Below are 72,089 nucleotides of genomic sequence, written 5' to 3' on the forward strand. Positions count from 1 at the left end.
TCTTTACATGTGCAAACCAGTCACCTGACTCCATCACTCAGCAAGCGCTCCAGAAAATTACATTTTGTTAAACTTTGCAAAAGGACTAAATCAAAAGTAACAAATAATGCAGAAGTTCAAGTATTAAAATGAAAGGAACACCTACAAAATCCCATCAATAAGCATAAATGACACCAATATGCCTTCGGAAATAAATGACACCAATATAAGTTCGGAAACTAATGTCATGTCACTTGATATCTATATGTCCAAGAATAACTTAAATTTATAGAGGAATAAATAAATTCTATAAAAAGGGAACTTACCCTAGTTTTACAAAAACCAGTCATACGCAAGAAGCCCTTATAGTTGTTAATTGGCATTATACCAGGAACTATGGGACAAGTTATCCCAATTTGACGGCAATCATTCACAAACTTCAGAAATATGTCAGTGTCATAAAACAACTGGGTGATAATAAAATCTGCACCAGCATCCACCTGTCAAAAAGAACAAGGGAGTTGGGAGAGAGCAACAAATCAATGCAATGAAAGAACAAAAATGAAGCAAATAGAAATAAATTAACAGCTCAAAACTTGAAACATGATCAATAAGTATCTTGAAGCATTTAGACACTGAATATATATTATATGAGCATGTTAAAATTTCTTGGTGCGCCACGATATAAAAGGGTTGTGATTCCACAAGGATTATTTAGGCTCTTACCTCCTTACAAGATTTAATGATCTAATACATTTATACAAATTTAGACAAATTTAAAACTCTTTTACAGTAAGGATGTTCATAAAATGACAAGAAAAACATAGACATGGTTATGCTGGAGGCATCCTGGAACTAGGATCAACATGATCTTTTATGCAATGACGGGCAAAAGAAACGATTGCAATCAAGGACTTGCATGAATATACTACGTAACAACCCAAGACCTCACCCAAAAAGGCTAGTCGAAACGTGTAATTTGGGTTCCTTGGCCTATATAAGCACTCAAGACCTTCCCAATGCATAATCGATATGAGACTAAACACACAACTGCATGAGTTCTCACATACTCCTCTAGTTTAAGCTTCGGCATTTTGGTTAGGTTAAGAGTCTAAATCTAGTCAAATCCAATCACAAATACCATGAGCAGACCATGATCCACACTAAACAGGCCCGTATTATGGTTTCTCCTTGTCTACACAGGTCATGGACCAGGTCTAATATCATTTGTAATAAACCAAGACTTTTCTCACCCAAAAAAGTTGGTTGATATGGGACTAAACACACCCAACATAGGTCCTCACATACCAGCCATTGCATCACCAACCAAACCCAACCAACACCATAATGGCATTGCGGTTAACAATATGTCATTTTCTTTTCCTACCAAACCACAGGATAGTTACAAGCACAGAGACGACCATAGGCCTTAAACACTAGCCCATTGCTATTATCACAAAAAATACACGGCTAGTCACCTTTGGCACACATAAATGGCAGCACTATTGATATTTCAACAAATCACTTGTTATTATTTTCGCCCCACTCGCACCAGTTAGCACATTCACTAGAATTGACTTGCCTTGAAACCTACTAATCTCCTTGACAAAGCTACATTACTACCACCACTAATGATGGAAGCCAGCAGGTGCCACCACCATAAAAATAAAGCCTTTCACTCAGGAATAAGCCAAGTTACCCACAAACTGCCTAGGCACCATGGAGTGTCCCAGTTGCCTGCATACCATGGCTGCTTTCTATAACCTTGTTCATGAAAAAAAGAGTAATGATTTCCAAGTATGAATGCGATGGCCAAACATAAGCAGGACACGAAGAATATTTTTTTAGCATGTAAAACCATAGCTGATCTGTTTTCATATCCATTACAACTCTCCCATTGTGTTACATCATAACTAAGTTTCTTGATACTATCTTGCTATCATGCCAGAATTGTCAAAACTCAAATGGATATACTTTTGCAGCTTAAAATAGCAAAAGCATTTAACAGTCAGTTGAATAGAAGATAGAATATGAACCAAACGAGGAAACTGAAAATGAGGTAGCACACCTTTCTCTTCAAATAAGCAAGATCGTTGCTGTAGGCTTCTAATGTAGCACCTCCTTCACCTTGTATCATGTCGGGGTGTGCCTCTGAGATGCAAGATTTGTTTTTCAGAACAGCTCATAAATAGCAATGCAACAGCATGTACTGATTGTACTGGTTGAATCTTTAAACACTCACCTGGATAGCCAGCAACAGTTATGCCAAAGTAGTCACCATACTTGGATCGAATGTGCTGCACCTGTAAGTTAATTGAAGTTACCATGCTTTAGCACAAGATTTTTCTTTCTGAAGAGCAGCTCGAAGAACTAAGGCAGCTAGGGCAAGTTCTAGAGGGAAAAATATCATAATATGTCAAAGGTCAGCCTTATAGAAGGTGAAGTAAATATTTCAGAAGTCCACAAAGTGCAGGTAACAAATAGAATAATTTATAAGTCTGATGGGATAGGGAAGAAGCTATAGGCAGTTTGGCACCAACGGTGAACATGGAAATTTTTTATCTCTACTAAGGTAATGTCTCCAGCAACCAAATATAACTCCATATATAAGACAAATTTCAAAATTGAACTGTCACTCCAACAAGTTGGAATAGCTTTTATAAACAGAGACTGAAGAGTATAAAGAAGCATTACCAGATCAAGGGCACAGGCAAATCCACCAGCAACCTGAACAAACTTATCCTGACCATGAGGAGGATCCCCTCTTAGAGCCAAAACATTCTGAATCCCATTCGTCTTGATGGTGTCTAGGGCATGGTCAATCTTCTCCACCGGCATGTTGGTGCAAGTCAAATGCATCATTGTTTCCACGCAGATCTGGAAAAAGGAATCAGCAAACTCATAAATGATACAATATTGATCATCAGCTGTAAAAGTTAGGTTCAGTATACATTGGATTTCCTCTATCCTTTTAACAGGTAGTCAAAAATTCTCTGAATATTTTAACTGGATATATAGATTTTTATTCATCTTATTTTGGAAAGTATTCTACATAAATATCTTAGCAAAGTACTGATATCAGTAGCATCCTTAGTAGTTACTTAGCGGTGCCAATCCGCAGCAAGTAATAAAACCCCACTTGTCATATTAAGTTCTACTTTTGATATTCTTGAATGACAACCATACATATGCTAAGTAGTCCAAAGACAACTAGTCACTTTAATTCAATGCAGCTAATACAAGCAAGCCATGCCAAGCGCCAAAAACAGTTTAACAGAACAAGGGAAGCAGCAAGATGTCTCCAATTCAGAGTCCTTATACTCAGATCTGCAAGTCAAACAATAAAATGGAGCCAAAAACACAGCTTCCAAGAGAAGGTGGCAGCGAAAGTTCGGAAACTTGTAAGACCGCAAAATCTGAACAACTTAAGATTCAGATCGAAGAATGCCAAGAAACAAGGAGTCCAGATCTGAATCTTATCCACCGTATCTTGAAGCAAAACACCGTTAACTACAAAAGGAAGCAACTTAAGCTACAAAACCTTCGGAGAGATCCGAACAGAATCTAGCATCGGATCACCTTCAACTAGCCGATCAAGAATGTATCAAAAAAAAAAAAAAACTAGACGATCAAGAACAATAACAGATCCCAGGACACAGAATCCTCACTAGTAATAGAAGAGCAGCAAGAGCTATAGAGAGACAGGAAAATGACAGGGATGGATCTGATACCATGTTCTGCATGCGGTTGGCGATTTCGAGGGTAAGATCGGCGGTGGAGCCGCCGGCGCCCCACGTAATGTCGCAGAAGGCGGGGTTGTGGGCGACCATGCGGTCCATGCGCTCGAAGAGGTTCTCCACCCCTTCCTCCGTCTTCGGGGGGAAATACTCGAAGGAGAACACCGTCCGGCCATCCCCCTCCACCGCCGCCCGGATCTTCTCTATCACCTTCATCTCTTCTTCTCTTCGGAGCTCTCTCTGCTGCCGTTAATAGCGTCTGTAGCGTCGTCCGAGAAGCGAGGGGGCGCAAGCAAACACCTCGGGATGATGGGTTTATAAAGTCGAAAACTTAGAAGGCCAAAAACAGAGAGAGAGAGAGAGAGAGGCTTGGGTTTGGATCTGCCTGCTCCCCAACTACTGCGGTGGATGGACAATCTCTCTCCTTCGGGGGCGTCGCAATCGCACACCAACCCACTCCACTTTCTCTTCCATCTACCGGGAAAAATATGAAATGGGGTAGGTCCAGTCCAGGTCCAGGCTGAGAACCCAGTGCATCAGTCCTGGTCTTGGCTTGGTTGGGGAGCCCATGATCACTGAACTGTTGTTACTGGTGGGTCAAGTGCTGTTGTCTTGCATTTGAATGGCTCAATCTGCATCATGTTGGGTGCAATTTAGCTTCTACACAACTATGATCATCCAATCTTTTCTCAACTATTTATAGTTTAGTTTCGAGCTTTATAAAAAGTGCTAAAGATTTCTCATCTTTTCTTATGTGACGGTCAATGACCGACCTAATATATTCTCCAAGTATTACTTATCAATGATTGTCGCATAGAATCAATGAAATAAGCCGCGACCAGACAAATGAACTGTGACGATATGATGGTGTTCATGAACTCAAGCTTCGAAAATATTGGTCAGACCCCTCTTCTTGGCAGCTAGAGATTGTAGATTTGAGTCTTTAATATTAATTGCATCCCGAGTATTTAGATCTAGGTAATTATTGAACTATGACGATATGACGTGGTTCATGAACTCAAGCCTTGGATTAATGGTCAGACGCCTTTTCTTGGCAACTAGAGAGTGTAGATTCGTGTCTTTAATATTGCGTCCCAAGTATTTAAATCTAGGTAATCAAAGTGCAAGCAGGTCTCCCTTGCTTTGTTATAAAAGAATTTGTGATGGTACTCTAGCTAGCTTTACATCAATCATCTGGGGAAGCAAATATCAAAATTTATGGAAATTTTTTGTTCACCTACCGAGGTTGACTCGATTTTTCCAAGGCAAAATTTGAATTGAGAATCGATTTAGTGGTTTGCACACAATTTTTCTGAAGCAAGACTTAACACAGACAGGTGAAAGGTCTAAGTTTTTGAGGCAGGCTGTGAGTATATTTGATTGGTTTCTGATTAATAGCAATCATTTTCATGTCACTATAGGTAGTAGTTTGCAGTAAAATGATTCCTAGTAGAACTCTTGACTCTGACACATAATAGTGGTTTTTTTAAGGATCAGACTTGATAGATGTGCTTGCTCTTCTGATAAGTGTTTTCCTTTGGATAATTTTTTCTTGCATCACCAAAGTAATTCTGGTGGAATATTGAATTGAAATCAATGATGTATAAAGTATGCCTCATATTTTCATCAAAAATCAAAAAAAAAAGTATGACTGGTATAACCCAATACTTTTTTTTTTTTTTTGGGCAGACGTTGGACAATCCACGAATAGTAACAAAAATTCAAATAAATAAAGGCAAGAGAAGTAAAATAATGACTATATGAACTGCACACGCTTGACATGTGCTGTATCCCAATATAAAGCTGAATGCATAGAATCTGCTTTTGGTATTGTACGTACATCTCCGTTGCATCATGTCCAATTATATCATTGCAGTATGTAAACCTTTGATCACAAATTAATTGTTCTCACTTTACATTGTTTCTTCTTCTTCTCGGTAATATTTGTGTCATGGTTCCAAATGTAATATTCTCTTAACTAATATTATAAGCTGCCCTTCATCGGTGCGATCCATGGCGCAGATGATCAAATATGACGTTGAAGGTCACGTTAGTGAAATAGTTGGTGCACATAATTGGTTATGCATGCACGCCATCTTTATATTACTTTATGTTATACCCCAAAAAGATTTGAGTCGTCTTTGCATGTTTTTTGAAAATGCTCATAGAATCTTTTTTACTACTAAATGATAGTCTCGATCCACTCTGAACGAGTGCAGTATCAAAGTAACACAACTTGGAAGACCTTCACCACCAATCTCCCTTGCTGCGACCTGCTTTTGTGGAGGTTGCCACCTAGGAACGCGACACTTCCATCCAAACATGAATCACTTAAGGTGCCTATAAATTTGTCTGGTTATGCTTGTTATCTTATTATCATCCTTAATAGCAGATGGCTTTGTCGGTGGCCAGCAGACACTAGAGACAGGCATTGTCATTGGACACAGATTTTTTTGGAAGAGTAAGATTAACCTATTATATGCACATGAATAATTCCACGAAGAGGTTGGTGCAACTCGAGCTGATAGAATTTGTTACAGCAAATTCTCTCATCGTCGTCTGATCGTCGGAGACGTGCATCTGTAAGAAAAATCCTCACTGATCGGAGATATCTCTGATGGAGACCTTTCGATGCTTAAGTCAAAGAGGAGACTAGACAATAGTAGAAAAAATTAGGGGCTCAGCGAGAGAGAGCGAGCTTACCAAAACTGTTGCTTTACCCCGTTTTATAGTAGAATGCGGTATGGTCCCGTCATTAATGGTGTGACAACTGGAAAGTTATCAAATCGTCGGGGATTATCAAATCATCGTGAGTTGTCAAGTCATTGGAATTAATCCATATCCTTGGCAGGACAATGTCCCAGGGCGGTCGTACAGCATGTCCTTGACAGGACAACAGCCCATAGCGATTGTACGGCGTTTGGACGGACTGACCGACTATATGTCGGTATTTGGTTGCCGGAACGTCGGGTGATGATTCGAAAATACTATCGGCTGATCTGGTATCTTGTGGAAGTCGGATGTAGGCTGTCATCCCCGATAGTGAGTCGGTGATATGAATTCGACCGTTCGATCGGTTGGAAACAGTATTGATTTGTTTGGCAGGCATATTTTTGATCGGATATTGCCGGCAGTCATTGTCGGAATCGTCTGTCCGTCTGATGGATAGAGTCAGATATCGGTCGAATTATTTCGAAAATAAATTGACATATACAGATCAACCGGTATATCCCAACAGAATTTATTATCATGTTCTACGGTTGGTTAATCACGAAGTTGTCGAACCGGCATTTACATATCCTGTAAACCTTTTGCAAGCACCTAAAAGGTACCCAAAGATTCCTTTTGTTTTTTTTTTTTTGTTTTGTTTTTTTTTCTGAAATTGTACGCTAATGCATGGTGGCCAGAAAAAAATTAATGGTACATTGCAAGCAGAAAAAATGACACCGACTCAGTATCCTTTTTTGATGAACAAAACATTGCCTCAATATCTTTTATACGAAAATTCTTGGGCTACCAAACCTCTAGTCTGCTCTTCTCGCTCACCAACCGCAGAAAAGTTGTCGTCATTTAAACGTCATTTTTTTCACTGGTAAGTGATGCGAACGTTATTATTATTATTATTATTTTGGTGATACAGTGATGTGAACGTTATTGAAGACTAAACTTATATTTGTAAAGTAGTTCAGCTAGCTATTAATTCTCGGAAAGAGACCCATGCTGGAATTTTTTTCCGGCCACCAACTTGCTTGACCGAAAGATCTGCAGGTGTGTCCTCCAGCATGGAACTGTTGCATGTGGCCTTTTTTTTTTTATCGAAAAAATTAAATTTAATTAAAAAATTATCTAATTAAAAATTTAGAAATTTATTCCTTAGCATATTCTTGATTATTCTCTGACATATTTTTATTATTTTTTATTTATTTTTAGATCTACATATTTGTATTTATAGATCCTTGTACGCACTCTTGATTGTAAGAAGAAAAAATAAAAATAAATATCTCTTTCTCTTTTTCATCATGGTATCAGAGCACTCAGGTTCTGATCCATTTTTTTCTTCTCTTTCTTAAAACCCTTCTCTTCCATTTTTTTTCTTCCCCTTCTTAAAACCCTTCTCTTCCCTCCACTGCTGATACCGCCTCTACCGTCACCACCGCTCCTTCCTCCTGATTCACAGCAAATCGCTGCCGCCGCAGCCACTGCAGCCATCGCAGCTCCCTCCCCGACCGCCTCCGCCGAGCCCATCATCCCCACCATCGACCCGTCGATCTCATCCGCACCGCCTCCCACGACTGGGGTTTCTTCCAGATCACCAACTACGGCATCCCGCTCCCGGTGCTCTACCGGACCATCGCCGCCGTCTGATCCTTCCACGAGTTGCCCTCCGCCGAGTCCATCCGCAACCCCCTTCTTCCCAGTCATCGCAGCCCCCTTTCTTCCCGGCCGAAATCCCTCCGAAGCCTCCACTTCCACCGAGTCCATCCGCAGCTCGCCACCGCAGCCCCGAAATCCCTCCAACGCCTCCACCAAAACCTCTTCACGACCGAATCCCCGACACCAGCCATCGTCTTCCTTGCCGACGGCGTCACCGACGACGGCATCACCCTCGACAATCCCGTGCTTCACGGGATACATAATCGGTAACAAATAAAATCACGGTTCCTTCTTTTAACCTTTTATTTATTTTATTTCAAAAAAAAACAAAACAAAAAAATAAAAAAAAATAAAAAAATAAAAAAATAAAAAATAAAAAAAAAATTTAAAAAAAAAAGAGAAACTTTTATGGCTAGATACTTAAGAAGCCTGCAGTTACAGTGTGTCCGGTGATTCGTGTGTTTGGTGATTCATTGATAGTGTCTCTGGTGATTTGTGTGTGTTGTGATTCATTGATAGTGTGCCAGTGAGATTATCGGTCGTATTTTGTTTGTATGGCCAATCCAATTACTATGCAAGATCTTGAAGGTCTACTGGATCGGCTTATTACAGTTGCCACTCGATCAGGGGGTTCGTCAAGAGATAGTGGATTGATGAATGCTCTTCAAGTGGCTGTAAAACTTGATGGCCCAGCAACATATTTACAATAAGAGAGGAGCACTCATCTACTTGTACAAGGACGAGGTTTGGAGGGATATCTCACCGGCACAAAGAGGAAACCTGCTAATAATGAGCAGGATATGGCTCAATGGAGAATGGAGAACTCTGCTGTTCTGGCGTTTCTTCTAAATACCATGACACCGAATGTGGTCAGAAGTGTGCAACTACTGGAGACTGCACAGGAAGTCTGGGAGACGGTGGCCCAAATGTTCTCACAAAAGCAGAATTCTGCTCAAGCATTTGAGATCCGTTCTCAATTACGTCAGCTTCGTCAGGGAGATTTATCTATCACTGAATATGCCACCGAGTTGAAACGTCTCTGATCTGAAGCTGATCATTATAAAACTTTTGTTCCACAATGCTCCATCAATGTTGATGGATTTCAGAAATATTTAGAAGAAGAACGGGTTTAGGACTTTCTATATGGTCTGAATCCGAAATATGAATCTGTCAGAGTTCAGCTTCTCGTCAGAGATATTTTACCTAGTTTAGGTCAAGTCTTCTTTGCTGTTTTAAGCGAGGAGACATGGTGACGAGTGACTTCTGACTCCAATAGTTCTGTAAGATCAGCTCTTATTGTACAGCCACAGCAGGTAGGTGAGAAGGTATGTTTTCATTGTAAAAAGCCTGGGCACACTAAGGTATTTTGCTGGGATCTCCATGGCCGCCCAAATCAGTCTGGGCATAGTAGTCGGGGCCGTGGTGGTCGTCGTAGTGGTGGAAGAACTGGAGGACAGAATCATGTTCGTGGACCTGCCCAAGCCAATCTCTCTGAAGAGACCGAGAGTGCTGTACACAGCTTATCTACAGAGGAGTATCAGACCTTCCGACAAATGATGGAAAAGTATGAATCATCTTCTAACACCACACCTACTTTGGAACAGTCTAGCCACCAGGATGGATATCTTGACTCTTCTCTTTTTGCACACTCAGGTACTCCATATAAATTATCACATGCATTTACTTGCGGAATATCCAACTCCTGGGTAATAGACTCAGGAGCATCCAGTCACATGACAGGGGCATCTAATAGTTTTATTTCCTATTCACCATGTTCAGGACATGACAAAGTCCGAATAGCTGATGGATCCTTTACCCCTGTCTCAGGAAAAGGATCCATTGACTGTACTCTTAGTTTAAGATTATCATCAGTATTGCATGTTCCATCTTTTCCTACAAATTTACTCTCTATCAGCTCTGTTACTAGAGATTTGAATTGCTCGGTCACTTTTTGGCCTTCTCATTGTCTATTTCAGGAGCTGAAAACGGGGAAGATACTTGGGGGTGGTAGACTGCACAATGGACTCTATTATCTATCAACTGATGAGAAAAATATGAACTCTTCTTTGACGGGGTATGCATTGTCTGTTGAAGGTGCCACTTCAGAACTTATGTTGCATCATCGTAGGCTGGGTCACATTCCTTTTTCTATTCTTAGTCGCTTATTTCCGTCTTTATCAACTAAATGCAATAAAAATTTGTTAGTTTGTGATCATTGTGAGTTGGCTAAACACACCAGAGCAGTATTTCCTATATCTGAAATTAGAAGTTCTAAACCTTTTGTTTTAATTCACTCTGATATATGGGGACCATATAGTACTAATACTCTCATGGGCCATAGGTGGTTTGTTACCTTCATTGATTATTTTAGTCGAGTGACTTGGGTCTATTTATTGAAGGAAAAGATGGGAGTTTTAAACTGCTTTAAAGAGTTGCATAAACTTGTAGGTACTCAGTTTGGTGTCAAAATTAAAATTCTACGTTCTGACAATGGCACGGAATATATTAATCAGAAGTTCCGTGCGTATCTTCACACTCACGAAATTATTCATCAAACTACTTGTGTTGATACTCCTACTCAAAATGGAATTGCCGAAAGAAAAAATCGGCACTTATTGGAAGTAGCCCGATTATTACTTTTTACTATGCAAGTTCCTAAATTTTTGTGGGGTGAGGCTGTCTTAACCGCAGCTTACTTGATCAATCGTATGCCTCTAAGAACACTCGGGTTTAAGTCCCCCATACAATGTTTGAAAGGGTCTACTGATTATGTAGTCACTCCTAGGGTCTTTGGATGTGTTTGTTTTGCTCGCGATCATAGACCTTCAGTAGGAAAACTAGATCCACGAGCATTAAAATGTGTCTTTATCGGTTACCCTGCTACTCAAAAGGGATACAAGTGCTATTATTTTCTTGAGCGGTGAATGTTTGTTACTATGGATGTTACTTTTCGAGAAACTGAAGCATATTATGAAAGTCGTCTATCTGATAATAAGACACCAGAATTATTTTTTTCGGATGACTTTCTATACACACCAAAAAATTCTGATGCCCAGGAGGAGTATCATAATAATGATGTTCAGAGGGAGCCTAGTATTGAGAAAGAAGAAGAGTCCAGTGAAGAAGAGTCCAGTGTGCATTCACCACCAACTGCCCAGGTGTCTCCACCGCTTGAAGCTTCTTCTCCAGAGTCTCCTAATGGTAACAATATCTCTACTACTCCTTCCATTTCTAATCTTAATATTCCTATTGCAAAACGGAAGGGTACTCGCTCAATTGTTCCTCCTGCTCGTTACCGTTATGATATCGCTAATTATTTTTCATATAAGAATGTGTCTCCATTTTATCAAAGCTTTGTAGCTGCATTAGACTCTGTCTGTATTCCTAGTACTTGGCAAAAGGCTATGGCAGAACCTAAGTGGAAGGAAGCAATGTTAGAAGAGATGATTGCTTTATCCAAAAATCAGACGTGGGATCTGGTCACTCTACCAGCTGGTAAACATCCTGTAGGGTGTAAGTGGGTGTACACTATAAAGCAGACTCCAGAAGGCAAGGTGGAAAGATACAAAGCTCGGCTAGTAGCAAAGGGCTACACTCAAATATATGGAGTAGACTATGATGAAACCTTTGCTCCAGTAGTCAAGATGAACTCTGTTCGAACACTGATATCATGTGCTGCTAATTTTGGTTGGGAATTACATCAGTTAGATGTGAAGAATGCATTTCTTCATGGAGATCTTCAGGAGGAAGTATACATGCCAATACCACCAGGATTTGAGATCAGAGCAACTATTGAAAAAGTCTGCAAACTAAAGCGCTCACTTTATGGCCTTAAACAGTCTCCTCGAACATGGTTTGATCAATTCAGTCGGACTGTAAAAGGAATGGGATATAAACAGAGTAATGCAGATGATACTCTATTCTATAGGCATCTCAAGAGAAAGAAAACTATACTCTTGGTTTATGTTGATGATATTGTAATAACAGGAGATGACCATCATGAGATTAAACAACTCAAAGGAAAACTAAAGCAAGCATTTGAGGTAAAAGATCTGGGTCCACTAAGATATTTTTTGGGCATAGAAGTTGGACGATCATCCAAAGGTATTTTTCTGTCACAATGAAAGTATGTACTAGATTTGCTTTCTGAGACTGAGATGTTGGGGTGTAAGCCTGTTACTACTCCAATAAATCAGAATCATCGAACAGTGACAGATGGTGGAGCTCCTGTTGATCGAGAAAGGTACTAGCGGTTGGTTGGAAGGTTGATATATCTTTCACATACAAGACCAGATATAGCCTATGCTGTCAGTGTCATCAGTCAATACATGCATGATCCACGAGAATCACACATGGAGAGAGCTTTCAGAGTATTACGCTATCTGAAAGGATATCCTGGTCGTGGTTTGTTGTTCTCACAACACAACACCTTCCAGGTAGAGGGATTCACTGATGCAGATTGGGCTGGATCATTGGATGATAGGCGATCTACTTCTGGGTATTGTACATATGTAGGGGGTAATTTAGTTACCTGAAGAAGTAAGAAACAGTCAGTGGTGGCTAGATCATCAGCAGAAGCTGAATATAGAGCAATGGCTCTAAGCATATGTGAACTTCTTTGGCTTCAGAAGTTGCTTCAGGAATTACAACTTCTAAACAAATTTCCTCTTCGGTTGTATTGTGACAACAAAGCAGCAATTGAGATTGTAAGCAATCCAATACAGCATGATCGTACTAAACACATCGAGATTGACCGTCATTTTATCAAGGAAAAGATTAATCAGGGCTAAATCTGCATTACCTATATTCGGTTTTCTGATCAGGTGGCAGACATTTTAACCAAAGGGCTTAGCTCAGTGTCTTTTTCTGGATTGATTGACAAGATGGGGCTTCGAGATATCTTCGCCTCATCTTGAGGGAGAGTATTGGAAGGATTGAACTTAATTGAAAAACTATCCAATTAAAGATCCAAGAATTTATTCCTTAGCATATTCTTGATTATTCTCTGGCATATTCTTGTTATTCTCTATCTATATTTGGGTCTGCATATTTGTATTTATAGGTCCTTGTACGCACTCTTGATTGTAAGAAGAAAAAATAAAAATAAATATCTCCTTCTCTTTTTCATCGCTTCACAGAAAAAGGAGCCCCACATGAGGTGTGTCAACGTAGAATTCCTCAAATTTTGCCTCTCAAAGGTGCATGTGGTGTACTGGAACAGCGACGTCGTAGTAAATTTCACTTTGAAGTCGCATTTTGTAGTCTAAAATTAGTTAACTCTTGTCGGCCCAAGTGTTCGATAGAAAAAACTGCGTGTTGATTGGTTTATGGATGTAGAAATAAAAAGATGTAACAACTTATAAGCTGCAAAAAAATTGGGACTTCACTATGTTAATGGTCAGATATATACAAGCAAGCATGCAACTGCTAGAATACTGAAGTAGTATATATGCAACTGGGGATGCAGTTGGGCCAAAGAAGATTCAAAAAAGTAAGTATGGCCAGATGCAAGTATAATTTTCTATTATTGATCACTATTATCTGTTACATTGACAAACAAATGCTGTTGTAGCTGTCATTCTTAAATATCAAATAATTTCAGTCTTTGCACTTTCGGACAAATAATATATATATAGCTCTTATGGCACGCGACAATAGTTTCAGTGCGACTGTTACGGGCATGAACTGTTCTTCTGGAAAATTCTACGAAACCAATCCACCCATCTTCTCCCTGTCCATATAACATTGGTATTCCATCGCACTATCTTTTGTGTCTTCAATTGCTATAGAATAACTTTCCTGTTGGGAATTTTCCAGCAGTTCAAGTTCCCCCGGCAGTCTAAATTTGACAAAAATTTGTGCAATTTAGTTGCATCAAATGTTTTCAGAGAAACCTATAACACCCGATCCTTTGGGTCCTTGGTCGACATTTATGAATTTGATCCCAGCATCAAAATTATATTTCTAGTCCTTTGCACACAGCATTTAAGTATGGTCACAACGCGGGCATATAGAACTCCCAACCATAATGGAGGTGAACATTTTGGGAAGTAAAAAGGGAGATGTAGAACATCCAGCTATCCCCGTTCATCATGCCTTCACCAACATGCAGAAGGCTGATTAAATCTTCGTCCCTACCATGCTGGGCATGTACATAATAATGCAAATTAAATCAAAAAAATTTTCGTTGCAACGGTGATATCACGTCAAATTAATCACAACCCAATAAAAACACTTTGAATTTTATCGATTGCCATATATTTCATTGATTTCGTTGATGGTACCTCATACTGTTCCATTGATTTTTGGTTTTTGATTAGCTTGTTACAAGTTTGACGTGATATCATGCGCTGTTGCAACGAATATTTACTCAATTAAAACTCTAACGCATGCCCACATGTACATACATACATACATACATCAATATTTCAGAGCAAAACTATCTATCTAAATCTTCAAGGAAACACGGATTGTAGTCACAAGTATATATTATTTTTATTTTGAGAAATTGCATGTTATTCATATATATGAACCGTTTATTGATAGAGAGCGTTGCTTATATGGTACACGACCGGCAAGCCCAGAGAACAAAGAACCCCAATAGGAAGAGAACCACCACCTCAATCGAACGCCCCATATATAACATTTAATCTCACCCCTTTCATCACCACCCCTTCCTCCATCCTCTCCAGGCAGCAAGGTTTCACCGGATGTTTTAGATGTAGGATGGCGGGAGGGGAAGCCCAATCACCTGCCCGCAGCGGAGTGCATTAAGAGGCATGTTGTACTCGTCCCTCAAGGATCGTGCCGGCGAGGTCACACTGACGTACAGCTGCTGACCCAAGTATTTGTTCTCCCAGTTCATAGATCTCAAATTCCACATCCCAGCATTGTCGAAGGTCAGCAGGATCGCCGTCCATGACCTCGGGAATACTTCGATACTGTGCCGGCTCACCGTGTCTAAAAGATTGTACCGTTTTCGGCTCTCCGGCGACCACTTCCCCGGCCCCATCCTGACATCATCAATATAATATTGGTATACATAAATATGAATTTGGAAGTCGAGATAACATCGATCAGAGATGGTGAGATTCATTCTGGATGCTTGATTACGTACCCTACGGGGAAGAAGGCGTAGCCATCCAAGTGGTAGGACTGGATGCTCCTCTCCGTGTTCTCGAAGATGATCTCAATGAAAGTTCTGAACTCGGCGGTGATGACGTTGGGTACGAGTGTCAGAGGGGCATCAGGGGCAGGTGGCACGTCGCCCATGAGGTTGTACTTGAACACCGGACTGCTGGCGTTGAAGTACTCCGCGAGCTTGAGCGGCGTATCGGATTCGACGTGGGAGATGCCGTTGATGAAGTAGCGGAGCTTGCCGTCGACGACATTGTGGCCATTGACGAGCCTGATGGTGCGGGTGATGTTGATCTGGCCGTAGTGGTAGGAGCCCTGGGGGTTGGGACGGGCGGCGCTGGCGGTGAGGTTCCAACGGAAAGTCCGCCACTGGTTGAAGGACCACGCCCAGCCGGAGGGTCCCCTGGGGATCACCCGCGACGGAGGAGAGTTGGAGCCGGCGTAGCGGAGGACGGCGGTAGCGGTGTGGACCTTCTTGGTGAAGCGGGTGGAGGCGACGAGGTAGTAGTCGCCGGGGGCCTGGTCGGCGGTGACGAGAACCGACATGCACTGGCCAACGTGGACGTCGAGAGAGTCGTAGAGATTCTGGACGGTGTGGGAGCCCTCCATCTCGACGAGCTTCAGCGAATGCTTCTGGATGCGGAAGTTGAGGGAGGCTTTGAGGCCGACGTTGCAGAAGCGGAAGCGGTAGACGTTGCCGGCCTGCATGGTGAACATGGGGAGGTCATCGTGGCCGGCGGCGTTCCTGCCGGAGCGACCGTTGATGAGGACGCCAGCGGGGAGTCCGAGGCGGCGGCCGGCGTCGAGCTTGCGGGCGAGGACCTTGTGGCCCCTGGTGAACCAGTCGCCGGCGAGGACGTTGAATTCTTCGGCCGGAGGAGCGAAGGGGACGGGGATGAGGAGGCGGCTGTGGACGCGGAGCATGCCGAAGCCGCCGGCCGCCTTCTGCATGCCGATGGAGGGGAAGTAGAAGAAGCTGCCGATCTGATCCTTGGGCTGGAAGTGGTAGGTGAAGTTCTGGCCCGGCAGGATGGGGCAGTTGGTCCCCGGAGTCCCGTCCATCCATGAGTTCTTCCTGTGCTGAATGCCGTTCCTGCCCCCATATGGTTTGGTTTGCAAACAACAAAATTATGATTAGTAATATTATCTTTAGTGTTCCATGGGTGCTAGCTGCTTATGAAAGGAGGTATTGATGGGTAGTGGATCCTCTAAAAACTTTAGTTGTTGGGGATTCCAATAGATCAAAACAGAGTACTGGAAGCTCATAGAGCTTTGATTGCCTAAACACTAAAGGAAAGAAAAAGTGTTTAAACTATGCATTAACGTGTTCGAGGGACGAACCATGTGAGGAGGAAGGGTTCATCAAGGTAGTTGAAGACGTTGATGACGATGTTGTTGTTGGAAGTGCAGTTGATTTCGGGGCCCGGGAATTGGTTGTTGATGAGGATGACTTGCTGTGGAGTGCCAAGCGGGGCGATGGTTCCGTATGTAATGTTCCATGTGAAGAAGAGGTATGGGTCCTCTGCTCGGACGGTTGACAGGCCCAAGAACGAGAGGAGGAGGAGGACGGCGGCGACACGCGACATTTCTCTATCTACTCTTGCTTGGCTTTTGTTTCTCTGGTAAACGCTCTCTATCTATATTCTAACTACAAAAAAGAAAGAAACAGTACCTGTTCGATATAATGGAATCAGCATAATATAATACCTGAATTCTTGGGAGCAATAGGGAAGGATTGATAGGATGCGGAGCTTACGGTGATGAAATTTAACGGGCGGCCATGGGAAGATCCCGGCTGAAGTTTATTTTGGGGTTTTTTTTTTTGGGTTTAGCCGGGGGGGCTTCAATCTGGGCAGGGAGGGGCAAGCCCCATTTTATAGTAGGACTTCCTGCGAGGATGGACGGAATTGGATGTCAATGGCCGTTCAAAGCCCCTCTCTCCTTCACTCGTTCTCCATGCATTGCGGTTTTTCCCTTGTGGGTACGGATGAGTAAGAGAGAGGAGAATAACTACAATGCCGGAGCGAGGAGCAGTTTGGATCTCCGTTTTGTGTGCGTGAATTTGTGAGGCTTAAATTTTGACCGATTCTTCACCGGCTTTTAGGCACAAACGATCCAAAAGTCCGTTCAAAATTTACTAATCCTAGTTCTTCTACGTTTCCCCAGGAGCCTCCCGGACCTGGAATTTGGTGCACCACTGGGTTTCTATAACAAAATTGGTGCTAAAATGCTGGCCTCATTTTTTGTGGCTCCGAAAAAAGTATTTGATACAGCGTGATCTATCTCAAATCAAAAATAATATTGATGGAAATGATGAGATCACCATATTTGATTACATCATAATAATTTTACGTGACAGTGATCTCAAATAACTCCACACAATAATGAGATACCTGCTCTTAAGGTGAGGAATCCAAAATAGGGTGATCTTGACTTAAAATATAAGTATAAAAAAATATCTCTTAATTAAAAAAAAAAATTATTACATCAATATAGAGTTAATATATTATATCAATATTATATATCTGATATTATATTATATTTGATATTATATATTATATCTATGATATATATAACATTATAATATATTATTAATCATATTATTGTCATATTATGATTCAATAATAATTTTAAATTAAAATAAAAATATCATATAGTACTTTATAATTATATAATAAAAATATTTAATATATTACTTCTATTTATCTTATTTTTAATCAAAATAAATATTTATGTTAATAAATAATATACTATAAGTGTAAATAAAAATATTGATTCTATAATAACAAATAATATATTTTTATAGGATTAATAAATTATAGGACTAATAAATATATTTTTGTAGAATCTATTAATTATTAATATATTAAAAATATATTAATATTTTATTTATAATATATTATATATGATTAATATATATTTTTATGAAATATATTATGGATAGTTTTGATATCATATAATTAATGACCTTGGATTCTATGGAATATCAAATAGATTATTCATAGATAATCAAAGATCTTTGATCATTGAATTATGACCTACCAAACGCACCACTGATAAGAACATCAAAGAATTAAGATCACGGATAATCTTAGATCACCATGATGATCCTATTTGGATTACCAAATGCTACCTGAATAACATGGTTTATGGTCATTTCAAGGAGTGTTCTATCTTTCATATACAAATAAGGAGTCAAAACCCAGAGTCTTGATGATACTCTTTCCATGCAGAAGTTATCAATCTTTCCAGCAAATTTGATGTGTGCCAAAGTTGCATAAGAATTTATAACGCATCATCTGATTGTAAGACTTTCCTGTAACTATTCTTGATGTCATCCTCCTTTTACTGAAAAATGTGAGTTGCATGATAATTGTCCCACACCATCTGATTGCAAGTCTTTCATGTAAATACAACTGCAAAGGATTACACCACAGAATATCCATACTACCCAAATGAAAAGAAAAGTTTTCACATCTCTGCACGCAGATGATCACTGAATGTAATAGGCCAACTTCAACATGGCTAATGATAGCATTAGGACTGGAAGATGGTTCTGACAGCAACCCTATGACTAGAATGATAGATGCCCTCATCCATTTGGTTAAAAATTCTTAAGATGAAAGGAGTTACTTATCTACCTTAACCTACCGATTTACATCCTCCTTCAAATGGATGACATTTGAAAGATATATGAATGGAACATGTAAAGAATGAATTTTTATATTAATAAATTACTCCTTATTAACTTTTTAACTAATATTTATTTATTTTTTCATTCATTTTATTTATACATATTTTTTATTATATCTATATTATTTATCTTATATTATTAAATTTTATTAATAATTATCTTAATTTTAATACATAATTTCATAATTATAAGTAAATAATTAAAATTATCTTCTATTTTTCATTTACATTCACTATTTTCAATTAACTATTTGTATAAAATTACTTAACTATTTAAATTAAATTAAAAATTAATTAATTATTCATATAATTAGATATAAATAAATTTATACATATATAATTAATTTATAATATTATTTATTCAACTAAATTATATTACAATTAAATATTTATATAATTTTTTATATAATTATAAATTATAAAGATTATAAATTTTTATATTATTTTATTTTTTAATATAAATAAATATTATAAATTAATAATAATAGTATTATTTTTTTCATCAAAGGATATAAATATTATTGATTTTCTCTTACACTCCACTGTACCAAACAAAAGAGGAAACCATCCTATCTATCGTTCCATTTTTTCACCAAGATAGAGGAAGATGAATGAAAGAACCATCCATATTATCTCTCATCCATTTTCCCTCCAATCCATCATTCATACAAAATAGAGGGCAGACATGTTTTGTAAACAAGATAAATATTATTCGACATACGCTTAAGTCCCTAGCAACAGTGCAGCTATAACGTGTTTGAAAGCTCTCACGTACTGCTTCCTACAGCCAGCGAAAGCACAGCAGGTCTTTTCACGATTACCATCCTAAAAATCGATAAGAATGCTCCATTACACTATCTACAATTCAATCAAAATATAATCCAAGATACAAATTCCAACGGGAAACCACCACTACCGATCTTGGTTACACTGTAACCAACCATCTAAACATTTCTCCACATATTACAATCTTACAAGCAAATCAATGATTCATTTGATTCAAAACTAATAAAAACTTGAACAGAATATAGTCTATGTACAATTCTAATGTTGGAATCATCATGTAAAGCAACACGTACCATCACTTCGCTAGCAGAACATCATGTGAAAAAAACATATTCCATTACATATGCAGTACTTGACAATAAAGAATCACCAATAGAGAGATCCCAGCTATACCCTTATTGTGACAGAAAACTGATCAACAAGGGACAAAAAATAGAGGAAAAAATCAATCTACATTCAAGGTAATGATGACAGCAATCCAATTTGATGTGCCATCTCAATAATTGTCCAACTATATCACAAATGAATGATGTAATCAACTAATACCTGGACTTACTTTCATCAAAAAAACTAATGCCTGGACTTACCTGCAATACTGTTTTGCATACTCAACTCTCCTAACCCGTCTGCTGTACGCCTCTCCCGCTGCCATTAGGAAGCACAAAATTAACATCCAAAATCTTTCCGCTGAAGGGCCTCTGGTTCTATCAGACATGATCAACTCATAATGCTGCTTCACTCATTTATTGCCTTGACATCTCAACCATCTCAGTACCCAACAAGCTGCTCTTCTTGTAGAGGAAACTGCTTCCAACCTAATAATAGGGAAATTCATCAACTCTGAAGCAAATAAGTTTCTATTCATCCCCTTGTCTTGAATTTGTATATTCCGAAGTCCTACACCTCATACAAGTGCCGCTATGGATTTACATTGCACTCGTCCATAAACCGCTCTTCTTTAGTGAGAAATTTCTTCCAGTAGCTCTTGTATTTTGGTATACCTAGTTCTAGCCATGGTTTCATGTTGCCATTGTAATGCAGTGCTGCAGCATTCTTAATGGCATCTGCACTAACTCCATAATCATGCCCCAGTCTTGACTGAACCCAGGCATCATCTAGAGCATAGATCAGATCTTGAAATGCAAGTAAGCTTATGGGCAGTGCTGAAGCTCTCCATGATGCTTCACTCCCGTTTTGAAACTGTCATTGGCAAAGCATGACAAAATGCTCAGAAAGTCTTAAAATTAATATGGCAATTCATCGTTGCTTATCTGCTAAACTAGAATAGCACAGAATTTTTCTTTTCTTTTCATTTAAAAAAAAAAAAGTGACTCGAGCCTCAAAAATCTCATATACACTTCTAAAAATTCAAAACTGCATAGCAATGATAGAAAAGTAATACATTCCAATATGGGACAGAAGCCAGTAACCAAATCTTATATCCAAACAAGCTGATAGTTCAAGAACAGAAATTATATTTGACAAGGTACCAAACAGCCAACACAGGTCAAAGAAAGTCCACAACTACTCAATTCTGATAACCAATCAAATTACAGCTGAATTATAATTATCAAGTTCACAATAGTTTTGTTAATGACTAAATTGGTAGTGGAACCCCCACGAGCTTTGTAAAATATAATTTCCACTCAAGGACTATTTTCTGAAAACAAAACCCAACTATAAGTAAAAATATTTATTTTTCCATACATACCATACATACATATATGTATATATATCTATATATGTCTATATGTATATATGTCTATATGTATATGTGTATGTATATATGTCTATATGTCTATATGTCTATATGTACACACGCACGCACGCACGCATATATATATAATCCAATCCCTGCATACTGCAAGATGACAATACAAGACTAGAGATTAATGCCACTTACCTTTTGGAGGAGGCCTAGGTAATTTCCAGTAATGTTGCGCTCTCTCCACCTTTCCAAATCTATAATGTTCAGTCCAGACATCCAGGCACAAGAATCACCGTTATAGCTATGTCCTCTCATATACATTTTCAACTGACCCAACCTAATTCCACAGAACTGAACAGCACCATTCACCTTCCCTTCCAAGTCAAGGTTCCATAAGGATGACAAGTCCCGTTGAACCACAACATCATCATCCAAAACAATCACCTTTTTCAGGTTTTTGAATAGTTCCGGTAGAATAAAGTGTGAGTGACCAAAAACAGATATATACTCAGTTCTCAGCTGCATAGGAGATGACCGAGCAATGTCATGGATGGAAACACGGAATTCCTCAGAAGGTGATAGCTGTCGTCGGCCCAAATTGTAGAAGTTGATCAGCTTAACATTTTCAAAATTCAAGACACGAACAGTTGCCTCCTTGTAAGAGTTTCTGGCAAACCAGTGTTTCATGGCATAAAAATTTTGCCCATCAGTGACCAAATGGAAAATCATATGTCCGCTTTTCTGTAAAATTACAAGACAAAAGTCAGTGACACCACAGTCAAACATGAAATTATTTTGGTGTCCAATCATTACAACAAACAGTTTACCTCAGCATTCATCACAGCCGAATTGATGGTAGCAGATGCTGCAAGTATGTTTCTTGAGAAGAGCACATAGTGCTGAAAGCTTGGGTTGTTGAGCTTCTGAGCATGTAATCGCTCTATATCCTGCAATGATGTTTTGAAATATTCGACTGTCAATCTCATTGACAAGCAATGGAGACTTCTGGGCATGGTCTGAACACCAAGATGGTACAGGAAAGCACTCTGTTTCATATGGAAATGAGCTTCATCCTCGGTCAGATCAAGTATCTGTCTAAGTTTCTTGTCAACATTATTGCAGTCTACAGTACATGATTTGGCTTTTGCAATTGTGTGATCCATTTTCTGTATCTTCTTTCCAACACTGAAAGGTAAAAGTGAAGTTGATCTTCAGAACCAATTCATCATGATCCGAAAAAAAGCAAAGAGAGCCTTCAAATGATTTTAATAGAATTCTGAAGTGAAATCCAATGAAACAAAAATGCATGCTGACCTCTGCAAACCCATACGAAGGCTAGGAAGAAAAATTCATAATCTTCATTATAAGTCAATAGTAAGCATAATCAGAAGTCCTCAATCAAGGGCCTTCCTTGATCACAAACTCTTATGGTAAGTATGGTTCAAATTTTGGTTTAGCTAGATATACACTAAAAGGAATTTGATCATAATCAACATATTCCAGGCAGTTAAGGTCACAGATAAAAACAGACCACAACCAATCGAAGCCATAGTGATTATTTTAAGTCATTCACATGGAAAAGCAGTCTTGGGCAAAGAAGCACATTTAGGTGTTTCATAACAAGCTTCACTAGAAATGCCTAAAAACAACCTCAAATCACCCAATGTTCAGGGTCGGTTTTCCTTTGACTTCTCAGAAATCTTGATTACTTTCATTCCAAAGGAAATGTTCCGACCACAACTTTAACCAATTTGTAATACGAAACTGTTACAGATCGTTCTTGTAACATTCTTTGAGAAATGGCCCAATCAAAATAAGCCACAATAAAGAGAAAGGTTCAAACTCTACTAGTTAAACAAATATGAAGATGACAGTGGCAAAAAAAAGCTTCTAGAAGTTCTTCAAAACAATGAGAGCAAGAGAAAGAGAGAGCTAAATTGTAAAAAGGCTACAAAAAAAATGTAAAAATCATTCTAAGATCACACTTTAGGCACAGTCTTACTTCCTCTCCCCAAAGTAGCAAATCAAACCCGTATTGCACCACCCTGCATCAAACAGTTGGCCAGGCTCTTGGAAGATCCTTATGCTCGTTTCTTTCGGCACCTCGACGGTGCTCACTTCACATTATGCTCCATCCTATTCAATCATTAAGGTGGCTTGGATGTTTTTACCAACAAGTGCCTAGACCCCACATCATCTGTATCGGATTCTCCTGGGGCACATCCGTTTGAACCAAAAAGACAAAATGACACCATATATGGCGAGGAAAATATTCCATATTTCATTGAGAGAAAAATAGCAGAAAAGTGCTTTTTCTAAGTGTTCAGTTCCGTAAGGATCCTCCACAAGATAATAGTTAAAACTTCAAATAATTTTTCTTTTCATATAAGGGGCACAAGCTCGGATCATAAGTTTTTTTTTTTCTAACAAAAAAAAATTTCCCAAGAAAATAAGTAAACAGAATTGATAATACAAACTCCAATGCAGTTCACATCCCCAAAATCTAGATTCTTTATAATAATTTAGAACAAATGCATTGGATATATGCCGTCAAATTACTAGCTTTTATAGTTTTCTTTTTGAGGAAAAGCTTTTAGGGACCGTTTGGTTGGGGGTAATCTGGCATGGAAAAATGATTCCCATGTTTGGTATGAAAAAGGGAAGAAAGAGATGGTAAAAATATTAGTAGGCCCCATGCTTATTTTTCGGAGAGAGAAGGTAAAACAAATACCGTAGGAGGATTGGTATTTGATAAATTCCCAAATGGTGGTAATCCATACTTGATAAAAATACCCTAAATAAAGTTGCATATGTAATTATTGAATTTATTTTGATGTCTTTCCAAATTCATTTAATAAAGAGCTTTTGTAAAAAAAAAAAAAATGATGGAGATGGTATTATGTAAAGGGCTATGTGATTATAGTCATTACATAAAAATTAATTGAAAATGACAATGCTATCTTAGTATTAAAAAATTATTTTATGTTGAAAGATATATTTATAAATTTAGCCATATTCCTATACAGATTTACCTCCAATTAAACGTAGTAATCTTTTTTAAGTGTCATTTTTCGAAGTAATTTTTCCACCAATCAAACATAGTAAAAATTAATTTTCTCTGCAATCATTTTCTCAAATAAATAATTCTCAAGAATTGTCAGATTCCTTGTAATCTGACGTACCCCAACCAAACGGACCCTTATAGTTTTCTAAATGACCATGGACCTCCAAGGGCTTAAATCCCCCATCCTGTTTTGGTTCCTAAACAAACAACAGGATCATTTGAAATTCCAAGCCTCTAAGAGAAGATGAAAACCAACACTCTCCCAACACTGAAGGATGTTATCCACAACTAAACTACCTAAATGAATCCAATCTTAGGTCAACAATATAAGTAACAACTCCTCTATTGCCTTGCCATCCTATTTATTTGGGATACAAGGGAAGTAGGATGTAACAAGCTCTGAAGCTAATAATTTACATGGATGGGATTTTAAACTAAATAGGTTGTATATGTAACTCCCAAAGAACTTGGGAAACAAAAATTTGAAGGATATGAAGAATAAATATAGCAATATTAGATAACATAAAAGAAACCTATCTGGCACAACAAAATGCCAGCACATCAGTTCTTTGCTCAGTTACATGATGTAGGAAACTATAGAAATTATTATACATATAACAAGTCATAATTCCTGAACTGTTACAAAAAGAAAAATTGCAAATCCACAAAGACACCTTGTCCACTAGATAATTTGATGGTCATCTATTACGATCAAATGATCCATGCTGGTGAGTTCATATTTAGATTTTGGGAGTGGTCCACTGAGCACAGAAGCTTCTTTTCCAGGTGGAGACATCATGAGGGTGATGGCAAGAAGGATTCCAATGAATCATAATTCTATATGTTTTATATCTAAACTAATTGCATGATAATTTCCAAAAAGGTCACAAGTTGGTTAACTAAACACCCAGACAATGATATCCAGACTGATTCGGACCTTGTCTCTGATCAGAGTTCAAACCTATAGGTTACATTAAATTCAGGGCAGAGCCAACCTCCCACATCAAGTTTAGGGTTTGTTTGGTAGACTTATCTTCCAACCAACCTAAACATAGACTGAATGTCTAAAATACAGAACTATAGGTAAGAAAACTTGAATTAGTTATTCAACCACTCCATACAATACCATTTAAATAGGATCTACACATGAAATTAACCATCCGAAGATAGACATATTGAAAATTTCCAATCCACTCCTAGCTATAGTAAAAGTGTACTTGACTGTTACTCAACTGAACCCAATTACATAATATTAGGCTCAGACCCAGATCTTTCCTAAATCCATAGACTACCCAGTACATAATGCATACTTTTGCTCTCATACTCTCACTATTCTTATAGAATTAATTGATTATACTTTGAAGCTATGTCATTAGTGTATTGTGTTAAGGGCACAAAAGGAACTGAGCTTACTTAGGGGTGGCAAAAATTGACCTAACCTGCAAATTTCCAACCCAGCCAGACCCTATGTGCCTCGGGTAAGGGCCAGGCTTTTTAAGATTAACTCAGGTAGGGGTTGAATCTTTTGACCTACATTTTAAGCAGGCCGAGTATTGGCAAAGATTTGACCTGACTCAGGTCTTGAAAATATAGTTGGTTTGGGAGAGTCTAGGTCGGTAGAATCATGACCTTACAAATTTTATAAATGGTTCGTCTTTTTGTGATGCTACTTGTTTGGTTCATTTTAGAAATAAGTCACCAAGAATTGTGAAGGTTGGATTAGATAGGTTAGGCAGGATCTGTTAGGAATTGAGCCTTGCAATTTATATTAGGCAATCGGTTAAACAGGTAAAATCGATTAATAAGCTCCAACCAATGGGTGGGTATGCATTGAAAGTTCTCTACCTGATGTCCAGTTGGGTCCGGTACAAGTCAAGGTTTCGTATGTTCTTACCCACACTTTACCTGATCCATCCCACTGCCACCCCTAAGCTTACTCAATGATGCTACTTGCTCGACCCAAATCAGAAACCGATCCATATTAGATCAAAAACCACCAAGTGTTGGCTTGGTTAAAGACCCAAACATATCTAGACCGAACCTATAAACCTGATGGGCCTTGTGAAATCTCTACCATTCAGACCTAGATCAGACCTGATTCTTAAGCAGTTAGTCTGATTCAAAATTTAGATCTGGACCATGGGTGCAGGTCCAGGTTGGCAATAACTGGACCCTAACTGACCCAATAGCACCCCTAATTGGAGCTAATAAAACCTTTACTCATCAATTTGGTGAGGCATTAGTTCAAATCATATATTCGAAATTAATTTGGATCATGCAGAGGACATACTGGATATAGACCTGGACAAAGTTCAACCCAATCAATAGATGCCAAGAAGTATGAGTTTACCTAAGTTGTCCATGATATCCTGCTACCCACCTTGGAGCCTCTACCTTGTTGACACTAATCATCTAACTCAGCACACATGGCCTAACCGGTAATAACACCTAGCTATCCTTGCCTCATTTGAACCCTGCATAGTAGGCAACCCCAATGGACCTTAACATGAACTCATCTCCATAATGCAACAAATATATGACCTAAGTACCTCAAATCTCTTTTGACATCAGAGGCCCTGAATTAATAACAAGATTGCATAAACATAATGAATATTTAAATTTAAATATCATAATGCATTAGCATTCATTATATCCAGCACCAAACAAATTTTTGATAATGCAAGTTTGGTGGTCCATGATGATTTTTCTCCTTAATGTCACTTGCATCATGTAGAGCCCCTTTTGCTAGCAATATGTAATGCTTTAAATTAATTGATGCATGAAGAAAAAGGAAGGTCAGATATATCTAGAAGACATTACTTACAATGATGGAAGGTCAGCATCTGAAATGGCTTCACTAAGCATGCGTTCATGTTCTTGAATATTCTGCTTCAATTCACGTGACAAATTGTCCTGTCCCTGAAGCTTAGCGACGCTTGGGTAATAAGCTCTAGCCACAAACAACTGATCTTTGAGTCTTTTCACTATAGAATCTTTCATCACTTCTTTGTGTTCCATGGACCAAATGCAGTAGCTTCCAAATTCAAGCTGACATGGTTTCTCTATCTCATCACCAGCTGCACCTTTGGGATGGTTTTCCTTTCGATTTCCCCTATCATTCTAAGATAATTAACACAATAAGTTATTTTGGAAAACCTACAAGTTAACCCAAGGGGATCAAGCAACCAAAATCACTATGATATCGTACACCACAAGATCTAAAACAAAATCAAACATGAAATTTAACGCATATATAAAATCTTCCTATTTCAAGACAAAAGCGGAGAAATGATTTTTTTTTTTTAAGTTATTAATCAAAGAATTCAGCAAGAACCGCCACCAGGTCAAAGAAGGCAGGTTGGCTAAATCAATTTCACAATTTTTATGTACTTAATATAATCCCAGTAGAGCATTTGCTAAAACATGAGAATAAGTCTTACTCTTGCATTCAGAGATGAAGATACTTTTGGTGCGACTACTTGTTCTGTTGTTGGACCTGCTTATATTGATCAAGAGTGGGGTATTGGTTTTAACTTTTCTAGATGCAAAAGAAGGGGAAAAATGAAGACAATAAACATAGATGGACTTGCATTACTTACCTCTAGAGGTAATATGCTTTGGTTTAGAGTAGGACATAGCATCCTTTGGCTGTGAAGTGAATGGCATGCCACCATTACTGAATTCAGTCAGAGGTTTCTTTGTGAAGTTTTCAGGAACATCCTAACACATAAACAATTGCAAATGTTCTCATATTGTAATTTGCCAATTTGACGTAGCTAACAAAATAACTAGCTACACTTCCAAAAACAATATAATATTGAAGATGCTTCAGGCTATAGGTTATGTTGATTTGATCCGATAAAATTAATATACGTGCTCATTATGGCCTAAAGATTGTGTAGAATACATAATAGAAGAACAGAAGAACCAATAAAGCTAGATATTAGATTTAAATTGCCCAAAGAAAACAGGAAGAAAAGTTGATTCAGTCGAGGAATGACCAATAATTGAGGGATGGCAGCAAATTTTCAGAAAGAATATTATTTCAAACCAAAAGAATATATAAAAATGAAAGAAAATTTCAGAGAAAATCATGCATGTAAAATGAGATGACAATACCATCACTTAAAGCAACTTTCAGTATATGGTAATAGTCGAAAAGGTTGTGCTAGCTACCAACAGCTCAGAACATCATGCTATAATGCATGAACCTATGAGATATAATAGGCAGATAAGGAAGCACCTTCGCACATCCATGATATATAAAAACTGGATCTTATAACTTAATTGAGTACCAAGTGAAGACTGTAACATGTTGGGACCCTTTGAACTTCATAGGGTGCAATAGTGCATACACATTTGAAAAATATTACCAACTTGAAATCAGGCTTCCTCTTTTTTTTCCTTTTTCAAAAATGAAAGAAAAGAAGACCTTTGAATTTGCTCACGGGCCTCGACATGACATGTTTTCCAGGAGTCTCAATATATGACAATTTTCTCTTGAAAGGAGATATCCAGAGAATTTGGAGCTCCTATCTTCTGCCCCACAATGACAAATCATGTAAGTTTGTTAGGTGCTCGTGAGGCCATCATACAAATTCGGGACACAACTATTTATCCAAGATTTTCTTGGGTAAACAAATAATAGTATGGCAAAGTTGTGGCAGTGCTAAGTGTTTGTTTGTAGGAATTGTTCTCTCAAGATCTTCAACTGTTTTCTTTCTGTGACAATTAATGACAAGATTAGGTTTTGATTAATGAAGAATTAACTTATAAATGATTTTAACTGATAAAAGTACTATTATTATAAGTTTGATGACAATCTAATTTTTATGTGAAACTATGAGCATATAATAATTTTTAATCTTTTTTTAAAGAAAATCAAGGAATCGAAGAAATTTACCTAAAACTCAAAAAAAAAAAAAAATGATAGATTTTCAAGATTTACAAAAATTGTAAACAAAGATGATTTATCTACAATATCCACAAAAGAATGTTAATTAACATAAACTTAAGTCTTGGAACCCAACAGCCTATAGAGGAGATCTGAGCTCATATCTTGCAATCCAAGCTAAATTTTTCAAATCCACTCTCCCTGTGATATGACCCATTCGATAAACTCTTATCTTCTTTCTCCTTAAAAATCTATTAAGCAGCCCCAAAAGACCTTAAAATTTTCTATGGAACCAGGAAACCACATGCTTCCAATATTCTTAGAACGTTGCAATTCCATCTCAATCTTGAAAAAATGCTTCTTGAAGACTTGTTTTATCACGAAGGAGTTAGATGTCCCTATCTGGATTTGAAGGGGAAAAAATGGCCCAAAGGGACACCATTTACCTCAATATGATGCTAAAAAAATATGGTCATAATCCAAAATGACACATTAAAATACATGGATACAAATTAAAATACATACAATATGTTGATATATACATACACATATATACAAATCTACATTGCATACAAATATATGTGTGTATGTGTTACTTAATCCCCTCAACAAAGTCAGATGTAATGAATCTCAGCCAGAACCAGCCAAAATTGGACCATCAATTTCAGTTGAAATGGACTGTAACTATGGCAGCTTAACCAGTTTTAAATATGTGCCATATCTTAAAGTTTGAGCTACATATAAAATTGCTATTATGTAACTGGCAATGGTTTGCAACTAAGGAAGATCCCACTCAAGTCTAACAAGCCTATACATATGCACATACAAATCTACATTGGATGCGCATACACATATAAGCACACATGTATCTGTGTTACTTAATCCCCTAAGCCAAACCAGCCCAGATTGGATCATCAATTCTGGTTCAAATAGACCACAACTTTTGCAAGTCATGCATTAGGAGTTTGAGCCCCTGGTACAATTGCTATTATTTAACTGGCAACAGTCTGCAACAAAGGCAGATTGTGCTGAAGTCTAGCAAGCCTTTTGTTAAGCAAGAAAAATCATACAATCTTCCTTGCTGGAAATCCATGGATGTTTTGAGATAGAAGAAAAGAACTGTCAATGTCACTTAGGCAAGTTTTCTCTAAGACAGAAGATGAGACTTTGTAAAGCCCCAGTAATCTCAAGTCATCCAATACCCTCAGAGATTTTTTTCCTCATAAAATCTGAATGTAGTTCAAATTTCTACTTACATATTATGCAAGTAACTAAACTTCATACCCTATCAGCTGTCATTTTGACAATTCACAACAAAACCAGATCACTTTAAAAATATTATCGTGAAAATTTAGTAAGGGAGCTTTGAGATGGCAACAACTGATGATAAAAACAGATGACAAGGTTGCTACCAAAAAAAGAAAAAAAAAAAAAGGTGACAAGGCACGTTCTTCTCCAACAGCACATGCTTGTGGAGCCATATCTAACAAAAGTTATGGCTCGACATGTTGTAGGAGTAGGGACAATTCTTCATTGTTGAACAGACCATTAGAAAGCTCAAAATTTGAGATGCATGTATCAATCAATGTTTCAAGCAAACAGATTCATTTCTTCAAGTCAAAGATTCAGGTCGAGGTTTACTTGTTTTCTTTGTTTTTCCCTTTTGAGCTACTGGGTGCGGGTTAACATTTGCTAGTCATGGACTTATAGCTACCATAATGTAAATGTTCAAAAAGTATATAAATACGATAAAGTAAATAAAGAATTAAACTTTTGAAGTACATAGATCCTGGTGTTCCTCAGTATTATGCTATAGTCGAGAGGCATTTTAATGGATTGATCCCGACTCCAGTCCAATCTGAAAGCATTACAATTTTCTGTATCTAATCCAATTATCAAGATCTAGAAGTAGAAATTTTGATCTGGTGACAAGGAAAAAAAAAGAAAAGAAAAGAAAATCCGGATCCAATTAATTCGCTAATTATGGAACCAGATTTGAATGAGAGTAAGCCAATTAGATGATGGCACAAACCTAACATTATATAATATAATTATAAAGTCTGACAAATATCTGTTAATAGCTTACAACCTAACAGCAGATGATATCTTAGGAATATTAAAGAAAAAATAAGAGGTAAGGAATTCTCTCAATGGTAACTCACCCCGGCGCCCCCTCCCCCCTCGGAACAAAGAAAAAAGGGGCCTTCACCTCAATCAAACAGTGGCATTTATTGGCTGCGAAGCACAACCAACCAATGACTATGCATGTCTCTCTAATACACCAGTCTCCCATGGTCTACTATCATCATCTTCCCCTGCGCACACGATCCCAAACTCTAACCCCCCAAACATCCTCCTCCTTCCCTCCCTAATCCCTCTCTTCCCTCTTCCCTCTTCCATCTCCTTGCCTCCTTTCTTCCCTATTCCTATTTCTCTTTATTGCTACTCTTCTTTCTAGCACAATTGCTGCCCAACTAACAATCTTGGCATGCCTCCCAACTCAACTGCCTTTTCAACCTCTTCATGCTTATCTGATTGAATGGGTTGAATCAGACATCAGATCAGATATCAGATATTTAACAAGTTCACAGTTGAAAAACCTCGTTGTCAATCATTGAGTTATCAGATTAAAATGAGCTAGGGTGTTTGGTTGATCGAACATATTTTAAACACCCATGATCCAGTACTAATTCATTCATTTACAGGCCTAATCCTTTTGAAATGCAATTGTAAGCACATGCCCTAATCAACCCTGGTAGGATTCGAAAATGTCCAATGGGATTTGGGGAGGAAGAACTTGCCTATAGAAAGGGGGGAAAAAAGCAGGCAGTAATACATAATGAGCTAGCACTTATTTCATGATGATCACAAGGAATAGAAATATACAATGCGGAGAAATCTCTCAAAGGTGCAAGTATGGGAACAAGCATTTAGAGAATATGATTAGTTTTAGAAGCAATTCTTATGTTAAAAGGACTGCCCTGGGAGTGCATGAATCACATATAATTTTTGTGGAATTGAAAGAATGAAAAAAGCTAAAATCTATCTTCATATATTCATTGTTAAACAATCTTTGCCATCTTTTTCAACAAGCACTGAAAATAAAAGGTTATATCCCCCAATTTTCAGACATCATGGGAAACGCTCTCAGTTTAACTCTTTGACCCTTACATTAGGACTTAGATTCAACAAGATGTAAATAATTGATGCTATAGATCCAGGAATGTGTAAAATCCATTATCAGGTAAAATCCTTAAGCACACAACCCCATTAGCAAGTACTTGTTCAAACAATCCTTCACATGCCACCAGAAGATTAATATGTATTAAACAAACAAACACAAGTGCCTTTCATAAACTCTTTCCACACCTGCCATCAAGTTTCTGGTGTACGGACATATCCAGGGTTCAGGAAGAAGACCATTCTCATAATGCATCAAACGTGTCGAGTGAAAACACATCAATGAAAAGCTAATGACTTAAGAAGAAAAAGAGTAATACGGTAGAAATCCATTCAAGCAAAAAAGTTGACGATGAAGTGTTGGAGAACTATGTCGAACAGTTAACCTGTAACCTACAGTAAGAAGGCCCTTAAAGAGGATTGCTCTCATAAATTAGCAATTCAAATATGTACTCCCAACTATAACTATTTTGACTTGTTTAGGTGCAAGTAGAAAGGAAAAACAATACGGTAAGACCCATGTTGTAGATAATCCAAAAAATACAAATATACAGTTAGCATAGAGCAAACCTTTGGAATTGGTGGTTTAAATCTATCAATAAGACCATGAACCCTCGACTGACCCCCCTGCCAAACACCAAAGCACAAAACAGCATAAGTTATTAAAGACATACGGACAAACTCAAACATAAGTTCAACAACCAATCTAACAAAACAAGAGACTTGAGCAAATCCAGTAATCCACGATAACAAACTCCAAAATTAATAAAGGGGGAAGAAAAAAAGAAAAGAAAAGAAACCTCCGAGTGATTCTGCTCCGGACCAGCATCCACATGGGCGTAATTCTCAAAGACAGATTCCTACGCAACGATCAGAACCAACGCGAGAATAAGAAACAACCAACAAACCAAAAAAAAAAAAAAAAAAATCACTCCATCAACAACATAATAGTAACTTCTCTCACCGAAGACGAGCGCTCATCACTCAAGTATCCTGCACGAAAGACCAGAAACAGCATCAGAGATCGGCAGAGCAGTAAAGAACAACCAAATGCACCTAGAACCCTCCATTCCCCCTAATTCTCAAAACAAAACAAAATTAACCCCACAGATCTCTCCATCTCGAGGCCACGAAGAGCATCTGAGCCAGATCCGGAGCAGGGCGTTGGAATCCGAGTTCCAGACCACAATGCGGCCGGAAGCTCGGATCTCGCTTGCCAGACCGCATCAAGAACGAAGGCAATGCCGAGTCCAAGGCGAGATCTGAGAAGATCTTAGGGCTTAGAGATACAGAAAGAAGGGGGGGAGGGATGAGGGGACAAACCGGAGGGGAAGCGGTTGTGGAGGCCGAGGAGGAAGGCGAGGGGGACAAGGAGAGAGAAGAAGACGAGTGCGAGGACGGCCACGGCGTGTCCCTTCCATCGCCGCTTCGCCGGCAACGAACTCGCGGCGATGTAACCCTTCATCTCGTGCCCTCTCGCACGAGGCCGCGCAACCCTCTCTTTCTTCCCTTCTCTACTCCGCCCGTCCTCTATTTATCTGTCGACGCCTCTGGAGATCGCCGCCGCCTCTCGCCTCCCCATCGTCTCTCCACTCCACACCATAACTGAAACGTGGAAGCTCTCCTCTCTCTCTCTTTCTCTCTCTGATTGATACGTAGAACGGAATTATAGATAAAGATTCTTTGGATTTGTTGCTTTTTTTTTCTTTTTTCTTGGTGTCACTGAGAAGAGTATGGAAAATAGAGCGGTGAGAAAAAGATTGAGATAGAGAGAGAAAGAGGAGTTCAGAGAGTATATTGGTGCAAAGGAGAAAGTGACGGCCAGGAGGGCAGCAGCGTGATTTGCTGGATTGGATGTGAATGGGGAAGTTTTGGGATCCAGATCGTAGGGGCGGGGTGGTTTGCCCTCCGGGGATGCAAGCCTAGGCTGCGTAGCGGCGAGGGCCAAGTTGGGCCCGCGGCGAGGGATGTGCTGTACTTCTCGGATCCCACGCGGTTTTCTTAGTGGGGCGAAGCGACCGCTTTCTTTTTAAGGGGACAGGGTCGTATCTTTTGCGCGAAAGAAGGATCACCCTCCTTCGCGTGAATCAACCGTTGGATCGCGTGATTGTTCTTCTAGATCTGCGCGGACGGATGAATGGGAGTTTCGGCGTGCTTTGAGATCTATGCGGAGCAATCCGACGGGCGATGTCACGAAAGAAGATCGATCATTCTATCGTCCGAAAGATACGACCTGAACCCATATTTAACCCACCCATGTTTCTGCTCGTGCTATGCACGTGAGGGGGGAGAGTGACGGGGTGGGGGGAAGCTTGGATGTCCTAGCCTACGTTCATTAAAAGTAGGGGAAATATTAAATAAGGCGCTTGTGAGTTAAAAACTATTACTAAATATATGTCGTGCAGTACACGTGAGTGAAAATATAAATAACTATATTTAAGAAATGCATGCATATGATTATTCTACATATTTATTTTGTTTTTCTCCCTTAAGTAGAGCTGATCTAATTAGATGAATGTTTATTAAAGATAGAGGATATGTGAAGGGCATATTATGAACACAAAAAAACAGTAGCATTTGATTACATCTAATGTTTGATGCCACGAACCAGGCCTTAAAAGCATTGTAATAGAAAAATTATTTGTATTCTATATAATTTCTTTTCATGATTTCATTTCATAAAATAAGAATGAAATTAAAATGCGGGGCGTATTTGATAAAGATGGGGCTAGGTTTGGAGGAAAGGAGCATTATGAGGGTATATTAGGGTGCCACGAAATCGAACTTCAAGGTCATGATTCCCCAATAAAGGGGTTCAAGTGCTTCAATAACTGAAAAAGGAAATATCATATTTTAGGATCTTTAAGATTATTGAGCCAAATATCAAACCCTCTTCTATTTGCATAGAACAAGAGTATTTTAGTACGTGTTAGTTGAGATTTGAAATACTACAAAACAGGAGCATATCAATCACATAAAGCATAATACATGTAATCATCATTGCTTCAATAAGTTTTATCATGGCATACATATGTCGCAATATGGTCGGCTTTTCAAACCTAGATAACAATAGTAAAGATAGCAGGCTTTTAAAATTTCAAAAAGCAGTTACCGATTAATTATCAAGAAATATCTCAAACTCGAAAGTATTGCTACACCAAATGTTTGTTGGTAACAGTAATTGGCCAAACAAGATATTGTTCGGTTCTTTCATAGATTGGAATTTTCATTTACGAGCACTGCAACTTCTAAACAATTATATCACCCACAACAAGAACTTGAATGGGCCATTGCTAGCTATAGCCACCCCATCTAGGCTAAGCTCCCAGCAAACCGTTCCCATGCTTGTGAAACAAGAACTTTTCTAACCAAGGGTCAAAGTGAGGCCAGCATTGCTTGGAATTGAACCCCAATCTCTTGAGCAAGAGATAACACCTATACGAGTGCTTGGTGGTTGTTTTCAAGTGGGTAGAAGCGCAATATATCAAAAAAGTAGATAGAGGTGCATTTTAAGTTAAAAATTTTCATTACCAGTTATAATATGTTTTGAGATTCACAATTCAAGATATCTCCAGACCTCAATCGTTAGTTGAGCATTCTGGTATTTATAAATCATGTTGGGGTGCATTTGGTTTGCAGCCAAAGTTGAAATTGGAATCAAAATCAGAATGACTGTATCTCTCGATGCATTTAGTTCATGTCTGGAATTAGAATTAGAATAAGATTTAAATACTAGGAGAAAATAAGAGATTAGGACATTCTCATTTTCTCTTAAAATCAAAATGAAAATGAGACTCCCTCCAATCAAATGACTGGAATGGATAATTCATTCCTATTTCTATTCCAGGATCCAACTTTTTCCAACCAAATATTTTTTTAGTCTATTCAAAATGGTATTTTTTTTGTTGAAGATTGATATAATTCTGAATGTGGGGAGGTGGTTCTGCAGTATTTGTATCGGGTTTTCTTTTCTCTAATAATACTTTGAATATAAATTAAAAAACTATGATGTAACGGGGCTCATATATTGTATGGACTGCAGTCTCCGTATAGCATGGGCCTTGTTGCTTCGTGCTTGTTGCATAAAACATGAATAGTCTTGATTGCCCGACTCGGCTCTTAAATTCAATCGATTAATTTGAGAGGATTCAGGCTCATTTTTACTTCTCTTGACACTATCTTCAGTGATAGAGACGCATGATTAGCACCTACAAAATCGCTTTTTGAATCCCTCATTAACAAAAAAAATCCTCCACATTTCTTTTCAGTAAAAATACATCATGAAATAAAAACAATATTTCCATGCATGCTCATCTCAAATTCATGTAGAAAAATTTTTACTACTTTCAAAACATTTTTTTTTTGATCATTGAATGTACGTATCATCATTCCTTTCTATATATAATTGTTGCCACTAAAATCTAAGGTTTGATTGAGATAAATACAACTAAGGTGACAATGAAGTTAGTCTCCTCTTATAGTACTATATGGATTCAAGAATGTGGTTGTTGAAGCAACTTAATTGATAGATGGATTCAAAAAAAAAATTTTCTTGTCGAAATATTTTTTGACGAGGGATCCTCCGATACTCAAGTCAATCAAAATTCAAAAAATGATGGAAGAAAAGAGAGAGTGTGTGTGTGAGATTTGTGAGAGTTGGAGCAGTCCAATGTCCTTGAGGATCTCGTGTTATTTCTATTCATAAAGAGAGTTTAGTAGCTGTTATCAAGATGGATAGGATGTACATTGACTTTATGATAATGATTTTTATCGTGCTTAACTGTATAATAATAGTGTCCTATATTATCTTGCAGTTATAGCCACCTTATATGTGTGATTATAGCCAAAAGGACATAATTGTTGCCAATATTCTCGAGTTGATATGATTATCTTTCAATTCGTATATACATGAGGAGTCCAAACATTGTCAAGGTGTTTCCACTTCGGTTATTATCAAGATCAGACAAATAAATATCCATCATATTAATAACTAAACTTCTTGTTTGGTATAAACTATTCTCCATATTCTTTTTTTTAAGTAATATTTTCCATGTTCTTCTTTAATAGGCACATGTAATTTAAACCAAGTCCAAACAAAATTATAAATAAATCATTTACATAGAATTTTATTTGAAGGGCGGCGATGGGCGTTGCTTTTAAAGCATTTAGCAAAAAAGAGAGGTTTGCATAGAATTTCTTATTTCTAAATCACGCTCGTTGACATAATTTATACGTTACGCAATTTTGATAAACAAATTAGTTATTTTTCAATATATACACATTCAATAGATCTAAAACCTCAACTCATGCTTCTTAATATATCATAGATAATTAAGCAAGAGGGAGAAAAGAAGTCCACGAACTAAGATGGAAAATATATTTATCTGATCTATATTAGATAGATGAGATTTATGAGATCACATCTACCCATGAAATGTTCTTTTCCTCAGATACTGCATGCACTACGTTCTTCTCATACCTATTGGTTTCACTAATGTCGGATCATCACATGGCGCTACAGAGAAACATACATAGGAGTTCTTTTAATAACCCAAACTAGAACACCGAATCGCAGCAACTTCCAATGCACCCCACGCAATCTCCTATCCTTATTTTTTTTCGCCTGGATCTCCCTGTGACAAATTTCCTTGTTAGCATATTAAACATCTTTTTTATTATATTAAACAAGATCTGATGCATGCCTCCATCAACCATTTAATACTACAAACCTTTCAACACTAGGCATTCGGACCTTTCATTGGTGGAAACAATCCTTAGCGTAAAACATACTGCAAAATATATCATTAAACAAGAACAATACCATACTTTGTGTTGTAAACTCAAGGCAATGCTTTAAAAAAACGGCTGCAAAGTACCACCCAAATCAAATTATTCGCAAACATGTGGGACCGGTCCCTTTGTCCCAACTGGGGATGGCCATGGTGCATTGTTGATTGTGAACGATAGGAATTTTTTGATGTGGATGTTGAATTATTGATAATGAATATCTTCGTAATTAATTGCTTCCATGACCATAGTGGCAGGGACGCATGACATGTCTGTCTTAGCGCTGCATGGAGGAAGTTTGCCGACGCTGGTCCCCCCATCCCAGGCACAATCATAGGCCAAAGGAATAGCAAGCATAAATATAAATATATATAGATAGAATTTTTTTTTTGATACATACAGATAGCCACCTTACTCTGATATGAGAATAATCTAAAAAATTAGAATATAAAAGATTTCACAAGATCGACGAGATGCTCTCATCCTATCATCAAGTCCAGTCTCCTGAATGTTCCGCACAAATAATACGATCCAATTTGCTATACTGTTCGTCTTCTGATAGACATGCTGCATCATCACTGCAGCTGAGAGGCGAAGAGTATTTTAGATGTCAAAAAAATAGATGGATTTCTAACTGTCAAGCTCCTGCTATCATAGATCCATCTAATGACGGTGGTAGAATCATCTTCAATGAAAATCTTCTCCTTCTGCAGCTCCTACCTGTAGATAAAGATAATATTCACCTACGCAGTATGAAGTTCAATTTTTGAAACTGAAAGTTCGATGAGATGGGAGTCTTCAGTCACCAGCAGTTTGGTATTTGGACCCCGGATGATAAATCTATATCGGTAGATTGGATACTGCATTAGAAGTCATACTTTCCACTTCTTGTACGATATACACTTGATGGCGCTGGTAAGTTGTAACATCCTTAAATACTGTGCCTGAGGGGGGATACCTGCGTCTGTCCTTGCCGATCCCACTAACATGATGATACTTCTTCTAAGCGATCAGGGTGGCAGCTCCAACCTCAACAAATACAAATTTTTTTTTCTTGGGTAGAACTACTTGATAGATTTTTCAGTAGCTACTCACTTATGATGTATAGTTTTGGTTTTCATCTAAAACTTGGGATATTCTGATAAATAAAATTTAAAGCTTTTCTAAAGTCTGGAGCTAAATAATTCGGCCCCCCTTGCCCACTCTCCAGTCTTTACAAGCGTGGGAGCTTCGTAAGGACGACGGAACATTATAATTTATGCGCTTGCGTTTACTCTACGCTGGGCATGACCCGTTGACGGCTACACTTTATGTAGCAATTACGAGCCAATGCTAAAGAGCAGCAGCAATAGCCGAGCACTTCGATTACTTTTTGGGTGATCTAAAGTTGGCTGATCTAAAGGACTTGTGATGAAGGAGAGAGTTCACTGAGGAGCTGCAACATGTCCAACACCACCGGCAGATCAATTATGATCTACTGCCATGGCAAGTCCTCTTGGTTTGGCTGCTAGAATTGCCTTGGAAGTGCTTACTTTAGCTTCTTGTAGCCCACAATTTACACCAAAAAAGAGACCCTCACAAACATCATTGGCATTTAGCATCATGAGCATCTTGGAATTTCAGTCTTTGCACTAAACGTTGGTGGTATTTATTTTAAGGCTGCCAAAAGTTTGGCTCTTTGGAAGCATTCCTTTCTAAGAGGTTAGCCTCACATCCCTTATCACGTGCCGCAGACGTGCCATCCTTGTCTGTGAAGGCAAAATAGGTCGCTTTCAAATGTTGGATTCTACTATGATCTTTCTAATTCCACGACCGTGACGAGCCGACACCCACCAACGGCCGAATCGGCCTGACAAATTGGTAAATGTTTTCAAACCCTTTGTCTAAATGCTTTCTTTAAGAAAGAAAGTGCAAGGAGACATGATAAGTTTCTAAAAGTTTGGAATTTGTCATATGCCACAGGTCAAAATCAGCAACGAAGTGCTGCTTTTGTTTTGCTTCGAGGCTAAGCTGCTCAACCTTTATACACAAAAGCACCAGTCCAAAGGCACGAATCTTAAATTTTTTTCCTCTTTAAATTGTGATGACATGACAGCGTAAAAGTTAGGACAGCCGCATTAGGCCGCAAGCTTTTGACATTTGGATTGTACGTGGTCCAAAGTGGACCTCAGATAATTTGGTAATTAGGATGAGAGAAACGGGATTACATACAGGGTAACACGTGTTGTTAAGGAAGGAAAAGTATTTAAATGCGTGATAAGATGTATATTAAGGAGAGAAAATGGAGAAAAATAGTATGTATGATTTACTGTGGATCAGATCCAATAAATAATTGATCCTTGGATAGTGTTGGAGATATTTTGATACTAAGTCGAAGATGTAGATGGAAGACTTTTAAACCATGTCCACTTGGGTCACTTGGATTTGGCAAGAGGCATTAATTATCTCTTTCTCTCTTGTCCCATCATGAGTAAAGATAGAAAGGAAAAGGAAGATAAGGCTAGAAAAAGAAAAGATGATGGAGAGGAAGAAAAGAAGAAGATGCGTCCGCCTGTGGACGCCCGCGCTCTTTGCGCGCATCCGATTTCGCCACAGCCTCCGACCCTGATGTCGGCTTCTACTCCCAGCTTTGGCCATTAGCCTCTAAGAGGCTTCATTATGGCACCATCATATCATCCCATTAAAAAATGAGAGTAATAATGAGTAAGGCAAGCCTCGCATACTCTCAACTTCTAATTGTCACAATCTTGATGATAGAAATATGGCCGAGGCTGAAGTCGGGAGCGAGGCTGAGGTTGAAGTCAAATAGAGGTCCGAACCGAAATCCGGAACAAGGCCGAAGTTAGACTGCCGAACCTCAGATGCCGATTCTAACATCGGCCATCAATTTCCATCTCGATCGTCGGCCGAAATTCGAATAGCTGATCTCTGCCTTAGCCAAGTCAACTTTCGGCCCGAAGATGGCTCTTGGACTTCGGATATCGATTCAAGAAATACCGCGACTCAAGCTTCTTCTTCAAGGATCTTTGATAAATCTTTACTCCTAATTATATGTCACGTCAGTGACTATATCAAAATATTTTGGAGAAAGTTAACCCCTTCATAGTCCCCCTGGAATCAAGACACTCTCTAGTGATGAGCTATATCTCTGTAAATAGTTGCCTACATGCGATTGATTAGGCTTCCATCGGATCATGCCATCCAATGGGACAGGATCGGCCCCTGAGGCCTACCCTCTTCGATTTTTGGTTTGGCCAAAGTACTCAATGAGCTCAATCTAAAGTTTCTAAATGGCTGTCATGTCGGGCCAATAAAGACGGTAGCCTATCATAATGACTGTAGGAGGTCTCTTTATAGCCCCATCATATTATCTCATTAAAATATGAGGATAATCAGAGGCCGAAACTACATCATTCTCAGACCTTTGATTGTCAATCCATACTATTAATGAGCGTGGCCCTCCTGAGCTATGAGGTGACATCACTCACTAATTAAGATGAATTAAAAAGATCAGGTGTGGTGCTCAAGAATATAATGAGAGGTGAAAAGGTCCTTTACGATCCCCCCGCTCTCTAAGGCTCCCATTCCATCTATAAAAAGATAATCCAGGGATCTCCAAAAGGTATGCCTTCTATCTCCCTCATAAGCGTTCGTTTTTTTTTTATCTGTTGCAGAAAATCTAATTTGAGCATCAAAAGATCCTCACGAGAGCCATCTTTGGTGGAGACTTTTCTTGCAGATCTAATCATCCTCGACTCACCGAATGTCATCCAGTTGTAGCACTTTCGGTCCGAGATAGATTTCATCCCCAGTAGATTGGCGCTATAGAAAGGACCTCGTCTATTTTTGAAAAAAAGCAAGCAACCCATCGACATGCTACAGTGAAGAGCATCTTTGAGGCATTCTAGCTCAAAGCACACTCGACGGCAGGAGCTCTGGTCAGTTAGCCATAGGAGGTGGCCCTACAATTATCAAGTTTTGCCTCTTTAAATGAGAGGTGCCCCCCTTCAAACTCTCTTGATTAGGCTTAAGAATGAGGGGCAAATAATTCAAGTCGGGAGGACACAAGCTTATTCATGGGAAGGAGTGACTGTTTTATCAAAAGAGCTCTATTACGCCACCTCAACGGTATTCTCTCCAAAGATAAATTTGGCCGGACATGCAGTCTTCGGAAGAAGCCTCTTCCCAAAGTACTTTACTTAATTAATTTAAAAAAAAATTATTTACAAAAATAATATAACTTTTAACTTATTTACCAAAATGATGCGAACAGGATAAAACATCATTCAAAATGATATTTTTTGATTGCCACCTCACCACCCCATTCCACCCAAATTTTCATGTAGATGAAAAAAAAATAAAATAAAATCACCATTTGAAATGGCATTTTTGAAAACGCCATTTTAAATGGCGTTTTCAAAAATACTATTTTTTTATTTTCTTCATTTTATTCCAAAAATATCATTTTATCCCAAAAATATCATTTTATCCCAAAAACACCATTTTATCTTTTTTTTTTCATGTTATCCCAAAAATGCCATTTTTTTCTTTTTTACGGTATTTTTTATTTTTCTAATTTTTTAAGATATATTTTTTTGGGATATTTTTTTAAAAAAATTAATTTTAAAAGAAGATTGTAATTTGAAATGATGATTTTTATTTGAATTAAAATTATTTTTTTTAAATTTAAAATTTTTATTTTTATTTTTTTCTCATTTTTTTTAATTTTATTTTTAATTTTTCTAATTTATTTTTTAGGGATATTTTTTAACAAAATTAATTTTAAAAGGGGATTGTAATTTGAAAAGATGATTTTTATTTGAATTAAAATTAAAATTTTAAAATTTTTTTTCTTTTTTTCATATATATTTTTTTAAAAATAATTTAAAATAGGGATAGTAATTTGAAATGACATTTTCTATTTGAATTAAAGTTAAAATTTTAATTTTATTAAAATTTTTAATTTTTAATTTTTATTTTTTACCCATTTTTTCCCTTTTTTTACTTTTTTATGGCATTTTTTTTTATTTTTTTTATTTTTTTTGAATTCAAATTAAAATTTTAATTTTTTTTATAATTTCAAATTATATATTTAATTTTTTTCTATTTTTATCGTATTTTTTAGTTATTTTTACCTTTGTTTGAAATATTTTTTAAAAAAATTAATTTGAAATGGGGAAAGTAATTTGAAATGATATTTTTTATTTGAATTAAAATTAAAATTTTTATTTTCTTAATTTCAAAATTATAATTTTTATTTTCTTCCCTTTTTTTCATTTTTCTTATGGTATTTTTTATTTTTTTAATTTTTAAAGATTTTTTTGAGATATTTTTTAAAAAAATTAATTTGAAATAAGAAAAGTAATTTGAAATGATGTTTTTTATTTTAATTAAAAATTTTTATTTTTTTTCTCATTTTTTTCTATTTTTTTATGATATTTTTTATTTTTTTAATATTTTTTTGAAATATCGAAAACATTATTGTTTTCTTTTTTTATTTTATCCCAAAAACTTCATTTTATCCCAAAAACACCATTTTATCATTTTTTTTATTTTATCCTAAAAATATCATTTTATCCCAAAAACACCATTTTATCCCAAAAACGTCATTTTTTTTCTTTTTTACAGTATTTTTTATTTTTTTAATTTTTTAAGATATATTTTTTTATTATATTTTTTTAAAAAAATTAATTTTAAAATGGGATTGTAATTTGAAATGATGATTTTTATTTGAATTAATTTTTTTTAAATTTAAAATTATAATTTTTATTTTTTTATTTTATTTTTTATTTTGGGATAAAAAATGAAAAAAATTATAATTTTAAATGGCATTTTTGGGATAAAAAAATGAAATAAAATGAAATAAAAATAAAAATTATAATTTTAAATTAAAAAAATTAATTTTAATTCAAATAAAAATCATCATTTCAAATTATAATCTTTTTTTAAAATTAATTTTTAAAAAAAAATATCACAAGAAAATATATCTTAAAAAATTAAAAAAATACTATAAAAAAATAGCATTTTTGGGATAAAATGATGTTTTTGGGATAAAATGATATTTTTGGGATAAAATAAAAAAAGGATAAAATGGTGTTTTTGGGATAAAATGAAAAAAAAAGGAAACAATAGCATTTTTGATATCCCAAAAAAATCTTAAAAAATTAAAAAAATAAAAAATATTATACAAAAAGAAAAAATAAAAAAATAAGAAAAAAATAAAAATTATAATTTTAAATTTTAAAAAATAAAAATTCTAATTTTAGTTCAAATAAAAAACATCATTTCAAATTACTTTCCCCATTTCAAATTAATTTTTTTAAAAAAATATCTCAAAAAAATCTTTAAAAATTAAAAATATAAAAATTTCATAAAAAAGAAAAAAATAAAAAAAATGGGAAGAAAATAAAAATTATAATTTTAAAATTAAAAAAATAAAATTTTTAATTTTAATTCAAATAAAAAACATCATTTCAAATTACTTTCTCTGTTTCAAATTAATTTTTTTAAAAAATATTCCAAACAAAGAAAAAAATACCTAAAAAAATACCATAAAAATAAAAAATAGTAAAAATAAAAAAAATTTAAATTTATAATTTAAAATTATAAAAAAATTAAAATTTTAAGTTGAATTAAAAAAATAAAAAAATAAAAAATACCATAAAAAAGTGAAAAAATGAGAAAAAAATAAAAAAAAATAAAAATTATAAATTAGAAATTTAAATAAAATTAAAATTTTAACTTTAATTCAAATAGAAAATATCATTTCTAATTATTATCCCCATTTCAAATTATTTTTAAAAAAATATATATGAAAAAAAGAAAAAAAAATTTAAAATTTTAATTTTAATTCAAATAAAAATCATCATTTCAAATTACAATCCCTTTTTAAAATTAATTTTGTTAAAAAAATATCCCTAAAAAATAAATTTAAAAAATTAAAAATAAAATAAAAAAACTAAAAAATGAGAAAAAAATAAAAATAAAAAATTTAAATTAAAAAAAATAATTTTAGTTCAAATAAAAATCATCATTTCAAATTATAATCTTCTTTTAAAATTAATTTTTTTAAAAAAAATATCCCAAAAAAATATATCTTAAAAAATTAAAAAAATAAAAAATATCGTAAAAAAGAAAAAAAATGGTATTTTTGGGATAAAATGATGTTTTTGGGGTAACATGAAAAAAAAGTATAAAATAATGTTTTTGGGATAAAATAATATTTTTGAAATAAAATGAAGAAAAGAAAAAGAGTAGTATTTTTGAAAATGTCATTTGAAATGGCGTTTTCAAAAATATTATTTAAAATGACGTTTTCAAAAATATCATTTCAAATGATGATTTTATTTTATTTTTTTTCGTCTATGTGGAAATTTGGGTGGAATGGGGTGGTGAGGTGGCAATCAAAAAATATTATTTTGAATGGCGTTTTATCCTGTTTGCATCATTTTGGTAAATAAATTAAAAGTTAGATTATTTTTGTAAATAATTTTTTTTTAAAAATTAATTAGGTAAAGTACTTCCTCTTTCCACTCTAAGGATCTTGTTTCTCTCCCTATAGCTTCTCCTCTTTTTAAGTTTGCATTAAAAGAAGAGATAGAAAGAGATAAGTAGAAAAGGTCTGTTAGAGACCAATAGGAAAGGATAAAGTAGAAATATGCAGAAGGTTTCAAACTAATCCCGATGCTATCACTTTTGTCCTCACCTTTTCACGATAGGACCTGCATATATTTTGTTATTTGTTTGACATAAATGCTCTTCCCTCTTTCTTATTAGGATAGAAAAGGCTTTCCAAAGGACGTCACATAGATGATCTATGAATCTATGACCAATGTCGAACTCAACTTTGGCTATAGATCAAATGAATCGGTTGTGGCCATAGATCAAATGAATCAGTTGCAGCCACAAATCAAATGGATCGGTCGATATCTCTCTGAACACTCTCGATTGAGTCCAATAAATAGGGGCATGCAATTCGGATCGAAAAAAGAAGCAAGCTTCAAAAGACTTATATAAAATTTTCTGATAAGAGATTCTTGAGCCCTCATTTCTTTATTTTCTTTTCTTCTGAAAATGACTGTAGGCCTGTGAGCATCCAAATCAAGACAGAGATCGAAGTTAGAATCAAGGCCAAAGCTAAAGTCAAGATCAAGACCGAAGCTGAAGTTAAAATTAAGGCTGATTCGAAGTCCAAAATCAGGTCGATCCGAAGTTAAAATGAGGCCAATCCATCGGGACGATTCGATGCCCCAACCTATTCGATGAGAGTGTAGATGAAGCCTCCATAACGGTGGAAGAGCATCTGAAGCCCCCACCTATTTGGTGGGAGTACAGATGAAGCCCTCATAATGGTGAAAGAGCATCCAAAGCCTCTACCTATTTGATGAGAGTGCAGATGAAGCCCTCACCTCCAAATGGGGGGATCAAAAGATCCTTAGTTTATGTGCAGGTATCATGTTTCAAGCATCTCCAAGGGATCTCAGTTTCGACATGAGACCAAAGCACCATCTGCTGCTCTCATATCACTGGCTAAAATGAGTGGTCTCAGTCGAAAGATCTTCCCACGTACCTCCTATGCACCCAGCAACTCTGATTATTTCACGCGGTGCCGATCCAGATCTCACGGCATTAGACTACTCCCCGCACTATTAAAGATCTCAGTCTGAATGCTCATGTGTTTATTGGGTTGTGATTGTATCACAAACCCCCTGTGCACGTTCCCACATCTATCCGAAAGCAAGACGGAAGGTACCCACTAAGGGGTCGGATCTTAAACAGCGTCGGGATTGGTAGCTACTCCGATCCCAAGCGGCATCAACAATCTGGTTTCAAAGCCATCGGTCATGAATATGAGCTCTGCGGAAGTCTTCGAACCTCTAGCCCAGTTGCTCCAGTTGCCCCCCAAGCCTTGCTAGCGCCAATGATCACTGGATCCATAGACCAGAAGTTTCCTCGAGTGCATCTAGCATCCACCAGCATTGATCCTCATTGGATCCGTAGATCCGAAGTTTCCTTATGCGCACGTGCATTATTGATATCGAGACCAGGATCAACAGGTCTGAAGCCTCCCTGAGCCTCCACGCGCACCTCCCACATGGCCAAAGCCACCTATGATGCCATCGAAGCTCCCTGGGCCTCCCTGCGTGCTTCCAGTATAGTCGAAATTGCCTGTAGTTGCTTTAAAGCCATCCATTAGTAGTTCCAAGCTTCCTCTTGCACACCCAGCCTCTGCCAGCATCAAAATAATCTAATCGAAGTAGATCCGACCAGAGTAGGACCCCAAAGCAAGCCCGGCCAAAGCTAGTCCTCCTAGCGCCACTACAACAGAAAAGGATATTTGTGATGCAAACAAAGCATTGCAAATAATAAATTTCTATCACAAATAATTATTTGCGACAGAGCTTCCATCGCTAATAATTCATTGCTAAAAATGAAGTTGTAGATAATATTTTACGATATAAAAATAATTTTATCACTAATAATTACTTTTTACAATGAAATTTTTTCATCATAATTTTTTTTATTTTTTAAGAAATAATTACATCGCAAATAGATAAATTTACGATGAAAATATTTCATCACAAATAATTTTAAAAAAAAATTAAATTTTTAAAAAATGCTATTGCTGGATCTCTGAAGATGTCGAGCCTTGCTGGATCCATTACTGAAGCCCCCTTGCGTGCACCTTGGACAACCCCGAGGTCGCTCATGGTTGCTCTCGATGTCTCCTCATGTGCATTGAGACCGGCATCTATGGTCTGAGACCCCCGTATGAGCTTCGAGCCATAGTATTCCACATTAAGAAGGGCTGGATCAATTTTTTGTCTTGGCATGGCCCTCCAAATCTCTCTGGCGACGACTGTGCCGCCACTTGCAATTAAAAGTTATAATATTTGATGGGCTGGTGGTTTGTGGGTGTTGGGATATACCGACTGACCCCTGTACGCCGACTTACCCTCGGACCGGTCCGACCAACGTCCGACTTTATCCACCGCACCGATGGACGACTCCGACAATAACTGCCGACAATGGCTGCCGACAATATCCGATCGAAGATATGCCGGCCGAACAGACCCATACTGTTTTCAATTGGCTGAGCGGCTGAACCCATATCACCGACTCACTATAGGGGGTGCCGGCCGACATCCGACTTTCACGAGGTACCAGATCAGCCGACGGTGTTCTTGAGTCATCACCCAACGTCCCGACAGCTGATTACCGACATATAGTCGACCAGCCCGTCCAAACGTCGTACAACCGCTATGGGCTGTTGTCCTACCAAGAACATGCAGTATGGCCGCCCTGGGGCATTGTCCTGCCAAGGACATGGATTACCTCCAGTGACTTGACAACCTCCGACGATTTGACAGCCTCCGGCAATTTGACAACTCTCCAATTGTCTGCACCATTAATGGCGGGACCATACCGCATTCTACTATAAAATGGGATAAGGCAATAGTCTTGGTAAGCTTTCTCAAGCTCTCGAAAAGCTCTTGAGCTCTCTAGCTCTCTCTCTCTCCCCCGCTGAGCCATTAATTTTTCATTGTCGCCTAGTCTCCTCTCTGACTTGACCGTCGGAGGTTCCCCATCGGAGGTATCTCCGGTCAGTGAGAACTTTTCTAGCAGGTGCGCGATCCTGATGATCGGATGATGGGGAGATTGGCCGCAACAGATTTGGCGCATCAGGTAGGGGGTGATTCGACAGAGGTAAGACAGCGAGCTCCACAGAGCTTGAAAAAATCTCTCGAGATGATGAAAATCAGGGCTTAGCGATCGATAGCAATCGGGTCGGCGAGGCACTCTTCCCGTCGGGAAGAGGCCCCTCCTTCACCTTCCATGGTGGAACCCAGCTCTCCGCACCCGGTGGTAACCACAGAGGCGCAGATCACGGCGATCGTGCGGCAAATGATCGTTCTGACGGATGCGATCAAAAATCTCCAACAGTAGCCGACTCAACTGCCGTAACCGCCAGTGGGACAGCCGGCGGCGCACCCTATGCCGTCCAGAAGCAGCTGCCGACGCCCACGTCAACTTCCGTCTCCTCCTCAAGAGCAGCCGTCTCAGCACTCCCACCGAAAAGGGGAGAGGCGGCCACAGCGTGACACCCGTCGGTCTCGACGTCCCTCTCCTTCCCAGCTGGAGCGGGCGAGGAAGGAGAAGCAGCCGCGGACACCATCCGCCTCACTCTCAAATTCATTGGGAGGTTTGACCTCTGGGATCTCACAACACCGACGGTTGGACGACTATGAACGTAAGTTCGAAGATATCGACCGTCGGCTTGCTCAGCTCCAGATGGATGGTCAGAAGTCTTCGAACGATATTGACTTTCGGACCACCCAACCTCTCTCCCGATTTATCCTCGACGAACCAATCCCTAGTCGGTTCAAGATGCCTTATGTGGAGCCTTATGATGGCTCCATCGATCCGGTTGACCATCTGGAGAGCTACAAGGCTCTCATGATAATTCAAGGGGCAACCGATGCCCTCCTCTGCATTAGCTTCCTCGCCACACTCCGTAAAGCTGTCAGGGTCTGATACTCCGACCTCCGCTCAGGAAGTATCCACTCCTTCGGACAGCTCGAGCATTTTTTCGTGGCCTATTTCAGCATCAGTCGGAAGCCGCTACGAATCTCGGACAGTCTTTTCTCCCTCAAACAAAGAGAAAATGAGACACTCCAACACTTTGTGGCCCGATTCAACGCAGCCACACTTGAGGTCTGGGACCTCAACGAAGACATGGCCATCTCGATCATGAAGAGAGGGTTAAGGAGGTCTCGATTCATATATTCTTTGGACAAGACCCTCCCCAGAATATATGTCGAATTACTGGAGCGCGCGTATAAATACATGCGCATGGATGAAAGAGCTTCCGACCGACGTCTGACCGAGGGCGCAGGCCAGAAGGAGAAGCGAAAGAAAAATTGAGCTCCTGCTGAACCCAGCAGGCCCCTCACTGATAAACGGGTCTCGCTCTGATGACAGAGTCCGAGATCGCCTCGACGGTGGAGTCCGAGATCGACGCACCGCGGGTATGACTCCTACACTCTTCTCTCTACTCCTCATGCGTAGATCTTGATGGAGATCGAAGGAGTGGAATATCTACGACGGCCTCCACCTCTGAAGGCAAAAGGCCTCGATCGGAGAAGGTACTGTCGGTTCCATCGGGGCCACGGTCACAACACCGAGCAATGCATCCAACACAAGGATGAAATAGAGGCCCTCATATGATGAGGATATCTCGAAAAGTATCGAAGGGACCCGCTGGCTCGGCCCCTTTTCGACTAACGACCCCAACCGACTGAAGAGGCAATAAATAACCAGCCTATTGTTGGAGTCATCAATGTGATCTCCAGACGACTGGATCGAGGAACGACTGCTGAAGGGGAGTCGATGAAGAGGCCACGCCAGGACGATGTAATCATCTTTACAGATGAAGATGCTCGGAGAATCCAAACTCTCCATAATGACGCTGTTGTTGTCTCAATGATAATAGCGAACTATGATGTAAAAAGAATTTTTGTTGATAATGAAAGCTCCACTAACGTTTTGTTTTACTCAACCTTCTCCCGAATGTGACTGTCGACCAACCGACTCAGGAGAGTCTCTACACCCCTAGTGGGTTTCGCCGAGGAGGCCGTTGCAGTGGAAGGAGAAATTACTCTTCCCGTGATGGCTGGGGCCAAACCACGATAAAGCACTGTCCACATGACCTTCATGATTGTCCAAGTACCTTCGGCCTACAACGCCATACTTGGAAGACTCGGACTAAACGCTCTCAGAGCGATAGTCTCCACATACCACTTGCTGGTCCAGTTTCCGACTAAAAATGAAGCTGGAAAAATATGCGGGGATCAACAGCTCACTCGGCGATGCTTCCAAATCTCCACTCAAAGCAATGAATATAAGGACTCCCTGTCGGTCGACAAGCTGGACCAACGGGAAGAGGCGGAGCGGGGTGAATCGGCTGAATGACTGATTTCCATCCCAATGATAAAGAATCCTGAACAGGTCATCTGGGTCGGGTCGCAGTTGTCCGACCCAGAGCGACGACAGTTGATAAAACTGTTGAAAGCTAACGCTGACATATTCGTTTGGTCGGCAGCAGATATATCCGGCATACCTCCAGAAACAATGACTCACCGACTCAACATCGCCCCTAGTGCGAAGCCGATGAGACAGAAGAAACGATCTTTTACCTCCGAAAGACAGAAGGCCATCGATGGGGAAGTGGACAAGCTACTCGAGGTGGGCTTCATCAGAGAAATCACATATCTCGACTGGCTCGCCAATATCGTCATGATGAAGAAAGCCAACGAAAAGTGGAGAATCTGTATTGACTACACCGATCTGAATCGGGCCTGTCCAAAGGATAGCTTTTCACTGTCGAAGATCGACCAACTGGTGGATGCGACGTCCGGTCATGGACTGCTCAGCTTCATGGATGCCTTCGCCGGATATCACTAGATCCGGATGGCACCTGAGGATGAAGAGCATACGGCCTTCGTGACCGCCAAGAGCCTTTATTGCTACAGAGTGATGCCCTTCGATCTGAAGAATGTTGGAGCCACCTACCAACGCCTCGTCAATAAGGTTTTCAAAGCTCAAATCGGGCGCAACATGGAGGTGTACATGGACGACATGCTGGTGAAGAGTGCGCAGGCTTCAGATCATGTCCAAGACTTGGAAGAAACCTTTTGCACTCTTCGACGACATTGGATGAAGCTAAATCCGACTAAGTGCGCCTTTGGGATAGCTTCGGAAAAGTTCCTCGGGTTTCTCATTTCTTAACGTGGAATCGAGGCCAACCCCGAGAAGATAAAGGCGATCATCAACATGCGGCACTTGAACTCCAAAAAAGAGATGCAGCAGCTCAATGGAAGGATTATCGTGCTCAGCCGATTCATTTCTCGGTCGGCTGAGAGGTGCCTCCCGTTCTTCAAAATCCTGAGACAGACGAAGGACTTCTCGTGGCCGAATGAGTGCCAGCAAGCCTTCGAAGATTTGAAGAAGTACCTGACTTCTCCACCCTTGCTTGTGAAGCCAGAGGTCGGAGAAACATTATACCTTTATTTGGCTGCCGCCCCAGAGGCGGTTAGTTCGGTGCTCGTTTGGAAAAATGAGAGACGAACTCACCAGCCCATATATTATACCAGCAAAGTGCTTCGTGGAGCCGAAACTCGGTACTCAAGAGTGGAGAAGATGATATTTGCCTTGGTCATATCAGCGCAACAACTCCATCCGTATTTCCAAGCGCACACCATCGTGGTCCTCACCGACCAGCCCCTGAGGGCGATCCTCCGTCGCTCCGACACATCAGGACGACTGACGAAATGGACGATGAGGCTGAGCGAGTTCGACATCTAGTACCGACCGCAGCCTGCTTTGAAAGCCCAAGTCCTGACCGATTTTATTGCGGAATGCCCGACAGCCGACCAAATGTCGGAAGACGGGAGCTCCAAAGAAGCTGCGACCTCTGAATACGACCCTGGGTCGACCTGGGTGTTACACATAGATGAAGCTTCCAATGCCCAAGAGAGCGGGGCCAGGTTCCTGCTCACCAACTCAGAGGGAGTAGTTACCGAGTACGCCCTTCGATTCAACTTCAAAGCTTTTAATAATCAAGCCGAGTATGAAGCACTTCTCGCTGGCTTGAGAGTGGTGAAGGAGCTCGGGATCGACAGCCTCAGAGTCTTCTCTGATTCCCAGCTGATTGTGGGGCAAGTCAAAGGCGAATTCAAGGTGCAGGATCCGACCATGATGAAATATTTTCAGACGGTGAGAGATCTTATGGCACACCTTAGGTATTTCGAGATCTTCCACATTCCCAGATCGAAGAATGCTCGGGCCGACGCACTCTCCAGGCTGGCAACATTCGCCTATGGCACCTTGGGCTGGACACTCGTGGAGAGTTTCGAGCAACCGAGCATCGACAGGACTGAGGAGGTGCTACAACTGACGATCGAGCCAAGTTGGATGGATCTGATCGTTCAGTATCTGATTGACGGAACCGGCCCCGAAAATCCTGTGGAAGCCAAGCAACTTTGATGGACGGCCTCCCAATATGTAATGATGGACGAGTGACTCTACAAAAGGTCGTTCTCCCTTCCTTTGCTACGGTGCCTGGGATCGACGGATGCAGACTACGCACTCAGAGAGATGCATGAAGGGATCTGCGGGAGTCACCTGGGGGGCAAATCCTTGGCCTACAAAGTCCTACGGCAAGGTTACTACTGGCCCACCATGAAGAAAGACGTGGCTAACTTGGTTCTGAGGTGTGAGCCGTGTCAGAAGTACGCCAACTTACAACACCGGCCCGCCAACCAACTAACTTCCATCGTCGTCCCATAGCCCTTCGCCCAATGGGGGATCGACATACTCGGCCCTTTTCCTCCGGCGTCTGGCCAAAGAAAGTTTATAGTTGTCACGATCGACTACTTCACCAAGTAGGTGGAGGCCGAACTCCTGGCACAAATCACCGAGTGTAAGATGGAAGACTTCATCCAGAAGTCCATCATCTCTAGGTTTGGACTGCCGCACACCATCATCACCGACAATGGGCGACAGTTCAACAACAATGATTTCAGAGAGTTCATATCACGCACAAGCTGACCTCGGTCGGGCATCCACAGTCCAACGGAGAAGTCGAAGTAACCAATCGGACCATTCTGCATGGGTTGAAGACTATACTGAATGAAGCCAGAGGCCTCTGGGTCGAAGAGTTGCACTCGATCTTGTGGGCATACTGAACGACACCCAGGGTCCCGATCGGGGAATCTCCTTTCAATTTGGCCTATGGGATGAAGGCAATGATCCCACTAGAGATCAGGCTACCATCGACTAGAGTTGACCAATACTGTGAGTCGGACAACTCCGAGTGTCGGAGAGCTGACTTGGACCTCCTATCTGAGCTCCGACGAGAGGCTCAACCCCGCATGGCTTCCTACCGACAAAGAGTGGCTCGATACTACAACGCTAAAGTTAGGCCAAAATCTTTCAGACCCAAAGACATGGTTTTAAGGAAGGCAGAAGTCTCAAAGTCTCAGGATCAAGAAAAATTATCCCTAAACTGGGAAGGACCCTATAAGATAGCAGACACCCGCAGGCCGGGCGCCTACCGACTTGAAACCCTAGAAGGGACGGTCATTCCCCAGACTTGGAATGCCGACAACCTGAAGTTGTATCATCAATGAATTCTGTATCCTCTTGCTCGAAATACAATTCAATTTCAAAATTTTAGAGTTTACAAAGTTCGGCCCTCCGCTGAGCGTCGGCCCTCGCCAGAAGAACGAGCCTCGACGCCCCGACTTGGACCCAACGTCTCGTTGGGAATCTACAGCTTGATCGCCGAATCTATGTCGAATCTACATATTGATCATCGAATCTACGTCGAATCTACATCTCGATCGCCAAATCTACGTCGAATCTACATCTCGATCATCGAATCTACGTCGAATCTATGTCTCGATTGCCGAATCTATGCCGAATCTACGTCTCGATCGCCGAATCTACGTCGAATCTATATCTCGATCATCGAATCTATGGCTCGATCGTCGACGACACATGACTCTTACGAGAACCGCTCTGTCTACACTAACGGAAGGCCAGCACTGGCGATGAAACCTTTTTAAGTTGAAGCCGCGCTCCTTCCACAGTCGACTCTCGAGCAACGCGGCTAGCTAACTTGCCGGTTTAGCTTCGACTAAGAAGGGCAAAACGCCAAGGCGACGGCAGTCGCACTTGCGACATATCGACCTGATCTCGATCGGTCGAAGGATATTCAGCTTGCCATCATTTATCATACACCGTGACGTACCCGTCCGATCAAGGTCTGGGCAACGGGTATTCGACTTGCGACATACCGATCCGATCACGATCGATCGAAGGATATTCGGCTTGCCACCGTTTATCATACATCACGACGTATCCGCCCGACCAAGGTCCGGACAATGGATATTCGACTTGCGACATACCGACTTGGTCATGACCAGTCGAAGGATATTCAGCTTGCCACCGTTTATCATACGACTCGACATGCTACGCCCGACTAAGGGTCGGACAATGGATATTCGACTTGTCATCGTTATCCTATCTGAATACGTCAGATACTACTCGACTATCAGACTCTACAGAATGATCTTGTCGACAAGCTACATTCAGGGATTGGCTAACATCTGACCCAACGTGCACGCCCGACCAAGGTTCGGGCGGCAGACACTCGACCTACGATCGGTACGGCTCTCGACCATTGGATCCTACGCTATCTGTACGACGGTCGGGACGTCGGCCTTCGATCGGGGCTTGTTTTGCCCTTAGCGGGGTGCACGCCACTGACTACTTTGATCGGCTACGCTAGATCCTACCGAACATCCCAACGAGGTATGTCGAAGTTACGACCTATACTCTCTGGGATGGCTCGACAAGGCATACACTTTGAACCGTTTGCGGAGAAAAGTTTGAGAAGTCTTTGATTTCATTGAAGTGACTTACAAAATTGGGCCGAAGTCCGATTATAAAATTGGGGCGAAGCCCGATCACAGATATCAAAGGCAAAACAAAAACAAAAGAATACAAAGATAATGGGGCGGACACTCCGACTATTCATCGGAATCGACTTCCTGCACCGGGGATAGTTCAGGAGCGACTGGCGTGCTCGCTCGGGTTGGAGTGGGACCGAAGGTTGGAGCCACCTCACCTTCGGCCGCTCGTCCCATCGGCCCAGGGTCGGCCTCCTCCGTTGCCATCGAATCCTCCGGCATGGCGTCGGCGTCCCCCTCCGCGGCTTGGTCCTCCGACCCCGGAGGGTCGACGCTGCTCAGGTCGAGCTCCGGGGGTAGACTCTGGATCGCATCTCGGGCATCCTCGTACCCCACCCAATAGGAGGCGAAGCCGCTCTCGAGGAGCTCCTCTCAGTACTCGTCGGAGCCACGGAAGTCTTCCACCGCCCGGCTCAACGCCTCTTTGGCCGACTCTGCCTTCGCTTTCGCTATGTCGGCGTTGGCTTGGACGGAGGACAAGTTCTCCTCGACTTTGGTCAGATTCTCCAGGCTAACCCGAAGTTGCTCGCGCTCGGCCTCGGACTCTTTGACGCAGCCATCCCGCTCACGCCGCAGTCGGTGAACCGAGCGGGTCTTGTGGTGGACCTACTCGCGAGCCGATTGAAGTTCGGCCTTCGAGATGGCTAGGCCGTTGGTGAGTCGGGAGATCTCCTCGTCGAGCCTAGCCTCGTGGTTGACCGACAACTTCAGCTGGTCCACCAGCGTCGCCTTTTCAGCTTCGGCGGTTTCGGCCCTATTCTTCTAGACCGCCCGAACGTCGCCGAACCTCTGGTACCCGACCTCCAGCTCGGACATGCTGTAGATTAGCTGCAAGTGGAAGGTAGGTCGTCAGAAAAATGAAATGATGAAAAGAATAATGAATGGGAAAGAAAAAGAAGAAGAACTCACCTGGATCATGGTCGGATAAAAGGAAGAAAGCATGTCGGACACCGACCGACCCTTCAAGAGCTCCCGGTCGGCCGGGAGAATGGTTACCTGACACAACCTCCTAGCCAAATTATGGTTGGCCAGGGCCGACGTTCCTTCGAGAACCCGAACATCGGATGATGCCACGCGGTCCGTCGACCTTGTGTTGTCCGCCGGCGCCATCGGAGCCTTCCCCCGATCGGTCGCCCAGGTCCGAAGATCGGAGAGGGACGAGAAACTTGAACTCGACTGAGTTTCTCCCGAGGGTGCGACGGGAGCCGTCACAAGTCGTTCGGGCTCACGTGCTTCGACCCGAACCTCTTCCATAGTCGGGGGCACCGATGCTCCTTCGGCTGCCCCCTCTGCTGCCCCTTCCTCGAACGGTGCCTCGGGTGGCATCGCCGGCGTCGATAGGGCGATGATCGGTTCGAAGCCCGACAACCGTTCGGGGTTGGTCTGCACCGTCGCCGTCGCAATATCGGTCGGAGATGATATCTGAGGCCTCTTGGGGGGCCACAAAGGTCCGACCCCAGGCGCTGATCTCTTCCTCGCCGCATGTTGCCGAATGTCGGCATCTGTCAGTCTCACTCTCGGCGGCATGCCTGCAATTTCAACAAAGGATTAGCACAAGTCTGAAGACGGATGAAAAAACCAAAAGATGACCGACAGACCGAACTGTACCTAGACGGAGAACCGAACTCAGGCTGGCATCGTACAGAGCTTGCTCGGTGACGAGCTCTCTCTGCTTCGGCACCGACACATCCTTCAATCGGTGAAAGTCCTCTCGATCTCCAGCCTCCATCCGACTGTTTTCATTCGGCTGAGTCCGAGGGTCGCCCCAGCGAGAAGGGAACCCCCAAGGTAGCGAAGAGGAAGCAAAGAAAAATTGATTCTTCCACCCGTGGATCGACGATGGAAGATCGATAATGAACGAAAGATCCTTCCGGGGATTGAAGAACCACCACCCTCGGGTTTTCGGGTGGGGTCGGAGGACGAAGAATGCCCGGAAGAAAGAGATACGGGGAAAGGTCGGTAAAAACCGACACAACAGAGCAAAACTGATTATCAACCGGACTGAGTTCGATGCCAGTTGCGCTGGGCAAAGCCCATAATAATCTAAGACGTTCCGGACGAACTCTAGAATCGGGAAGCGAAGATCTGTCCGAAGGTCCTCGACATAAAAGGCCACCTGGCCCGGAGGTGGGTTGTTAACCCGACCCTCGGCCCCTGGGGCGAAGAGTTCGAACTACTCTGGGATCCCGTACTACTCCCTGAGCCGTTCGACGTTTGCCCCCGAAAGTGAAGAAACTTCCACCTCCGGGGTCGATCGAGAATCATCGGTCGGATTCTCCAACTGACTTCCTCGTGGAGAGGTTCTAGCCATAACGCTAGCCCCAAAAAGGAGAACACGAAGAAAAATGCCAAAGGAGAAAGGATGCAAGGAGACAAGAATGGAAAAAACTTCGGAAAGAGCTTTCAAAGGAAGAGGACGGAAGCAACTACCTGGAACTGGGGGACAACTCGACAGGACCTCAGCGCCAGGAACAGATTTACAGCAGAAAGTGAAGTTTTGGATGTAAGTGGCTGCATATATATAAGGCCCTTCGACGGTCGAGATGAAAGCGTGCCGAACGAGGGTTTTTCGGATGTCGACACGTGGCAGCACCTGGGCCCTTCCTCGGTCCGACGGTTCGACGCACCTGCCCCCAGATCGAGCAACGTCGTCTCCATTCGCGTGAACAGTTTCGGCCCAATAGTCCCTTGACACGTGATAGAAAAACCGCATCTTGAAATTAATTAATCGACGGCGGTTTGCATTCCCAAGGAGACGGCGGTTTGCATTCCCAAGGAGACGGCGGTTTGCCTTCCCAAGGAGACGCCTGACACCGGATCGTCCATTGGTACGGTCGCCAGAGTCGGAGCATGACGTGATGGAAAATCACTCCTTTCGCCTGAAGCCGTCGCTCACGTGAAAGTGCGGGCCAACACGACATCCGACTCAGGAGTGGGGGGTAACTGTTGGGATATATCGACTGACCCCTGTACGTCGACTTACCCTCGGACCGGTCCGACCGATGCCCGACTCTACCCACCGCACCGACGGATGACTCCGACAATGACTGCCGATAATGGCTGCCGATAATATCCGATCGAAAGTATGCCGGCCGAACAGACTCATACTGTTTCCGACCGGCTGAGTGGTCGAACCCATATCACCGACTCACTGTCGGGGGTGGCGGCCGACGTCCGACTTCCACGAGGCACCAGATCAGCCGACGGTGTTCTCGAGTCATCATCCGACGTCCCGGCAGCCGAATACCGACATATAGTCGGCCAGCCCATCCAAATGCCGTACAACCGCTATGGGCTGTTGTCCTGCCAAGGACATGCAGTATGACCGCCCTGGGACATTGTCCTGCCAAGAACATAGATTATCTCCAGTGACTTGACAGCCCCCGGCAATTTGACAGCCCCCGACGATTTGACAACTCCCCAGTTGTCTGCACCATTAATGGCGGGACCATACCGCATTCTACTATAAAATGGGGTAAGGCAACAGTCTTGGTAAACTTTCTCAAGCTCTCGAAAAGCTTTTGAGCTCTCTAGCTCTCTCTCTTTCCTCCGCTGAGCCACTGATTTTTCACTGTTGCCTAGTCTCCTCTCTGATTTGACCGTCGGAGGGTCCCCACCGGAGGTATCTTCGATCAGTGAGAATTTTTTTTGCAGGTGCGTGACCCTGACGATCGGGCGGCGAGGAAATTGGCCGTAACAGTGGGATTCAGAGTCTTTTGTACTGGTACTCGTGAATGACGAAGGGAAGAAGAGGTGCAGCACTGCACCGTCTAGTCACGTCCAAACTCCCCTTCGGCCTTTGAAAGGAGCCGAGATCTCCCATGGGGAGATTTGAAGAACTCTTTCACGGGCTGGTTAGATCCCCTTCCAGCGACATCGATCTAACCCAGCTCCGGCAACACCAAGTTCGTCCTGGCAGCTCCAGAACGATCCTGAGGCACTTCCGACCGGAGCATGCCCCCTGTCGGCACCAGAGTCTCCCTCGCGGGTGCTCAGCTTGCCAACGGTGCTAAATTCATCGGATTCGAACTCATCCCTGCTCGCTCGAGCCTCGCCTTGGTTTGTGGAGATCGTGCCTTGCCGCACGCGTCCATCCTTAGGACCCCTGCTTCGGACTCTCGAGGTCCCCCTTGCCCCTCTACGTCCGTTCAAGGCGGCTCGGATCGGGACCGGCCGAAGTTACCCCAGCACCCGATCCGAATACGCCTGAATCAGGCTTCGGCCGACCCACTGTGGAAGCTGTTCCGATTGGAAAGATTAATGGAAAGCTCTTGCATGCTCTAGTCAAATCAAATCATTATGAAAACAGCACCTGCTCATGTCAAGCCATGTAAAGGCACCAGGACAGGAGAGCTCGAATCAGGATCACTTATGGGAGCAACAAACCATGAACTAAAGAGGGTTATATCAATTATTTAATCTGAGGGAAATGAACCGAAGTTATCCAAAAAAAAAAATGGCTGGCCATGCAGTAGATATATTGTTTCGGATCCATATCCTCGGACACTTCGTACTTCCTAGGTCTGATCCAGCACAGTCCAAAAGAATATACTACATAGTAGTAGAAGAAGTTGGTGCCTTTAATTTTATCTAATGTAATATATTTTGAGTATTATTTGAATTTCACTTATGGCTGATCTGAAAGCTCGCCAATTAGATGTTTTAAAGAAACACCTAAAAAAAGAAGAGACAGATGATGCTAAGACTATTGGAGTGTATTACCTCGGCTATACCAAAGACGCAAACCAAAAGAGAGATCATGATAGATGATGTAAAGAAATATTATTACAATATCAGTTGGAAATAAATGAGCATAATCTCGACGACAGAGACAAAGCCGAGGCCGAAGCAAGGGAGCAGACCGAGACCAAGGAGTACCGACAAAAATCCGAAAGCCCCTTGCTCTTTGGCGAGTAGCACCAACGAAAGCCTAAGGCCTCTCGCGCTTTAGCAAGCAGAGCCAAGATCTTCAGAAGCCAAAACGGATGCTTTGATTTTTTGTGTGCAAGTCTATGGCGGCCCAACGACGGTTCTTGTCCACGAGTGAGCCAAGCGGAGGTCACGGTCATGATAACCGACCTTGCAGAATTCCTCGACGATGACTCATCTCTATATGAAAGTAACTTTGAGAAGGGTGCCCCAAAGACCAACCCTGCCGCACAGATGGCTCCTCATTTTTTGACGAGCAAATTTTATGAACATCTCGACGAATTGGGAGCCGCAAACACATCACCACAATTAAAAGGATGACTTTGGCATGTCAATACTCCCTTCATCTGACCCAGTAATGACTCGGACTTGGGAGTAGGGCCAACTATTGGGGGTATTTTGATACTAAGCCAAAGATGTGGATGGAGGATTTTTGAACCATACCCACCTGGGTCACTTGGATTTGGCAAAAGGCATTAATTGCCTCTCCCTCTCTTGTCCCATCATGAGCAAAGATAAAAAGGAAAAAGAAGATAGGGCTAGAAAAGAAAAGATGGCAGGAGAGGAAGAAAAGGAGAAGATGCATCCATGCGTCCAATTTTGGCCCACGGATGCCCGTACTCTTTGCACGTATTCGATCTCGCCTCGGCTTCCGACCCCAACGTCGGCCTTTACTCTCAGCTTTGGCCATTAGCCCCCAAAAGGCCTCATTATGACACTGTCATATCATCCGATTAAAAAATGAGAGTAATAATGAGTAAGGTAAACCCCCCATACTCTCAGCTTCTAATTGTCACAATCTCAACGACAGAAATATAGCTGAAGCCGAAGTCAGAAGCAAGGCTGAGGCCGAAGTCGGAAGCGAGGTCCGGACCGAAATTTAGGACAAGGCCGAAGTCAGACTGTCAAACCTTAGATGCCGATTCTAACATCGGCCATCAATTTCCATCTCGACCGTCGATCGAAATTCGGACAATTGATCTCTGCCTCAGCCAAGTTAACTTTCGGCTCGAAGATGACTCTTGGACTTCGGACACCGATCTAAGGAATATCGTGATTCAAGCTTCTTCAAAAATCTTTGGTCAATTTTTACTCCTAATCATATGTCACATTAGTGACTATGTCAAAATATTTTGGAGAAAGTTAACGCCTCACAGTCCCCTGAAATCATAATGCTATCCAATAAGCTATATCTCTACAAACAGTTGCCTACATGCGATCGGCTGGGTTCCTGATGGATCGTGCCATCTAATGGGACAAGATCGGCCCCTGAGACCTACCTTCTCCGATTCTTGGGTCGACCGAAGTACCTAATGACCTTAGTGCAAAGTTTCCAAATGGCTGTCACATCAGGCCAATAAAGACGGCATTATGACTATAAGAGGTCTCTTTATAGCCCCATCATATTAGATATCCAGAGACAGAGTGAAACCTCATCATTCTCAGATCTTTGGTTGTCAATCCATGCCATTAATGAGCATGGCCCCCATGAGCTATGAGATGACATCACTCACCAATTAAGGCGAATTAAAAAGACTAAGCGTGGTGCTCAAAAATATAATGAGGGGTGAAAAGGTCCTTTGCGATCCTCCTCACTCTCCAAGACTCCCATTGTACCTATATAAAGGTAATCCGGGGATCCCCAAAAGTTATGCCTTCTATCTCTTCCATAAGCGCTCGTTTTTTTTTATCTATTACGAAAAATCTGACTTGAGCGTTGAAGAATTTCTGTCGGAACCATTTCTAGTGAAATTTTTTTTTTGCAGATTCGGTCGCCCTCGACTCACCGGATGTCATCCAATTCTAGCATCTCTGGCCCGGGACGGATTTCATCCCTGATAGATAGTTTTCCTTGGAGAATGCAGGTAAGCAGCAGGGATCCATCCAAATTGTATGCCCTTTATTTTATTATTTCAAATTCTACTCTATATTAAAACAATGATGTTATTTTCTAACAGCACACATAGGCTGGTTCTGTTTCAATGGTTACAACGCTGTGTTAGGATTAGAAGTTACCAGATTAAAACATAAAAACGACGCGGAATGATGTAGTATTCTATCTAAATGCATGGTAGACTAATAACGATTCTGCAAGCAGATTCAGATTGTAGATCCTGTGCAGAACATGCAATTTTATCCAGCGTTCCAGAGGCAACTTCTATAGTTGCTGGCCCACCATAAGCTCTTTGCTCACCAACATCATCCATCATATTGCAACAATTCAAAATTGTTGATGTGCAGTCTTAAAAACATGCCATCACATTCAATTGTTCTGCTTTAGCTTTTACAAGAAACACATGAAATGAAGCCAACTATTGTTACTGGATGACAATTTACCTTGGCTAAATTCGATATTATCTAAACCTCAGCTATGTGATGATCTGGATGGCTGGGACCAAGCCAAGTCGAGGTAACAAGCTGATGTATGCGGTGACAATTACACGCTGAGTAGTTGCCTTATATATTCCATATACCATATTTCTGATATACTCAAAAACGCTGAGTAGTTGCCTTATATATTCCATATTCCATATTTCTGATATACTCAAAAACAAATAGATAACAGTTCACCTTGGCCACGTAAAACAGAAACACCATAATTCTTTCTACCACTTCTGCCCACATTCCAAAAATGGCCCGCCACCCCACCAATTTAGGGAGGCACATGGGACCTTCAAATAAATTTTTAGATCAAACTCTCTCCATTCTTTCTACTATTCTCTGATGATTGACTTAAACATCAGTAGATCTCCACCAAAAGCAACTCCAGTTATGAACTTGATTTGCAGATTTTCTCCCTTTCAATGCGGAATCAAGCTCCAACCATCCTAGATCTGTCTGCTCCAGTGTCAAATTGGACATCGGCAGCAACAACCATAACTTGTTCTAATTCATGTTTTCCAACTGCATGATTCAAGGTGGCTCCAGAATCTAGCTTACAGTTGAGATCATCGGACCGATGATTTAAAATCAGAGGAATGGAACAAGCTGCAGTCAGAATGGCCAACATTGAAAGGATTACGAGCACGCAAAATATCCATACCCAATTCAGAAGGCTTGAGCCAAGGCAAGCAATTATGGACAAATAACGATAATTTTATGATTAGCAGCACTTCCAAGGGTTGTTGTACCCAAGTTAAACTAGTGACGTGCTGTTTACAAGAATTTAAATTTTCACTGCTAAGGAAACATCTTCACCATACTTGCTCAGACGATAAATATAAGGATCAGCTTTCTCTTAACCATGTATAACAAAAATTTCACATCATAATCATGCAATGCAAAATTGTTTCTAAAAGGCCATTTTGGCTATTACTGTGAACAGAGCTGATATTTTTGTGCCTAAATGAAAGTAGTACAACTTCTGGTCTGACCAGTAATCACCTACACCTTGCTAGCATGTCCTTCTTGTATTCTTATCCAAAAAAAAAAAAAAAATGTCATTCTTGAGTCAAGGGGATGCGATGCTGCAGAAGTTTCAATATTTCTCATCAGGTAGATGATGATCCATGTCGGGTGAACTAGCATAGCAGCTGTCTATATTAAAAGTTATACCATTGCTACATCATGCAGCCAGTGCTTGTGTTTAAACTGAAGGACGAATAAGTGCACAGCTTGAAAACCAATCCGGCACCTGCTTTTCACCTCCGAATGAGCAGTGCACACAGACCAATCATTAAATAGCAAATGAGATAAAAAGGAAGGCCACATGATCAAGAACTTCAGCATTTTTTCAGAAAAAGGGCAACGGATGCACATCAAGGAGTGACATGTCCAGATTCTTTTTTGACCTTGTTAGTTGCTTGACACTGCCAGAGTATGGTTGGACAGAGTAAATTGTTAAACTAGAAGAATGAACAATGGCATATATATAACATTACAATTTTGTAGCAGTGTATTTACCTTTACAATTGTCTCCACTCTAAACAGCTGCATTGTCATTGTCCGCAGGTCCAGACTCACTGGCCTATTTATCTGAAGATTCTATACTCTCATTTGTTTTCACACCTGAACAATATAATGATATAATTCAACCAAAGATTTAAGGAGGAACAAAATTCCGATATACTGCTTCAGTCGATTTCTGCTATCCATTATAAGAAGACACACTGCATACTGGGGGGGTGGATACTCAATAAAATACTCAGACCAAGATATATTTGTGAAGCTAGTGCTTATTATCTAAACCATAATCAACAACATGTTTTACCTGCTTCCTTATCATTCTTCCATGAAGCCTTTTTAGCCTTTCGAGATTTCCTGGAGCATTCTTCGGATGACTTGTTGAATAAACGGCTATATTTTTCCAGTAATTTATTCTTTTCTTCTAACAAGCCAAGTAATTCATATGCATCTGCTACCTTCCGGACAATTGATTTTTCCGGAGGTTTACGGTCAAATTCTTCCAGTCCCTTAAAAAGCTAGCAAGTGGAACAAGAAAAACACATGATTAGCGCAAATAACATATACTGAAAGTATGATTTATTTAATTCTACGTAAGATGATAATAAGTTTTTACTACTTTCATGAAACTTATCGGAAACATGAAAAGATTGGAACACCAAACTATGACAAAGACATTTATTTATTCACAAACATATGTCCAGTACCTTTACAAGCCTCTCTAGCATGTTATTCCGATAATAAATAGAGAGCATAAGATCACAGAACCGCCAAGGCACTGAATGCAGATCATGACTGATCTTCTTCACCCAAATTTTGTGAGCCTCCTCTGCCCTATTGTCTTTTTCTAATGCACGTATTAATTGCTCATATGTTCCCATTGTTGTTCCTTGCCCTTTGCTTAGGATCCATTTTACAACCTAAATAGAGAATAGGACTCTCGATCAAAGAACTGGAGGTAAAAAACAACACCAAATAAACAAGCAAAAATAGGAAAAGCTGGGGCACCTCCAAGAAATCAATTAGATATTGGATATTTGTTAAACAGTTATACCTGAACAACTCGATGCCATTGCTCTTGCTTTTCAAGAACAAGAAGTGCCCTCTTCAGCATGCCTAAAGGGAAGTTTTGCTCCCATGCAACCCAAGCATCAAGAGTACCATAAACAGCTTCTTTGGAATTTTTGAGGTCAAGAAGCTGCAAATATTGAGAAGTTTTCTAGTCAACTTCACACAGCAGGTAACAGTGAGCCAGCAACAGAGGAAGCTCATAAATCCACCAAAATTTAACTGAAAAAGCTGCAAATTTTCCTCTAAAAGGATAATGAAACTCTTTGGTATATAGGCTATCCCAGCTGATGCATTAGCATTAAATTTACATTTCATTAAAAATAAAGTTAACCAATAAATCACTTTGGCAAATACATTTGACCAACCAGACATGGTTAGATTATACTACCATGCTACATATAAATAATCAATACCAATTAAAAAGTTTTAAATTACATTACCATGCAGCATATGAATAATTAATACCAATTAAAAGTCAAATCCTCATGACTAATACAGTACTGTAATAATGAATACCATGCTGCACACAAATAATTGATTAAGACTTGCTTTATTTCCAGACTTGACTTTTATACACACTGAACTAAAAAGAAATCCCTCTCTGGATATAATACACACACACACACACACACAAACACACAAAGTCCAAGTACATACTGTGTTAACGAGGAACTTTGTTTTCTCTTTTGATGAAATATTCTTCCCAATTCGTTGTCCGGGTATTGGCTCTATGTCACTCCTCTGATTCTGATCGATCGTATTATTATCATGCTGCAAATGGAAATATACAAGTAACTTTAATGACCTGATTCTACCACAGAAAATCCACAATAGCTTATTTCTACAAAACTATGTATTCATCCCATTCTATACAATCAGAAAATGCTAATTGAATCCATCAATCTTCTCTGGAAAAATTGAATATGAGCTAAAGATCATCAGAGAAAGGGAAAAGGAATCAGTCTGGCAATAATAGAAGAAGAAAGCTGAAAATTATACATTTCCTGAGATCCATGAAAATGTTCACATATCATGAGAAGAAATAATAGCAGCTAGAAATTATCTTTTCAAAAAAGCCAACAAATACATGGATCATAAACTCAGTTACGCCCCTCTCAACTAATAATGCCCATGCAGAGATGTGAAAACCTTAAAGATGACCCAGAGACATAGACCCAGGTACAATGCTCTGGTGATGTCATAACACAAGAATTTTATCAGAACTGAAGTAATTTTCTGAAAATATAGAATGTAATGAATGTCCTTCCAGATGACTCTATAATGTGAAAAGTGAACATCTTTTGTTCCCGGTTCTTTTAGAAAAGATCTTTAGTTGGAAAGAACCTCTGACGGAAACTTTGCTTTCAGACCACGTTGCTCAAATACTTGATCTTCCACAATTCTGCTATCATCAGAATACCTAGATTGAAAACCAAAAGCGCTGCTGGCATAACTTCTGCAGCAATGTCCTGCTCCAAGCTACAGAGCAAGAAAGTTGAATAGTTAAGTCCATTCAAATATAGCAAATGATTTCTACAGAAATCGCCAAACAGAAGTAACAATAATGAGAGATACCTCTGTCCTTGCACTCCAATGCCTGTCAGGAAAAAAAAAAAAAAAGGAAGGAAGAAAGAAAAATGAATTAGGTTTACAGAACATAGAATAAGGTTGTTAAAATACCAAGATAATCTTCATCTACAAGAGGGCTACCATCATCTGATAACCTGTTTTACAAGATGTTCCACTTAATTTAATTCAAATGGGCCATAAAATGCTTCTGAGAGTCTGGATTTGGGACTCTTTTGGTCGCTAACTTAGAGCTGAAGCTAATTAGTGCTTTAGGAGTCTCTGATATGGATGCGACACAGTTTTAGGCTAGTTAACAAAGTAAAATGCCAAAAGATAATAGGCAAAACACATTGTTGCATATCATGTATCAGCCTGTATTGGTATTTCCATCAACCACAAAGCAGCATATTGCAGTTATAAACTATGATGTGGTTAAACATGGATCAGTATTCTGTCATGCTTTACTCATATTACCGGATTATCTGTGCATCCTAAAAATATGTGGCAGGTTTTGTTTAATATAACGTTTATCAAAATTAACTTTTAATTAAAAAATGCAGGTAAATCAGTAAGTTCTCACCGTAAAACTTAAGTTTTTCATCTTGGCTCCACGATTTTATACGATGCCAGTTAGTAGGCGATTCACTGCTTAGATTCAACTAAGAAACACGTATGTTTATGTTAATTAGCATGAGCATGTTCATTAGCCAGTAAAGATCAAGACGGCAAATCTTGAATCAGAACAACCAAGCTAACTGATATTGAAACAAGAAAATGTCAGCCTATTCGAAACTGGGAGAAGCTTGGCTTATTCAGAGTTCTATTTACTGAGCAGCTAATCAACTGGAAATGCAACAGGTAATAATCCAATACCACTTATTTTCCAACCATCAGCAATGAAAGAAGAAAGTTTCGAACTCATGCTTATACATTGCAAACATCTAAACTAGATCAAATAGAAGCTTTCTAAGGGGAAAACTGGAGAATGACTTCCAGGTTTAAAAGTCGTTGTCGAGTTATCATTTCAGCTAAAGATTTTCCAAGTTACAAATTTGAAGATAGCAAGAAAGAAAGAAGAAAAGGGCAAATATACCAAGAATGCTCTCCAATATTAGATTTGATTATGAGTTGAAGAGACCCAAGGGATCGCCGGAAAGCGCCCGCCATCCGTGTGCACTTTTCTCCTCCTCCTCCTCTGATCCAATCAGTAGAAAGGAAAGCAAACAGGGGTTAAATATTATGGAAGAAGGGGGAAGATTTCAAGCCCTATTCCTCTTCGCTGTTCTACTCCCCTTAAAACCTAATCCTCCGCGGCCGGCGTCCCCGTGCCTCTGTCCTTCTCCGATTCCAGACCCCAACCACCGGATACCTTCGAATTCTAAGGCCGGTGGTGCGAGGGGGCAAGCGGCGGTGGTGGCGGTGCTCCAGCGCCCGCAGAGGAGGGACGGCGGGTTGCGTTCAGTGCTTGGAAAGGGGAAAGTCGAGTTGAGGTGGGGCTCGGTAAGTAGGGTTACGTTCATTTTGGCCCACTAATCCAATAATCTAACCCGGTCCAATAAACAAGCATGGTTTAGTCCGCAGATTAGAAGTGCGAAACGAAAGCTAACAAATCGTAAATATAGCGAGCACGCATGTAATAACGCTCAATTTCTCCACTACCATATAACGACCACGTTATCATCTGAGGATCACTAGATGAAACATCAAAAAAAAAATGTAGTAGTATTTTTGTAATAATTAATTGTATTTAAATATGAATTTTATGTTTTTATATTGTGACCATATATATGGTGAATATAAAATAATATAACAGTCACCATATGAAAATGAGAAAGAAAATTTGCTCATAAATTCTACTATAATTATTAGTTATAATAAAATTTATAATTTATATTTTCTTATAATAGTTATAGTATTAATCCATAAGCACCGCAAAAGAGTGAAAAAGAGGAAAAAATTACTCCATTAATTTTTGACAATACATGCATTTCAAAACTTTTAATTTTTTAATTAAATCTCAAACTTAAGATTTGATTGCAATATATCCCGACCATCCATTTAAGCTTTAATTTTTTTTTTTGGGTATAAATTTGGGCTTTAATGTTGTTAACAGAAAATTATGAAATATCTAATTTATCCATAAAAGGTATCAATAAAAATATAAAATTTGGAGAAAAAATAGTTGATCAGGCATCCAACTGGTCCATCTCACTTCATCCTCTTTTCCGCCAGTTGCCCAGTATTTTGGAATTTAGTGGACAAGCTCCGTTACGATATTTTGGACTTTAAGTAAAACTTTCACCAATTGAGTTAGAAAAACAGTTTAGAATGTGGTCTGTCGTCTTATGAACAAGCTTTCCAACGCTCTTTTATTCTTAAGGATGATGGCCTTGGCAAGGATCTTCATGGTGATTTTGAACAATTGTAGGCCCTCTCCCTCCGCTCAAAATGCTTAAGGATTGCTAACTCGCTATTTTGTTCCACCTTGTGCGATGATTTTCTGAAAGTGAGAGGTGGAAGAATAGAGTAGAGATGGCAGGGAGCGAGGATGGAATCGCTTCATCGTGTTCAACTTTTCTTGTGTTTCGTTTTGTTTGACAAGACGCTTCAGGATGCTGTCAAACTGAAATTTTGATATTCCTCCATCCTTCAGAAGGAGTTTTGGGTTGGAACAGGACGAGCATTCCGGGATGCGGTATCGATGATTTTTTTTTTGAATAAATTTTATTGTCTCATAAAATTTTAATTAAGCAAAGTTGGATGGTTGCATATTTTGAGGGGCTGCAAATCCTCTCCTTCCACCCTCTTACTCTCTTTTATCTTCACCACGCCCAACTAGGTTGGGCAAAACCCACCCAATTGAAAGAAAGGAGGAGGAATGGGAGGAGTTACATGATGGCCACATGAGATCTCCCTTTCAGATATACGGATCTCTCTCGTAAAAGAAGAATCTTTGGAATATAATATATGAAATTATGTTGTATTATAATCTCATATTCATGATGGATGGTTGGAGCACGTTGTAATCAAATTTTAAATTTTAAAATTCAATCAAAAAATTTTTAAAATTTTATAATAAAAATATAAATTATAAAAACTTATCAGGACGTCGCTATAATTTTTTTTAAAAAAAAATAGCAATTAGGGAGAAAAAAATGATATAACATCAACATCAACTTGGCATGACCAGTAAACTGTCTGAGATAGCAAGGTAGAAGAAGAATTAGTCCTTAGATTCATGCTAGGACAAAAGATTCAACTGGTAGAAAGAGTGATAAAGATTCAAGGGAGAATCTGGAAATGTCAGCGACCTGAGAATTGGACTGGAAAAAACTGGAATCCGTGAAGACTTTGTTAGGAGCCACAGTTGAATCTGGGAATATTCTTCAGCCCGATATTGTCCTTGTTCCTTTCGTCTATTCCCACACCTGTCTGGCCTCCCGATGCGCGGGCCGCGTGGCTCCTCCGGCTCCCCCGCGGACTGCGCCTTGAACTGGACAGATCTCGCCTCGTTTCCCGGCCGTCCATGTGCCGCATGTTGGCCCGTGATGGCACGCGCCCCACACGGTACATGTACTTCGCTCCCGGCGCGATGCTCCCGTGAGACCCATCCTGTTCAAGCGCGAGCTGGAGAGGATGTGGCTCCCGTCTATTTTTTAATGTTTTTTTGTAAAAAAAACAATCATAATCATATTTAATGAAAAACAAGAGGCAGCAGTGCAATAATAACGCATTACTTTTTCGAATTACAATTCATACAATAAAAATAATAATTTCCTGCTTGCATCATTTTTTGGGAGGAAACTTGAAACAAAATTTTGAATTTTGGAAATATTACTTAAAATGACAAATAGCAACAATTATAATATAAAATGGCATTATGATAAGATAGATGAATTAGTGATCATTAGTTAAATATCTATGGCTAATATACATAACATTATGGCCTCTCTAGGGTCGAGCACATCTTATCTATATAAAAACAGATTTGATGTAACAATGTGCTGTGACTAAGTGGTTTTCATTTATTATCTTATTTAAAGTGATAACACAAATAAAAAAACAATCACTATCTCTTTTATGGTAGCTATGATATAAAATAACACACACACACATGCAAAAAAACATGATTCGTTTAGTTATTATTATGTAACTTTTAGCTTGACAACTACTAACATGTTCCATCGGTAACTTGTGATTTGTATCGAAATCACCGTGTTAATTAGTTATTATAGATATTCTATGTAGCTTTCTATATATCTGCTTCAACGTGCACTTCACTAATTGATAGGTAAAATATCTGAACTTTCAATTTAAGTATTTGTGATATATATATATATATATATAAGAGAGATAGAGATGAAGAATTTGAAAAATTATTAAGTGGACTAGATCCATCATAGATCTAGAGTGAAATCATCGCACATGAATATATTTTACTTTAAGAATAAAAATATTAGATAAATTCTTTCATCTTAGATCCACGATGGACTTGATCCACTTAATAATTTCTCCTCTTAATTCAGCACGCGAACCTGACCAGGCCCTAAAAGGAAAATTCTCCTCCACTTGAATCATTCTTCCAAGGTCCTCTTCATGCGTTACAAGCTGATCATTTGCCATTTTCGCTTGGCAGAACACCCCTTTCGGCTCTTGGACTTGTTCTTGATAGCTACACAAGAAACTTCGAGCTCGTTGTTGCCAAGATGGGGCTCCCACAAATCCAACATTGTCGACCTTTCTT

General features: G+C 39.9%; 4 protein-coding genes and 1 long non-coding RNA gene across 7 annotated transcripts in view; 1 reads left to right on the top strand and 4 right to left on the bottom strand.

Moving 5' to 3' along the window:
- Positions 1-4,096, bottom strand: part of LOC105046056 (methylenetetrahydrofolate reductase (NADH) 1) — a 9,439-nt gene extending 5,343 nt beyond the window's left edge. Inside the window, exons 1-5 of the mRNA XM_010924549.4 lie at positions 3,711-4,096; positions 2,674-2,856; positions 2,222-2,282; positions 2,048-2,130; positions 306-479 (exon numbers count right to left, since the gene is read on the bottom strand). Coding sequence (XP_010922851.1) covers positions 306-479; positions 2,048-2,130; positions 2,222-2,282; positions 2,674-2,856; positions 3,711-3,932 — 723 coding nt within the window. The 5' untranslated portion in view covers positions 3,933-4,096. The remainder of the gene's footprint in view (positions 1-305; positions 480-2,047; positions 2,131-2,221; positions 2,283-2,673; positions 2,857-3,710) is intronic.
- Positions 4,097-14,605: 10,509 nt separating this feature from the next.
- LOC105046055 (L-ascorbate oxidase homolog) lies at positions 14,606-17,309 on the bottom strand. The gene is made up of 4 exons (XM_010924548.4): positions 16,984-17,309; positions 16,569-16,899; positions 15,208-16,320; positions 14,606-15,103 (listed from the first exon to the last, which is right to left on the bottom strand). Exons 2-4 carry the CDS (start codon positions 16,811-16,813, stop codon positions 14,806-14,808), a joined length of 1,656 nt encoding a protein of 551 aa, XP_010922850.1. The 5' UTR covers positions 16,814-16,899; positions 16,984-17,309; the 3' UTR covers positions 14,606-14,805.
- Positions 17,310-20,025: 2,716 nt separating this feature from the next.
- Positions 20,026-34,406, bottom strand: LOC105046054 (probable galacturonosyltransferase 7). Of its 2 annotated transcripts, XM_010924545.4 has the most exons (10): positions 33,876-34,406; positions 33,517-33,545; positions 33,353-33,412; positions 33,123-33,179; positions 28,078-28,198; positions 27,919-27,974; positions 27,303-27,598; positions 22,242-22,599; positions 21,610-22,155; positions 20,026-20,906 (listed from the first exon to the last, which is right to left on the bottom strand). In XM_010924545.4, the coding sequence occupies exons 1-10, from the start codon at positions 34,015-34,017 to the stop codon at positions 20,625-20,627; spliced, it is 1,947 nt and encodes a 648-aa protein (XP_010922847.1). In that variant the 5' UTR covers positions 34,018-34,406; the 3' UTR covers positions 20,026-20,624. The 2 variants fall into 2 exon arrangements, with proteins under 2 accessions (XP_010922847.1, XP_010922848.1); XM_010924546.4 differs by lacking the exons at positions 27,919-27,974; positions 28,078-28,198 and having other exon boundaries at positions 33,876-34,405.
- A 28,024-nt stretch (positions 34,407-62,430) lies between these two features.
- Positions 62,431-64,695, top strand: LOC140858188 (uncharacterized). The gene is made up of 2 exons (XR_012141633.1): positions 62,431-62,667; positions 62,761-64,695. It is a non-coding gene; the product is annotated as an uncharacterized lncRNA (long non-coding RNA).
- LOC105046210 (pentatricopeptide repeat-containing protein At4g18975, chloroplastic) lies at positions 63,600-68,844 on the bottom strand. Of its 2 annotated transcripts, none has more exons than XM_029264734.2 (9): positions 68,439-68,844; positions 67,352-67,373; positions 67,121-67,255; positions 66,434-66,547; positions 65,760-65,903; positions 65,413-65,625; positions 65,013-65,223; positions 64,706-64,810; positions 63,600-63,790 (listed from the first exon to the last, which is right to left on the bottom strand). In XM_029264734.2, the coding sequence occupies exons 1-8, from the start codon at positions 68,510-68,512 to the stop codon at positions 64,770-64,772; spliced, it is 954 nt and encodes a 317-aa protein (XP_029120567.1). In that variant the 5' UTR covers positions 68,513-68,844; the 3' UTR covers positions 63,600-63,790; positions 64,706-64,769. The 2 variants fall into 2 exon arrangements, with proteins under 2 accessions (XP_029120567.1, XP_029120566.1); XM_029264733.2 differs by lacking the exon at positions 63,600-63,790 and adding an exon at positions 64,018-64,611 and having other exon boundaries at positions 68,439-68,843.
- Positions 68,845-72,089: the final 3,245 nt, after the last annotated feature.

Source organism: Elaeis guineensis, chromosome 5 (assembly GCF_000442705.2).
Source record: "Elaeis guineensis isolate ETL-2024a chromosome 5, EG11, whole genome shotgun sequence".
In the NCBI taxonomy this organism is placed as follows: domain Eukaryota; kingdom Viridiplantae; phylum Streptophyta; class Magnoliopsida; order Arecales; family Arecaceae; genus Elaeis; species Elaeis guineensis.

Coding starts and splice junctions, on each gene's coding strand:
- LOC105046055 (XM_010924548.4), bottom strand. CDS start 16,813: ATGTCGCGTGTCGCCGCCGTCCTCCTCCTCCTCTCGTTCTTGGGCCTG. Junction 16,321..16,568: donor GAACCCTTCCTCCTCACATG/GTTCGTCCCTCG, acceptor ATATGGGGGCAG/GAACGGCATTCAGCACAGGA. Junction 15,104..15,207: donor TACGCCTTCTTCCCCGTAGG/GTACGTAATCAA, acceptor TGATGATGTCAG/GATGGGGCCGGGGAAGTGGT.
- LOC105046054 (XM_010924545.4), bottom strand. CDS start 34,017: ATGAAGGGTTACATCGCCGCGAGTTCGTTGCCGGCGAAGCGGCGATGG. Junction 33,180..33,352: donor CGGAGCAGAATCACTCGGAG/GTTTCTTTTCTT, acceptor GGTGTTTGGCAG/GGGGGTCAGTCGAGGGTTCA. Junction 27,599..27,918: donor CTTCATCTCTGAATGCAAGA/GTAAGACTTATT, acceptor TAATTATCTTAG/AATGATAGGGGAAATCGAAA.
- LOC105046210 (XM_029264734.2), bottom strand. CDS start 68,512: ATGGCGGGCGCTTTCCGGCGATCCCTTGGGTCTCTTCAACTCATAATC. Junction 65,626..65,759: donor AATGGCATCGAGTTGTTCAG/GTATAACTGTTT, acceptor TTCTCTATTTAG/GTTGTAAAATGGATCCTAAG. Junction 65,224..65,412: donor TGCTAGAGAGGCTTGTAAAG/GTACTGGACATA, acceptor TCCACTTGCTAG/CTTTTTAAGGGACTGGAAGA.